Genomic DNA, 72,089 nt, shown 5'->3' on the forward strand with positions numbered 1-72,089 from the left:
GTTGATTAAATTTCCATTTCCACAAGTAAAATCCAAAGGAATCACGTTAATGGAAGATGGTTTAAAGTAATCTAAAAGGCAGAATTCCGTGGAATAATTCACAAATGGGCACAAGGAAAAAAGAGAATGAGTTCAAATATTATTAAAAGAAAGATAAATTTGGTGTAGAAAGAAGAAATGGAGAGATTTTAAAACACGGCTGTCAAGCTGATTTAATAAAAATGAGTAAAGAAGAAAAAAAATATAAAATAAAAAATAATTGGATGGTGATTGAGTTATTTTTAGAATAGAAAAGGCAATGTCAAAATGACCCAGACAAGATGACATTGAAGTGGCATCAAATTTTAAGCAAATAAAGTGGTCAACTGAAATAGACAAGTTATTACTTTAGAATTAAATTATCAGCAGGAGTCATTAAAAGAAGCAAATGAATTGTGAGGAATGATAAGTGTTGTGGTGACATCCACTCATTTATATATGTGGATAATATTACACATAAATAGCAAGACTCGGTTAGTCTGAGTGTGTGTTAACCAGAAGCCACCGAAGGCTGAGCTGAGAGCAGATATCTTCTCCAGCCAAGACTCTCTTACTTGACAACCATTATGTAAATATACTGTAAATATACTTTCCTAATACACTTCTTATTGATCTACCTTTGTTTGTTGAGTCTTCATTTGTATTGCCTTATATGTTATTTGGTTCAACCTGCAAACATAACAGTTGGCGACGAAGATGAACGTCAAACATAACAATAAGTTAAATACATACATACATATATATATATATATATATATATATATATATATATATATATATATATATATATATATGAATACATACAATTACATGGAAATGGAAATTTAATCAACTTTTTTAGATTTTACTGTCATTGGATATTTTACCCTTCACCAGACAATCCATTCATGTGAAATCACTTGTTTCTTCCCCCATTCCCTCTGCTTCACTATTTTTTACCAAGTAAGATCTATGACTTACTTGTAGTTTCATTAAATACTTTTGTAAGCAAAATCCGATCCCGCATTTTGCTAATCCCTACCCTCTGATGAGAAGGAAAGTATTTCTTCGAAACTCTGCGGATTAAGGACCATCCACTTATTTTGTGTTTCCTTTTTAAAATTAAATATGTTTTTAACTCTTTTTCAAAGTGTTTTTTAACATGTTTTATTAACTACTTGTTCTTATTATAAGCTCTATTTCCTATTTGATTTTATCGAGGTATTACATCTGGTTGAGATTACTTTATAAATATTAACTCTTTAATATTTATAATATCTCTTAGATTTGCCATCTTGGATTATCTTGGTAAACTTAATTGTAATTCTTATATAAGTCTACACCGGTTAAAACAAGATAACTTTTTAATACACAAAGAAAGATGGCTCACCTCCATCCAAAAAGGAAGCAGGAATAACAAAGGATCTGTAGAAAACTAACAAACTTAATATCATGTATACATAAAAAAAGTGGTAACATCAAGCCCATAAATTGACCATACGTGTCCTCGCAAGGATGAAACATGGACATTCTGTGTAGTTTAATTTCCACAAATTCTGTAAATTACATATTACGACAGTTTATTTTTCAACTATCATGTATATATGCATTTGACAATCAAAAGTTTTCTCTGCATTATTCTTTGAGCCTGGATCTTTTTTTTTTGAATAAATCTTTTTTTTTTTGTCAAATTGTCATGCATGTATGATTTGTTAGTATTCAATTTGTTAATTAGCAAATTTTAACAACTAAATTTGAATCTCATTTTGCTAAATGTTTAGTCTGAGGACATGAGCAATTCATTGAAACTCTATGGAATTAAGAAAAATGTTTATTTTTTTGTATTGTTGAAAAATAAATTGTTATAATATGTAATTTACAGAATTTAAATCCAAATGTTTTTATACTATTGCTCTATCTTGAATAATGAGCTTTTTCATCTGGTTGGGATTGTCATATAAATATTAATTCTAGTATTTATGTACTTTAAAATTTACAAATCTATTTAATTTGTAAATTGAAATTATTAATTTTATTGTGTGTGTGTGTATATATATATATATATATATATATATACAATATATATATATATATATATACAATATATATATATATATATATATATATATATATATATATATATATATTGTATATACACACACTGTCTCTTCATTATCATTATAGAGTCACTTTTCATAAAGTAACTGAATAGAGAAAATCAACCAAAATTACCAGGTAGAAATATTTTTTTTTCAAATTTAATTCAATTTTCTATCAATTTTTATCACTTCTCAGTGAACACGATTTTTTATTTTGCTCCAAATATAGATCGTGTCCATATTTATTTACCTCCCCAGAAGGGTAGAGTCAGACACAATGTTAGCTTTTAATTTGGAAAAAAATCCATCTCTGAAAATGTGAACACTTTAAATTGGAACCAAAATAAAGTGAATCAGTCAAGAAGGATTTCTCATTCACTGAGGACAGAAAAGATAAAGTAAAGTGCCTGAATAAATACTACACTTTTGCTTAGCCAAAAGGCCAAATTGCTTAACTTAATAGCTCTGTTCTGAATTTTTGAGATGAGGGCTGATTGTTTATATCACTTTTATTGATCAGACTATTGTTCTATGCTTGAGTGTTATTTGTGCCTAAAGATCGTTGAAGGACAATCTGATCAAAATGTTGCACAGATAACATTCAAGATGAGAACAATAGCCCGACCAATACAAGTAATATTAATAGCAGATGGTTTTATATGCTTAAGCAGATGGTCTAAAATATTATGTCTTCATTCTTTACAAAGTTTTTAAATCTGGAAGGCATGTTGATGGCTCTTCCAGATTTAGTGCAAAGTGAAATTTCTGGCATTGGTAATTCATCTGGCAAGGATTTTTTGTTATTGCGTAAAGTTGAAGATTGTTTGCTGCCACTGAATTCATTAGTTCTGTTAATTTGTGTAGTTCCTGAGACTTTCTTCTCGACTCTGGTTATTGACTGATTGACACTGTTAGGTTGAAGTCGTGATTGAACTGGTATTTGGGGTGTTTTAATTTTTCTGGCATGCATTTCCATGTGCATTCTCCGATCTGAATAAGTCATAAAAGGATAACCACACGTTTTACAAAATGGCTTCTCATCCGCATGTGATAACATGTGTGTTTCCAGTTCATGATTTTCTGAAAATTTGTATTCACAAATTTTACAAGAATGTGTTGTCTCTTCTGTGGTTATTTTCATCTCAGCTTTTGCACCGGAATCCTTAGGAAATGCAGAATTATTAACTTTTTTTGTGTCACTTCTTGAGCTGGATTTTTCAGAAGATGCAGAATTGCAAACTTTGGAAGAATATGGTTTAGTTTCTGTGTGCATGCGCAGATGTTTTTGCAGGTTATATTTACGAGAAAACAAAGCTTTGCACACTTTGCAAGAAAACACTTTCTCATCGTCATGAATCAACATGTGTGTTTGCAGTTCATGCATTTCTGAAAAAACAGATGTACAAATTTTACAAGAATGTGCTTTCTCTTCTGTGTGTAATTTTGAGCTGCATTTGTCAGATTCAGCATTGGGATTTCCAGAAAATGTAGAATTGTCAACTTTCCAAGAATCTGGTTTATTGTCTGTGTGGATGCGTAGATGCTTTTCCAAATTGAATTTTAGAGAAAACGAAGATTTACACACATTGCAAGAAAATGGTTTATCATGTGTGTGCACTTTCATGTGCGACTTTAGATTACAATTCTGCGAGAATGAAATCCCACAAATTTTACATGTGTATGGTTTCTCACCTGTGTGACGTCGCATGTGAATCGTTAAATAAACATTTGAGGGAAAAGTTGATCCACAAATTTTGCATGAATAAATTTTCCCACCTCGATGAGTGCGCATGTGAGTTTTAAAATGGAAATACGTAAAAAATGTTGATTCACAAACAGTGCACGAATATGTTTTCCCTTCTTTGTGAATTTTCACATGAAATTTCAATGCAGTGCTATCTGAAAATGCAGAATTGCAAACTTTACACGAATAGGGCTTCTTTGTGTGTGTACGGACATGCCGTTCCCAATGGGATTTTCGAGAAAATGAAGCTTCACATATGACGCACGGAAATGGCTTGTTTTCTGAACTTCTACTCATTTTGTATTTTTTTCAGATTGATTTCTCAACTTAGAATTTCTTGGAAATGCAGGTACACTTTGCAAAAAAAATAATTTTAATCTTTAATTTACTTACATCTGCATCACAGTGAAATATTAAGGTTAAAGGATGAGGTCAACTTGACAAAAATAGTCTTCACTAGCCGAAATCATTTGACAAATACTTTCTTTCCTTTTCAAGTTTACTATGCTGAAAATGTCCGACATATTTCATATGAAAAGGCATTCATATACTTCCAATTGTAATTATCAAATGTCACAGAATCACATTTCTTTGTAATTTTTCTTTTCCAAGATAATCTGTAAATAGAGAATGATGACATCATGGTGACTGTCAAAGGTACATTAGACATATTCATATAATTACAATCTGAGTACTTATTCTGACCCAAGTTCTGGCAACATTACATTAGCATCTTCAAACATGGTTAGAGAAGCAGCCAAAAGTGGCCAAAGCGATTAGACAATCAGCAATTAGCAGACAAATTTCACAGAATTAGTGAAGTTTATTTAAACCAAACAAAAGAACAGTTTTTGTGTTAAAATCGGAAATAAATTACGACACGCCATGTGAACACATTAATTCTTTCAAAGCTTTTTCCTTACTTTCTCTCGAGAAAGAAAAACCTTTTTAAGTTAGCACCCTTTGCTACGACATATTTTTTAGCTAAAAAAAAAAAGAAAATAATAGAAAGAAAAATGGTTAAACTACTTTTCTTTCTTTGCAAATAAATACCATTACTTTATAAGTTGTTACTGTTTATCTCATACAAATTATTTGCTACTTTCATTGAAAAAAAAAACGAATTTATTTTTCCTTTCAATTTCTTTCATGTTTGGATGTAAAAATATCTTTTTAATAAGAAAAACAAGAAAAAATATTTCTTATTACTTATTTACTTATTCTTGCAAAAAAGTGCTTATATATTCTTCTCCAAAAAATATTTTCGAATGTATCGTCTCGGCATTGTCAGCATATTACAACTGCTTTCATAAGATACTGATTCAATATTGTCTGAAGTTGCATTAGAAACTGAATAAGTACTGAATCGATATTAGAAGCATGGTATTAGAAAAATTAAAATTATTACTAGAGGAAATTATTAAATAAATATATAATTTAAAAGGAAATGAAATCGGCAAATAAAAAATTATTTAAAAAATGTATTCATTTTAATAAAATGATGTGAATTTCATAATTATTTTGATTACAATTATTCAAATATTTATTGAAATAAAAAATAAAATAGCATCAAACAAAATTTTTAAAAATCGCATTTAAACAAATAAATAAATTATGAAACCAAATCAACCAGAATTCATTTAAGCATTTTCATAAACAAACAAAGCCATTTTAATGTTTTGTGAGTATTTGAAGAAAAAAAAAATTGTGATCATTTGAAATTAGAAAATATATAATCTGTCGACTAGAAAAATAATTTCTGGGTTTTAAAATAGAGAAAGTTTTTGAAGGTTTTTACATGGAATGATTTTATAAGCAAAGATTAGACTAACAATTAAGAAAACAAAGAATCTTAAGAAAATTAGTTGATAACAAATTGGTTCAATGACAAAACTGTAATTTTAATGACATTAACCCCTTGAGTGGGAGCGGGGTTAAGCTGGCTCTATATCAGTACACTGCATCTCACATCAAGGTGGTAAACCCTCATCAATCAGCAGCTGAGTCCATGGCATATTTCAGCCATTCCTGATTCCAAACACAAAAAATGCCAACAATCAGTTTGATGTTCCTATCCGAGTCTTGAGCTGACCACCTCAGCTTTTAATGTAGACTCGATCATTTGGAGTGTCAAGAGATTGATATTATGAACATTAAGGGGACTGAAGAGAGTGCAAAGATGGGTGTAAGTTCAGGGAACTTTTGCTGCCATTCCTAATCAGAAGGGAGTTAGGACCAATGGTAGATTTTATCAGGACAGTGTACACAATGTAATTATGTATGGAAATGAAACCTGGCCAGTTAGAAGTGAATGCATGCATTATAATGGAATGAAATAATGATATGATGGATGTGTAATGTGAGTCTTAAAAGTAAACCGAGTTCTGATGAGCTCAGAAGATTTAATTTGGACAGTATAGGGAGATGTGTATCGAAGAGTAGACTTCAATGCTATGGCCACATTGCAAGAATGAATGGAAGTTATTGGGAAGTAGATGCAGATGTGAAGAGAGTAGAAAGTGGATCTTGATTCCTTTGTCTTTTACTCAGCATGTTCACGGAATGATATTTCTGACAAAGAAGGAAGAATTGCAGTTATTAGGTCAAGATTTTGCCCTTGAAGTGATATTTTTTAGTTCCTTAGAGCAAGTGGCTTCATGCTTTATCTGGAGCGATTTCCATAAAAAAGACCAGTTAAGATAGTAGGTTTAATTCACAAAAAAGGCCAAGGCAAACATAGGAGGAAGTGATAAAAATCGACATGAAAGAAAGAGGGATAAAAACTTACTTTGAAAGTCAAGTTCTTAAAGCTGCCCAATGCAATAAAACTAAACTGAATATAATTATAATGATAAATAATAAAGAATTAAATGTGCAAGTTTTGTTCATTTGTCCCTCCTATATTACTATCTAAATGAGTTAATGTTCCATTTAGACTGATGATTCCTCCTGAGAATGAAACCCTGAAGAGTCTGTGTAGTTTAACTGCTATATCTTTCCATTATATATATATACTAGCAAAAGTATCCATCGTTGACTGGGTTCAAAAACAGCCTACAGAAAATGGACTCTGATTTATGAAAGTATGATAGGTTATGAAAAGGAAGGGTTGTAAAGAGATAGCTTCGAATTTGGGGGTATCAAAACCAAAGCAAAATATGCTGAAAGTAAAAATAAAATAGATAAGCCCCATAATTTATTATACCATACCTGTTCACATTGAAACACTTATCACAATATTCTGTGGATCTATATTAAAAAACCTTGTTAAACTTTGTGACATATTTCCATTCTATGGAGGTCAGGCACGAACGAACACCCCATAATTTTATTATACCATATTTCTTCAAACTGAAACATAATTATCAAAGTATACTTATGCAGATAGATATGAATAGTCTTTATTAAAGTTTGTGCCTATTTCCATTCTATGGAGGCCAGGCGCGAATGGCAGACCCCACAATTTTATTATACAATCCCTATTTAAGTTAAAACATACTTATCAAAGTATTATTATGTACATCTATATCAAAAACACTTGTAAACGTTTTTTTTTAAATTTTTAAACTTTTTATTTCTATACTTTAAGGACCAGGCGCGAACGCAAACCCCACAATTTTGATGAACCATCGTTCTGCTAGATAAAAGATACCCATTCCTGTGTCTCGATACATCTTCTATTATTATATGTAATCAGTTTTCTAAAACAGCCAACCATATAGGAGCCCATTCGTGACCAGACACACACACACACAAACATTCAGCTTATATATATATATATATATATATATATATATATACACGTAAATTGAATAAAATCACAACCTACATGAATAGAAATTCACTTTTTTGGCATTAAGCTCTTACAGCTGTTTCGTATATATATATAAAAGTGAACAACATTTCCCTTTGCAATAACTCTGTCAATTTTAAGTCTACAGACTCGAAATTTGATATACAGGGTACTGAGGTTTGGGAAAATCTTTGTGATTGGTTTTCGGCTGTAGATTTAGCTGCAAAGGGGTAAAAGTTCAACGATTTGACCTTTGAGAACTCAACCAAACTCCTCCGACAATTTTGGGTCTAAACACTTGAAATTTTAGATATAGGTTCCTTGGACATGTATCTAACTTGATTTGAGGCCAAAACAATAAATGTTAAGGAGTGAAATTTAAAATAAAATGAATGCTTTTTTTTTTGCTCAACATACACCTCCAAACACCTGGGCAACGCCGGGCTGAAATGCTAGTATATATATATATATATATATATATTTGTCATAACTATATAGATATATAGTTGTCATAACTATATAGATATATAGTTGTCATAACTATATAGATATATATTTGTCATAACTATATATATATATGTGTCATAACTATATATACATATATATATAACTACTTAATTTACTCACATAAAATTAATATACTAAAGTATAGATTTATGTGTAAATATATATATGACATAATTATATATTTGACATAACTATATGTATATATGCACATATATTTGTCATAACTATATATATATACATATATATTTGTCATAAGTATATATATATTTGTCATAAGTATATATATTTGTCATAACTATGTATATATATTTGTCATAACTATATATATATGTCATAACTATATGTATATATATATGTCATAACTATATGTATATATATGTCATAACTATATGTATGTATATATATGTCATAACTATATATATATATATATTTGTCATAACTATATGTATATATTTGTCATAACTATATGTATATATATGTATGTCATAACTATATGTATATATATGTCATAACTATATGTATATATATGTCATAACTATATGTACACTTGTGCCCGATATTATTCATACCCCTCGGATCTTTGAGATTTCTATAAGAATATTGCTCAAACCAGAAGGTAGACAATATTAAAGGGATTTCAAACAATAAATCAAGCATAAGCATTTAATTTAAACTCAACAAATAAATAAATTATGCAAGTTTGAAACATTATACAAAGAAAAACAATAATGGCACTAGTTCAAAATTATTCATACCTCTCTTACTAATAGTCAATAAGCATGCCATTTATTCTTAATAACTGCCTGTAACCGTTTGGGATATTTATCAACAAGGTTTTTACAAGCATCAACACTGATTTTTGACCATTCTTCAATGCAGTAGTTCTCCAAATCCCTCAAATTTCTAGGTTTCCGCTTTTTAACCTCAGTTTTCAATATGTGCCAGAGGTTTTCGATAGGGTTCAGGTCGGGACTCTGGCTAGGCCATTCCAAAACATTAATTTGATTATCCTCAAACCATTTCTTGACTATTTTGGCAGTATGTTTTGGATCATTATCCTGTTGAAGGACCCAGTTTGGTCCTAAATGGAGCTTCTCCGCATCCTGTCTAATGTTTTTCTGGAGTATCTCCAAATATTGCTCCTTCTTCATGGTTCCATCTATCTTGACCAAACTACCTGGACCACTAGCCGAAAAGGAGCCCCAAAACATTAGGCTACCACCACCATGTTTCACCGTGGGTATGGTGTTCTTTGGGTTTTAAGCTTCTCCTTTCTTCCTTCAAACGTAAGAAGCATCCATATGGCCAAACAATTCAATTTTTGTTTCGTCAGTCCACAAAATACTTGAGAAAACGGACTCTGGAGAATTCACATGGGTCCTAGCAAACTTTAGACGTGCTGCAAGGTGTTTTCCGGTGTGCAATGGAGTCCTTCTTGGTCTTCTTCCTTTCAGACCATTTTCATGCAGAGTCCTTTGCAATGTTTGCCTTGATATTTTTATGCCAGAAGACTCCAGATTTTCTAAAATGTCCTTATTAGTGGTGGTTGGATTTGAATTAACACTTCTTACAATATTCCTGGTGGCTCTAGCAGACAGTTTCCTTTTCCTTCCTCTACCAATCAAGTTGTTTGTTGTGTGGTGGCTCTGGAATTTTTTGATGATGCTCTGTACTGTTGCTGTAGGGACCTCAAATTTCTTGGAAATTGACTTGTAACCTAAACCATCCTTATGTGAATTCACAATTTTAGTCCTAAGATCATTACTAAGCTCTTTTTTCTTCCCCATTCTAATAATTTTTATTCTTTTATTGGTTTTCAGTTGATATCATTTTAATTTCTGAAAAATGCAAAAAACGAAATGAAATTAATCAAAGGTTGTATAAAAGCATTCAAAATAAGAATCAAACAGGAAACAAACAGTCAGAAACTCGATTAATACTGAAAAAATAAGGGGGTATGATTATTTTTGAACATTGCAGATTTTATAAATAGCTGTATATTTCTTTTATTACAAGTATCCCGAGATTTTAAAATGACGAAAATGATCAGAAGAGGTTTATTAAGAATATGTATCAATATGGACGTAAACAATAAATTCTTACAAAAGTTACACCTAATAAACTCAATTTTCAAGGGGGGTATGAATAATATCGGGCACAAGTGTATATATATGTCATAACTATATGTATATATATATGTCTATATATATATATATATTTGTCATAACTATATATATATATATTTGTCATAACTATATATATTTGTCATAACTATATATATATATATATATATATATATATATATTTGTCATAACTATATATATATAAAATATTTTTGACATTTGTTTTTCTATTTTATATTTAATTCTATCACCATTTATATTTTCCCCCATTCTTATTCCCTGATTTTTCCCCTTTTTTCTTATGCAGCAGTGATAAAAGCATATCTTATTTTCCTTTTATTAATATTATTGAATTTTTTCCCCTTTTCCCTTTTACATATTTGTGAATTATTTCATGGATTTCGGCCTGTGGATTATTTTGGACCATCTTCCAATTACAGAATTTCCTTGGATTTTACTTGTGCAAATGGAAATTCAATTAACTTTCTTCAAGTTATATTTTTGGATTTTACCGTCATTGGATTATTTACCTTTAACCAGACTATCCATTCACATGTAATCACCTTTTTCTTCACCATATTCCCTCTGCTTCACTTTTTTGTTATCAAGTAAGATCTTTGACTTACTTGTTGTTTCATCAAATACCTTTCTTTGCAAAATTTGATCTCGCATTTTGCTAATTCCTACCCTCTGATGAGAAGGAAAGTATTTCTTCGAAACTCCGTGGATTAAGAACTATCCACTCATCAAGTGTTTCCTTTTCAGATTAATTATGTTTTTACTCTTTTTCAAAGTGTTTTTTAACATGTTTTATTACCTGTTTGCTCCTATATATGTTTGTCAGAACTATATATATATACATACATACATCTATATATATATTTGTCAGAACTATATATATACAAATATCTATATATATATTTGCCAGAACTATATACATATGTCACAATATATATATGTATATATACATCTATATATATATGTCATAACTATATATATATACCACAAATATATATATGTATATATACATCTATATATATATATATGTCATAACTATATATATATACATCTATATATATATATATATGTCATAAATATATATATATATATATAGTTATACATTTGTCATAACTCTATATATCTCATAACTATATAAATATATATATCTCAGAATTATACATTTGTTATAACTATATATATAATATATATTTGTCATAATTATATAATATATATTTGTCATAATTATATATATTTGTCATAGTTATATATAAATATATTTGTGATAGATATAAATATATATATTTGTCATAATTATATATATATGTCATAACTATATATATATATATATTTGTCATAACTATATATATATACATGTCATAACTATATATATATATTTGTCATAACTATACATATATATTTGTCATAACTACATATATATTTGTCATAACTATACATATATTTGCTATATAAATATTTATCATATATATATGTCATAACTATACATATATTTGTCATATATATTTGTCATAACAATATATATGTCATAACTATATATATTTGTTATAACTATATATATTTGTCATAACTATATATATTTGTCATAAGCATATATATATATTTGTAATATATATATATATATATATATTTTGTCCTAATTATATATATGTATATATATATTTGTATTATATATATATTTGTCGTAACCACAGATATATTTGTCCTAACTATATATTCATCATAACTATATATATTTAAAATAACTTTACATATATATTTGTCATAACTATATATATATTTGTCATTATTACGTATATATATATTTCATTACTATATACATATATATATTTGTCATAACTATATAAATATATTTGTGTCGTAAATATATATATATATATATGTTATAACTATATATATATATATTTGTCATAACCATACATCTATATTTTTCAATGCTCTCTATATATATATTTGTCATGACAATATATGTATTTGTCATAATCATATATATATATATATGTCATAATCATACATATATATATGTATTTGTCATAACTATATGTATATATATATATATTCGTCATAACTATATATATTGGTCATAACTATATATATTTGTCATAACTATATATATATATATATATATTAATCATAAATATATAAATATTTGTCATAAATATATATATGTCATAACTATATATATTTGTCATAACTATATATAATTGTCATAACGATATATTTATATTTGTCAGATATTTGTTAATATATATGTCATATATATATTTATATATGTCATAAATATATATTTATATATGTCTTTATATGTCCTTAATATATATATATTCATATATTTGTCATGTATATATATATTTATATATATATATATATATATATTTCTAATAACTATATATATATTTGTCATAACAATATATATATATATCATAACTATATATTTTTCATAACGATATATATATATATTTGTCATAACTATATATATGTCATAACTATATATATATATGTCAGAACTATATATATATATATATATATTTGTCAGAACTATATATATATATATATTTGTCAGAACTATATATATGTTTTCATAACTATATATATATATATGTCATAACTATATATATATGTATATATATATGTATATACGTATGTATATATATGTATATATACATATGTATATATATATATGTATATATACATATGTATATGTATATATATATGTATATATGTATCTATATATATGTATATGTATATATATATGTATATATGTATCTATATATATGTATATATATGTATATAAATGTATATATATATGTATATATGTACATATATATATGTGTATATATATATGTATATATATGTATATATATGTATATGTATATATACATGCATGTATATATATGTATATGTATATATACATGCATGTATATATATGTATATGTATATATACATGCATGTATATATATGTATATGTATATATACATGCATGTATATATATGTATATGTATATATACATGTATGTATATATATATATATGTATATATATGTATGTATATATATGTATATATATATATGTATGTATGTATATATATATGTATGTATATATGTATATATATATGTATATATATATGTATATATATGTATATGTATATATATGTATATATATATGTATGTATATTTGTCATAACTATATATATATATATTTGTCATAACTATATATATATATATTTCATAACTATATATATATATATTTCATAACTTTATATATATATTTGTTATAATTATATATACATATTTGTAATAACTATATATATATTTGTAATAACTATATATATATTTGTAATAACTATATATATATATTTGTCATTACTATATATATATGTATATATATATCTATATGTATATATACATCTATATGTATATATATATATGTATATATATATCTATATGTATATATATATCTATATGTATATATATCTATATGTATATATATATCTATATGTATATATATATCTATATGTATATATATCTATATGTATATATATATCTATGTATATATATATATCTATATGTATATATATATATCTATATGTATATATATATCTATATGTATATATGTATATCTACATATATATTTATATGTATATCTATATATATATTTATATATATATCTATATATATATTTATATATATATCTATCTACCTATATATGTATATCTACATATATATTTATATGTATATCTATATATATATTTATATATCTATCTATCTATCTATATATATATATATATATATATGTCCTAACTATATATACATATATCTTATATATATTAGTGATGGGATGATTAATTAGGAATAAGAAATACGAACATTTTAAGGCAGCTGTATTAGAGAAAATTGTGCCTACTTTCCAGAAAATAAGAACATTGTAAGGTATCTGTATCAGAGATAATTGTGCCTACTTTCCGATTCCAAAACAGATTCTTGTAATTGTTTATTATTTGGTGTGTTTTTATTAAAACTTAAATTTCCATTACTACTACTAAAGATAAAATGGTAAATGTGTACTGGTTTTAAGCTACAAACAATATGCTAATGTATAGATCACCCAAAGAAGTTTAGTTTTCCATTCACAAAAAATATAACGCACAGATTTTTATTCTAATCTAAAGAAAGACAACTACATAACTAAATATTAAGTGATTTTTAAAAAATTAGAATCTCTAATTTAAAACAGAATTGTTAATCGTACTTGAATCATGAAAAATTTTTGGAATCATCCTAAAATGCTTAATATTCAGGGTAGAGCATGGATATAAGTAGGATTCTGTATAACATGGAGGAGTGTGTACATGTATCCTGGACACGGTATCACAATGAATATATATTATTGTCAGGTTCTGTATAATATGGATATAGGTGTATATATTATGTACGTGTGTTTAAACTCATGGATCATCTAGAGGTATAAAACTGATGACAGCAAATACATTTTAATGGACATATAATGAACATTTAATGAACATTTATGACAGAAAGACCAATTGGGGAAACATACCTGGTCCGTCCTTGAACTTGTTTGACAGATCTTTGGGAAAAGCTACAAAGAAGATTCATCCAACGAATCAAAAAATCTCAAGTTGTCTTTTCAGCAACTTTATTTCCTGATGTTTCCTCATTGGAAATCTGCTATGCTGGTCCTAAACTAACGCATTCTGATCCTCTCTACTGTGAACCATCACCATCCGTGGACCATCTTTCTCCCTCGCTTGACTCTGATTGTGTTTGCTCTCTCTCTCTCTAGCTCATAATCTTTGACTGATCAAATCATAGTGTCTTTTCCAAGACCAAGTCCATGTCACTTTAAATAGCCTTTATATAAGACTACATCAGACTCTAAAATAAAATCTTTTGAATTGTTGTTTATGATTCACATTCTTTTCTATTAAAACCTTTTAACATAAATAATTTTCTTTGTAAATATTTATTTTGCTATAACATTCTATTTTTACAAATATTACAATGATCATAACAATCATCGACTAACATAACGTTAGCATTATCTTGCTAATATCTAATAGATGGATGAAGACTTAGATGTCATAAAAGTATATCTTTATGGCAAAGCTATTGTGGTAATAAAGAAGTTTTGCTACCTTGGTGATACCATTAGGGTGAAGCAGGTGCTAGAGTGATAAAAGACTCATTAATGGGTGGAGTAAGTTCTGGGAGATTCTGGCATTACTTACAAGCACTGCATTACGAGTGCCAAACAAAGAAAATAAATATATCAAGTATGTGTACATAATGTGATGAAGTATAGAAGTAAAATTTGGCCAGTGCACTGCATGGAAAGAAATATAAGAATGAACAATGGATATCTAATGTAAGTTGTAAAAACAGACTTTTGATCAGATTTAGAGGAAGATTAAATTTAGAGAGTGTACGGGATGAGTGCAAAACAGTAGACTTTGTTGGTATCTATTTCTCTGGCTGGACTCCTTGCCAGGACCAATGTGACTCTTTCTCCAGTTTTCCATGTCTTCCATCAGCTACCTCAGATCTTAGGTTGCCATAAAGTTGTTGCTTTATGGGATGATCTTGCCAAGATATATTTAACACTGTTCATAGCATATGGGTGTATGTGCTGTCTAGCTTTATTTCCAATCTTTTGATGAGTGTTCAGGTTGTAACGCCATAAACAAGGACAGACTCCATCACTGCTCTGATTTTGATGTGGAGACATTAAAAGTCATAAACTTTGTTTTATCCGCATTAATGTAAAGACCAGTATCATTTGCAGACTTTTCTACCTCACATAACAGGGTTTGTGCATCAATAGTGCTATTCACATTGTTGTTGGTATGACCACATTAAAATAATTGATGAAAGTTCTCAGGTTAATAGATGTAGAGCAGTTGAGATAGCAGGTTCAGTTTATAGGATGAGAACAACCTGAGAGAATGAATGAACTAGAAACAAAGAGGGATAAATAAATACCTTGCCAGAGATAGGTTAGTTTGGAAGTCAATTTCTAAAAGCTGGTAAAAATAAAATAGACGTTAAACTAAAGATGTTGATGATTAACTTGAACGATACATGAAGAATATGCAATGGGAATGGAAGAATAAAATAATCATATACGAAAGGGAATAAAAAATGTATACAGTGAAAAAACATTTACACTCTGGTGAGGCTTTAACTTACTCATTATTCTCTTCAATGGTATCATTACATGTTAATACTCAGTCCCAACACGTATCTGAGACAGTCGCAAAGAAGCACCTTTTTCAGTTGAAATAAAATGCATTTATTCATGGTACTTTCCAAAATAACACATTGCCTCTTGTTTTAAAAGTCTCTTAGTTAAACTCGTCTGCCATATAATTTACAAAAAAATTTCATTTCGATACAGGTTTAAAAGTCTCTCATCACTACAAGCCACACATTTATCTTACGCTGGCACTTGCTTTTTCCAATCCTTTGCTGCCTATGTTCCTGTTGATTTCTGTCTATGTGTGTCCCCATCACTTTCCATCCAGATGAGTTTTTTTTTTCTCCTTTCTTTACTTCCTCTTTCTCTGCTCTAACATCACATTGTGCACCGGCTTGGTCACTTGCATATGTATCATACGGCTGCTGCTGATGCAAGCACGTCAGTGGTTCTGTTACAAAGCTACACTAACCGACCCACTAATAGTGTGCATGAGTATTGCTGATCCCTTCTTACATTTTTCTACAATGCAGGTTTAAGCTTAAAATTTAAAATGTTTCTAAAAAAAATATTTAATATATTCTTGGAAGAAAACGTATCTTCAATTGCTTGCTAAAGCTACAAAATTAATCACAAATAAATCAAGTCATATTATATTACACAACTGTTTGGATATTTGTATCTTTTTTGCTTATGCAGATTAGTCATCCACAGAATTTTTGTACTTGCAGAGATTCCCCAAATTTTAATTTATGTAGCTTATTTTTGCTTTTAATAGAACTTATCTCAGACAAGACATAAAGCCATTTAATGTAAGGAACTAACAAGAAAAAAATGATTATCGCAAAGATGGGAGATGCTTATTGACTTTAGTCTTATAATTATAATGTAATTATAATTAATTATAATTTAGTCTTATAATTATAGTGAGCAGGAAGAGAGTTCCACATGCCTGTAATTCTTGAAAAGAAGCTACTGGAATACAAAGCTGTATTACAATGAGGTATCAAAACAGCGAATTGATGGAGACCCCCAAGACCAATCTGTTAAAATAGCTGGAACAAAAGAAGCAGGGAACAGATCAGATAATTCTGAAGAACACGTACGATAATAGTATTCATAGAAAAGACTGAGACTAGCAACATCACGTCTGTGAGGGAAAAGTTGTAAAGAAGAAGAAAGGATGAGGTCAATCAAATGACAGATACATTGCTGCACCTTATCAAGAACCCTAAAAATAGGAGAGAGATTCACCAGCCAAATATGGCAACAATACTCCATACATGGCCTAATAGTAGCTTCGGATAGAGAATAGCGTCAGGTGTGAGAAAATGTTTAGAATCATAGCAAAAATGTTTCTGAATTTTTGAGATGAGGATCTGTTATTTGGATTATTTGGATTCTTCAGACTACTGTTCTCATCTTGAGTGTCATTTTGCAACGTTTCAGTTGATGTAATCTCTAACCTTTTTCAGATGTATCTTGTCGAACTCGACAATATGACTTTTACAATTGATTTTTTTCCAAGTATTCTAACCACTGTGCCATGGGTCCTTGCAAACAAGTAATTCTTTGCAGGAAGGCTGCGTGTTCGAATTACGTCAGGGTCACCACTAATTGCGGAACGAACGGGTGTCGATGTTTAGTCTTGCAAGCTCCAAATAATAAAAAAATTTTCAGGGTTTGTATTACTGTACACATAGATTCGAAAAAGTTGTCAAAAAAACAAATATATAACAAATAAATGTTATCAAAGGCAAGGTAAGTTACTTTTCTACCTAACTGGATATGTTTTTAGTGTTTTTATTTAATGTAACATGTTTATTCAGCTCGAAAAACATACAGTGTTTACTGATGTATTGGAAAATTTAAGATGGCGCCCAACTCTCTCTTTCACACGGTAAGTTTGGGAAAGGGAGTTAAAAATAAAAAATATGCCAACTACTGTTAAAAAACCCACCGAATATATGTCAGCCTATGTTACGGTAACATATATTAAGCAAGTTTCTAACAATATTTTGTCTAGTTTTTTATTCATAACTCATTTTCCCAAACTTACGGTGTCCGGACGCCATTTAAAATTTTCCAATACATCGGTAAACACTGTATGTTTTTCAACCTGAATAAACATGTAACATTAAATAAAAACGCTAGAAAATTATCCAGTTAGGGAGAAAAGTAACCTATCTTGCTTTTCATAACATTTATTTGTTATATATTTGTTTTTTGAATCTATGTGTACAGTAATAGAAACCCTTCGAAACTGTCGAAGTGTTAGATTTTTCACAATTTATCGTCTGTATATAGAGGAGAATTTCAGAATTTCTCATCAAAACTCGGGAATCTTCGTTAAATAAGTACAACTTATTTTTTAAAAAGTGGTACTTAACAGACTGTCCTTATTTAGAAACCCATTTTTAACACGAGGAGGGGACGGCGTTTTATAACTATTCCGTGTACTGTCACCTAACAATTAAATAAACATATACATCAAACTCGAATTTAACTTTAATATCATAGCACGGTTCGTATTCTGCATAAGTACTGAAAACGTACTATTTTTTGTCAATTTTCACCATTATCGATGACGTGTAAATCGAAATTTAAATTTGACAACCTCCGAAAACATCAACATAGAAGATATCTATTATACAAACCTTTTTCGTTTGATAATTAGTAATTTAATAAACTCCATTAAACATATTAATGTTTACGTTAAAATATAAAGAAACCTAGTATTTCATGTCGTGGTTTATCCTCGACGACTGAAAACAAACAAGCGTGACTATTCATTTGTTGATTTCGAGCATTATTTCATAAATATGGAGAGGCCCGAACCAACAGGAAATACTTTTCTTACTTATTATTTAAAGAAATTGAAATAATACTTACTTTTTCGTAGACTTCTTTCATGTGATGCCTGATTGAAAAAGTAAATAAATAAATAAATAAATAATAATTTAAAAAATTCACCGTATGTTTCGCTCTGGATGCAGAATTGCAAGATGGCGACCAGAAAAAAAAAAAAAAAACTGGTTCGCAGAAATTTCTAGAAACGGAAAACAAATTCGCCAACTATGTCGATATTTTTTTTCGATTTTTTTTTTAATCGTTGAAGGTCAAATCAGTTGGGTAATTTAAATTATTAATTCAGTGTTTTGAAAATAAAATAAAGCTATACCTTCCTTAACCTGTACATATTAAAACATTTTTGTCCTCGTGAGTAGACTAACGACTGAAATTTGCTGAAAAGTCAATGTTTGATTTTTAATAGCATGTTAAAACTTTTAATCTAATAAACTTCTTAATCTCTATTTATGATCATAAATTAAAAACAAAACATTGTTTTTAATTTAAATTAATACTGTATTACATAGACGTCCTAGACGAAGACAAGTCTGTTTCATAAGAAGAAATTAAGCAGACATGTTTATTTCGGCTGTTGACGTGTGATGGTAGCGTGTAACAAGGTGTTAGTTCGGTGGATTAAGAGGTGTTGTGTAAAAATATGTAAAGCGAGTTGCTCGCTGGGCAAAACAACAAACAGCTCACTTAAAATTAATTTTTCAAAAACATTAATAAGAAAACAAATATTTAGAAAAATTAATTAAAAACAAATAATCAGAGTTGGCTTGTTATAAGAGGTGTAAATTTATTTGCCCTGGTGTATGTATCACACTCGTGTTTATTTTGAGTCCAAAAAAAAAAAAGAAGAAGAAATCCTTCCCGACTGGTCAAATGTTTTTGGCGTTAAGTTGGAAAGAAACCATAAATTAATTTGCTTTAGAAAAGCCGTTCGGGTAAGGAGCAGAGTGAATAGATAAGAAGAATGTTTTTCTTTTTTTGTGTGGTTTCACCATTGGAACCGACAAAGGGTGTGTTACTGTTGCGCACGAGCGACAGAGCGTGGCAGTAACGCGTCTTACTCCTCTGGTGTTCACGAGCAAAAAGGGACGAGAGACTCCTCGAATTTAGCGCCACGGCTTTTTTTTTGTCTTTTTTTGGAGCTCTCCAGAAACGGTGAATGTTCAATGTCACTGTCAAAATTAGTTCCGGGGTAGACGCTACATACCCCCCTACTAGACAGTATGTCGAACAAAAGAAAGTGGAAAAGTCACTGGGTATACACAGCAAATCGGTGAGGACGTTGCACTGATCTGCCCGATCTGGTAGAAGTTGTAATTACTGGTGAATCGAAGTTTCCGTTCTGAACTGCAGTGTTTTGTGTCCGTTTGCGTGCTAGCACATCGTCATTCAGAATAGCTTTCTTCAGACGATCAACACTGACTGAATCTCGTCTTCCGTCAATGTCGATAACGAAGAACTTTGAGTAGCGTTTCAATACCTTAAAGGGACCGGAATACGGTATTTGCAGTCGAGCTGTGCCTCCATCGTTCCGAACAAACACATGAGTCCACGATTGTATGTCTTTGGGGATGTGAGTGCGTGTGTTCTGTGTTCTCGGGGCAACGTTAAAAGGTTTCGCCAGTATTCCCTCACACGAGAGGTATAACTTGTTGGGTCAGGCATGCGTGTAGGAGTGATCGGTGCGACCATCTGTCCAGGGAGAGTCAGCGTTGTTCCGTAAATCATTTCGGCAGGCGTAAAGCCAATATCTGCTTTTATGGTGGATCTGATGCCTAATAGAATGAAGGGGAGGTACTCTGTCCACCTGTTAGGGTCGGAATGTGCTCTAATAGCTGCTTTCAACTGACGGTGCACACGCTCGATCATGCTGTTTGCCGCCGGGTGGTACGAGGTACTCCTTATGTGTTTGCTTCCCAGTAGGCGAGACAACTCAGAAAAAAGATAGGAATCGAATTGTCTGCCCCTATCGGTTGTGATGGTGGGAGGCACACCATAACGCGATATCCAATGTGTAACCAGGGCTCGGGCAACAGTTTCTGCGGAAATATCTGCGATGGGGATGGCTTCAGGCCATCTAGAGAATCTGTCGATGCAAGTCAATAAGTATGTACAGTTTCTCGAATGTGGGAGTGGACCCACTAAATCTATGTGAACGTGTTGAAATCGTGCCTCAGAGGTTGCGAAGGTAGCAAGGGGACTTTTAATATGCCTGTGTACTTTCGATTTCTGGCAAGGGACGCAACTCTTGGTCCATTCGCAAACGTCTCGGTTAATGGCTGTCCAGATGAAACGAGAAGTCACCAGCTTCTGCGTGGAACGAATGCCAGGATGTGACAAGTTGTGTAATTGAAAGAAGACAGCTCACCTATGCTTAAGGGGTACATAGGGGCGTTCATGACCATTGGAAACATCGCACCATATCATCTCGTTGGAACAAGGTACTGGGACTTGCTTGAAAGTTAGATTTTCGGAGTGACATAAGCGATTTAGTTCTTCGTCATCCCATTGGTCGATGGCGATCTGGTGGAGGTCGATCTCGTCAATCGCTTGAATGGCATCGATGTGCATTCTTGACAATGCATCTACAACTATGTTCTCCTTCCCTCTGATATACTTGATATCCGCAGTAAATTGTGACATGAAATCTAAATGGCAAGCTTCCCTGGGTGAGTGTTTTCCGGGCTTGGCAAGCAAAGCATGCGATAACGGCTTGTGATCCGTAAAAAGCGTGAAAGTGGATCCTTCCAACATGTAACGAAAGTGTTTAACTGCGCAGTATGCAGCCAAAAGTTCCCTGCTGAAAGTGCTGTATTCGGTTTTAGCGTGCTGAAGACGCCTTGAGAAAAAAGCTAGTGGTTGCCAAATATTATCCACTAATTGTTGCAGTACACCTTTAATGCCAACGTCGGATGCATCGGCGGATAAAGCTAGGGGTGCATCTGGACGGGGAAAAACCAACATTGTCGCTTCTGTTAATGCCTGCTTGACCTTATCGAAGGAACGTAATTCCGTTTCGCTTAATGTAATCGTCTCATTTTTTTTTGTTTTTATTTCTGAGTATGTTGGTTAATGGCTGCGCGATTTCAGCACAATGGGGCACAAAACGTCGATAGAAATTAATTAAACCAAGGAACTCTCGAAGTTTACGAAGTGAAGTAGGAGCTTGGTAATCGACTATAGATTTGACTTTCTCTGGAAGGGGATGGATACCTTCTTTGTCGATTAAATGGCCGAGAAACGAAAGTGAAAAAACTCCAAACTCGCATTTTTGGGGGTTAATAATAACGCCATAATCTGTCAATCTGTGAAATAACTGCTGCAGATGCTGTAAGTGTTCACGCTCTGATGCACTTGCCACGAGGAGATCGTCGATATATGCATAGACGAACGGTAGTCCTCGCAAAACTGCGTCGATAAAGCGTTGAAAAGATTGCCCTGCATTACGTAATCCAAAGGGCATGCGTAAGAATTCGAAAAGGCCGAAAGGAGTTGTGATCGCAGTCTTAGAAACATCCTCTGGGTGTACGGGAATCTGGTTGTATGCGCGAACAAGGTCGATTTTTGAGAACACTGTTTTTCCGTGAAGCGAGTTAGAAGTCTTGCAGATGCGGAATAGGGTAATTGTCCGGAATAGTGCGACTGTTAAGTGCGCGGTAATCCCCACAAGGGCGCCATTCGCCGGCTGATTTTTTTGGCACCATGTGGAGTGGCGATGACCAGTTGCTATTAGAGGGTCGAATAATGCCTAAATCCAACATGTGCTGAAATTCTTGTTTAGCCGCCCTTAAACAATCAGGTTTAAGTCTGTGCGGGTGCACGCTCACAGGTGGTCCCCTTGTTTGGATATGATGAGTGACATCATGTTTAACTTTGTCACCGTTAAACGTAGGACGAGTTAATTCCGGGAAACCTCGCAGCAAATCTGTAAACGGATCCGTGGTGTCTTTACGTATAACTGGGCTGATCTCGATCAACCCACTGATTATGCCTTGCATGGAACGTCCAGTGTTATTATCAATGAGTTTGCCGCGTTTGACATCTACAAGGATGCCAAAATGGTGCAGAAAATCCGCCCCTAAAATCGGAACGGGTAGCTTTGCGACGATGAAGACCCAACATAGTGCGCGCTGTAATCCAAGATTTAATGTTATCGATGTCTCTCCGTAAGTAGGAATGGAGGAGTGATTCACTGCATGTAGAAATAAGTTTGATTGAGGACGGTTCTCTTTCACAAACTTCTTAGGAATGATACTGACTTCCGCACCGGTATCAACGAGAAATCGTATACCAGTGGTTCTATCAGTCACATACAGGGTGCGACGAATGTTGTTCTTGCCAGAAGTGTCTGCTGCTCCTACTGCCTGGCCTGGGCGTTTCCCGAGAGACGTTTCTTCGTATATGAACATGGCTGGTGGCATCGGTAAGCTCTTTCACCGAAAGCGCGTGGTACTTGCAGAGCCCACCGCTGTTCTGAGTGCTGCTAAATCGCCGGGGACGGACTCGCTCAGTGGGGTGTTTATGCATTTTTGGTTTGAGCTCAAGGCCACGTAACTGTTCACACAGGTCGTGAATCATTTGAGCCTGTTGCTCTAGTTCCTCGCATATATCTGTGGAGGGGTTTGCGACGTTAGGCAGGGCATCGTTAGAGCTGTGCATGTGAACTAGGGCTATGGAAATGGTTACGTCCATAATTTTGTCGGCTAGGTCCGCTAGCTCCTCAATGAGGCGAGTATCATTTGAATACTCGATGGCAGTCTATTGACGAAAAGTTGTTTAAGTATGTCCGGCGGTAGTGAGTTCTCACCCATCAACAGCTTCATACATCTGAGTAACTGAGACGGTTTCCGATCTCCGAGTTCTTCTTCTACGAGAAGTTGACGAAGGCGTTTCTGCTGTGAATCGGTTGTCCTACGAATCAATTCCGATTTGAAATAATCGTAGCTGATCGATCCAGGGGGTGACATGATCAGGTCGTGAACCTCCGCCATTACTTCATGCGTTAATGCGGCCACCACGTAGTTGAATTTCGTCATATCGCTCAGGATCCTTTGCGTGTAGAACTGGGCCTCTACGTGTGCAAACCATAATGTTGGATCGTGCGTCCAAAAAGGGGGAATCCTCAAAATAGCCTGAGTAGCTGTCATTGAAGGAAGCGCCTCACTGTCCATCGTGGGGAACGCGTTGAAGAAAACGATGACCACAGAAAATCTCCGTGAGATCCTTTGCGTCTAGAAAAACCGATGTGCCGCTAAGGTCGACATGTACGTCATTCGGCGTGCGCATGGTCGCTGAGAAATTTCCCTTGTGTGATTACAGGTAATTCTTCCTTATTGATAATATCCACAATTCCTTGCGTGTTCTGCCAAAGTCTGACGAAAAAAAAGGGGTCACCAGTGAAGCGAGATGCTCGCTGGGCAAAACAACAAACAGCTCACTTAAAATTAATTTTTCAAAAACATTAATAAGAAAACAAATATTTAGAAAAATTGATTAAAAACAAATAATCAGAGTTGGCTTGTTATAAGAGGTGTAAATTTATTTGCCCTGGTGTATGTATCACACTCGTGTTTATTTTGAGTCGGAAAAAAAAAAGGAGAAGAAATCCTTCCCGACTGGTCAAATGTTTTTGGCGTTAAGTTGGAAAGAAACGATAAATTGATTTTCATTAGAAAAGCCGTTCGGGTAAGGAGAGAAGTGAATAGATAAGAAGAATGTTTTTCTTTTTTTGTGTGGTTTCACCATTGGAACCGACACAGGGTGTGTCACGCATGAGCGACAGAGCGTGGCAGTAACGCGTCTTACTCCTCTGGTGTTCGCGAGCAAAAAGGGACGAGAGACTCCTCGAATTTAGCGCCACGGCTTTTTTTTTGTCTTTTTTTGGAGCTCTCCGGAAACGGTGAATGTTCAATGTCACTGTCAAAATTAGTTCCAGGGTAGACGCTACACATGTATCCATTTCGTTTAGTTCGTATGTGTGTAAAGTTGTGTAAGTAAATGGTAAGATCAATGGCCCGAACAAAATGCGATAAAACAAATTGTGCACAGGCATTGAAAATGGGTTTATGTTGTTGTTTTCTTAAATATTATTAAATCAGAAACTTCTCCAGAGAAGATCCTAAATTACCATATTTATGCTTCCGGGTTGCACTTGCTCACACTACTGTGCTTATATTTGCTCTCTATCATCCCACAACAGTGGAGTTACGATCTTTAAAAGCATATCTGAAAAAATTGACCACATCCTGTCTGCTCATCCTTCGGCTAACATTCACGTCTATGGAGACTTCAATGTTCACAATGTAGAATGGTTAACCCACTCAAACCAATGATGAGGGGAGGTTCTGTCACGATTTCTCTATTGCTTATGACCTCACTCAAATTGTTCACGAACCCACCCATGTACCCAACACTGACAGTCAGTATGCAAGTCTTCTAGACCTTTTTCTCACAACTTTTTTTTAATTTTAATTTTTTTTTTATTACATTTTCAAACAAGGCACATTGCCACTTTGTTGTAGGGGGCTACTATCGGGGACATAAGCATTAGGGGTACTGTGTAGGAAGTTGGGCAGCAAGATGTCGGTTCACGTTGCACTTCAACTTCTGCATGTCAGTGCAGTCGGGGAAGCAGGGACCCGGAAGGGAATTCCAAAGTCTAGCTGTTCTGGAAAAGAAACTACTGGAGTAGAAGGCTCTCTTGCATCTAGGGATCTCTACTGTGAAGGGGTGGGATTTAGCTGCTTGTTGGGTTTGTCGGGAGTATTTACATCGTGGGGGCACAAGTGCTTGCAGTTCGTCAGAGCATTCTCCGTTAAAGTACTTGTAGAACAGGCAGAGGGATGCAACATTTCGTCGATGGGACAGAGGCTGAAGTTTAGCTGACAGTTCAGGACCTATCAGAATTGACGACTCTCTTTTGAACCTTGTCTAGGAGCAAGAGACTAGTGGCAGATGCACAAGCCCAAATATGACAACAATACTCCATACATGAGCGAATGGTGGCCTTATAGAGGTATAGGATACTTTCAGGCGTTAGTAGCTTTCTAGCACGGTAGAAAGAACCCCCCTTCTTCGCAGCGGCCCTGGCAATGTAATTGTTCCACCTCATGTTTCCTGTGAACGTTAGGGCAAGGAGTTTAAAAGATGTACTTTCAGATAAAAAGTCATTGGCTATTGCTATTGGCGGTAGGGAAGGGTTCTTGTAATTATTGAAGGAAACAAGTTTAGTCTTGGCAGCATTGAAGGTGACCATCCATTTTTGTCCCTATTCCACTACGGATCGAAGATCATCCTCTAGAGTTTCTGCCATTTCTTTACATATGTGTTCATTTGTTTTCCTGTCGTGTCTGTTATAGAGCATGGTGTCATCAGCATACATACCCATCTCACAGAAAATTTTGTCAGGGAGGTCATTTATGAATATTAAGAATAGCAGAGATCTAAGGATAGACCCCTGAGGCACTCCCGCATTTCTATCATATTGTTTAGATGTACGACCGTCAAGGACAACCTGTATTTTTCACTTATCCAAGAAGGATCTAATTATGTTATGTATTATGCCAGTGATGCCGTATGATCTGATTTTCTTGAGAAGACCCTCATGCCATACCCTGTCAAAAGCCTAAGATATATCTAGAGCTACCGCTCTACCCTCGTCCGCTTTGTCCAGTGACTGGTATATACGTTCTGAGATTACAGTTAGGATGTCTGCTGTGGAACGGGCTTGCCTAAATCCATATTGTTGGTCAGTCAGAAGTTTAGCATCTGTAAGGTGATGGACTAGAGCTTGGTTAATTATGGTCTCAAATATTTTGGTGAAAAGTGGGAGGAGGCTAATGGGGCGATAATTTACTGGGTCAGTTCTTTCGCCAGAATTCTTGAAAACTGGCACTACAGAAGCAGTTTTCCAGCAGGCCCTGACCTATGTTCATTTTCCTTTCTGTCTCCACTGGAATCTTCCAACCACGCTGTTGTATCGCTTAAGATACTCTATGGCTGACTGGGATAGCTTCCGTACATTTATATCAAATCTACCTCTGCATTCGATATTTAAAAAGGATGTGTCCTCTATAGTATCAGACCTGACTGAATAGTTAATTGTAGGTATAGACAGTTTATAGAGTTTCATAACTCGAAAATATTCCAGCATAAACCTAACAGCCAGCCATGGTTCTCTTCAGAATGTGCTGCTGCCATTGCGAACAAAAATCAACTTTTCCATTGCTTCCAACATAATAGATATAAAAAGGTGCTTTCAGGACTACCAGCAACCATTGTAAAAGAGTAATAAAGAACGCGATTGTTGCATGAGGAACTAATCTCAAGTGGCACCGCTAAAGTAACGTGCCTTGGCGGTGGCAGACTTGTATTGTAGATAATGGCGCGAGAACAAAATAAGATGCCAGTAAACCAAGTGTACGCATTTTGTTGTTTTCATTAATGGGAATCCGCATGCAAGGATAATGAAACATGGTGGCAGCGGTCGGATGAATAGAGTTCCAAGGAAGAATACAAAATGGAAAATGTATTGTAAGAAACATAAACGAAAATAAATAATGTTTGATTTATTGTGTTACATTGCACACACACACACACACACACACACACACACACACACACACACACACACACATACACACACACACACACACACACAAAAATAGCTCTTTAATAATTGAGTCCAAGTGAAAAAGGTAAAACTAATCTCTGTTAGGCCGGAGGGTAGTCAGCCCAGTGAAGGCCTAGGTCACAAGGACAAAGCATTGTTTTGTTTTTGTATTTTAGTTACTTTGTGTTTTTGTTAGTGGATCTTTTTTCTTTGTTGTTGTCTTAAGAGGGGGAAGATGTTGCATGAGGAACTAATCTCAGGTTACACCGCTAGAGTAATGTCCTTTGGCGGTGACAGACCTGTATTGTAGATAATGGTGTGAGAATAAAATAAGATGCCAGTAAACCAAGTGTGCACGTTGTGTTGCTTTAATTAATGGGAATCCACATGCACAGATAAATGAAACAGCAATAGAGTTGTATGCTCAGCCCGTCAAGCCTAAAGTAGCTGAGCAGCGATTTAGTTCCTGCCAGTTTTAGGAAATAGCAAACAGTCCTGAACAGAAGCATGTGCTCTATCTCAACTATCATCAATGGACCTGAGGTAATCTCGTCAGCAAAGCCAAACTCTTTGCCAAGAACTTTGCAGCTAATTCTAACTTATGTGACCAAGATCACCCCAGTATTTATAGGATTAGTGAATCTCTCGACAAAGGCTTCCTTTCTAGGACAATTGCTCTTGACATATCAAAGGCCTTCGATAAAGTATGGCATAAGGGCCTACTTCACAAGATTTCCAGCTACGGTATAACTGGAAATGTTTTCTCAATTATTAAATCATTTCTCTCTGATAGGCTCATAAGAGTAGTGGTTGATGGGCAGAAATCAGACACCCACAGTATTAATGCTGGAGTCCCTTAGGGGTCCATCCTGGGCCCAACACTTTTCCTGATCTACATTAATGATCTCCCAAAACACATAGTTAAATCATTCGTTGACATCTATGCTCATGACACGACCATCTGTGGCAACACATCAAAGGCCGTAAATGACAAAGTTCTCTCTAATTCTCTCTCCTCTGATCTTGAGTGTGTGGTACAGTGGGTGAAGAACTGGCTGGTTACTTTTAATGCATCTAAAACCAAGCTCCTATCTTTACATCATCAACGCTCTGATCCACATCTGGCATCAATGGAAATGGATGGCTCTCGTCTAGGAGAAGCCCCGTGTTTTGACAAGCTTCTGGGTTGTCTGAGCTCCAATCTTTGGTCCCCTCCCCTGCCAATCTTTCACGAAAAACACCCGTCTAGTTGAAGCCACTGTCAGTAAGTTTCCCCACTCTTTATCTGTGCCTAAATTAAAGCATAGGCTCCATTACCAAAGCTTCTTTCTTAGAACTGCACGCCTGTGGAACTCTCTTCCGTTTGCCTGTTTCCCACCTGACTACAGCTTGGATGTCTTCAAGTCCAACATAAACAAATTCCTGATGAATCGCCCCCTTAAGTAAGACACTTTATCAAGTCTCCAATACTAACGATTACTACGATACTGTCCCATTGATTACTGTACACACAATAACCCTTATCCTCGAGTGGCTTCTGGGGTTTGATAAGTGATGACCTCCATGTAAAAGAATCAAATGCGGTCTGTGACGTGTTTAGCCACGAACTGATTGAATCCGGAATTCGACAATTTTTATACGAACTTTGGAAGGTTTTCATTGGTTGTTTAGCACAGCCGGTGGTTATAAAAATGATTGGTGAATCCACTGGTCTCATACACCCAAATAGTAGTCTTACTATTATGGCGGATGTGTCACCTAGCGGCTTCGGCTGCAGGGAGACAGGGTAGAAGTACTCGTCAAGTATTCGTTACTTGACACTCAGCCCGACGGGTGAGGGGCCGGGAACTGGCCCAGCATCTGTCTGGGTAATACCTACGAGGTCCACCCTCTCAGGCCTTGCCACTGGGCTTTCCAGTGGATTAAGTTTATTGCTTGCTGCCTGAGGCGCCCCGACCGGGGAATGCCGACGGGGTTACTCAGGCAATTTTTGCAATTGCAGGAGTGCCCCTCCTTTAGGGGAGCCTGCTGGATCCCCACCTTCCGGGCTTGTGCCACATATTGCTGTGGTGGGCAGCAATTAAATATCTACCCCCAAATAGTAGTCAAAAACAATTTACACACCCTTTTTTGATATAATAGAAATATCCTTTCGGATTCAATTTTGGTTTCACTTGAGAAAAGTAAAGAAAAATAAATAAATGAACAAATAAAAATGAACCAATAAAATAATTGCTTTTTTGTTTTTTTTTTTGTTTTGTTTTGGGGGAATTTGTCTTTATTCTCATTGGTCAAAAGAAATTGTTAATATATTGGTATAATGTGTGCAAAAAGAAGCTATATATATTATTTTTTTTGATATATATGAAAATAAACACTTTTAAAAAATATATAAACATACAAATAAAATACTTGTCTTGGGAAGGCTCCATGTTTTGACAAGCTTCTGGGATTGACCTTCACTCCTGATCTGAAATGGAACACGTACATCAAGTCTGTTGCCAAGGTCGCTGGAAAGATGGTGGGATCCTTCTACCGCACCAGAAGATATCTCACTACTAATGCAATTCTCTATCTCTATAAAAGCCAAGTACGTCCAAGGATGGAATACTGCTGCCATATCTGGGCAGGAGCTGCTAAAAACAGCCTATCCTGCCTTGACAGAGTACAAAATAGACTTTGTGGCTTAGTGGGGGATGCCCTTTTCTCTACCCTGCAACCTCTCCCCCACAGAAGAGACGTTGCGAGCCTATCCTTGTTTTATCATAATTTCCATGGCAGATGCTCGTCTGAACTCCAATCTCTGGTCCCCCCTCGCCAATCTTTCACGAAAAACACCCGTCTAGCTGAATCCACTGTGAAAAATTTCCCGCACTCTTTATCTGTGCCTAAATCAAAACGTGGATTCCATGAACAAAGCTTCTTTCTTAGAACTGCACGCCTGTGGAACTCCGTTCCGTCTGCCTGCTTCCCACCTGACTACAACTTGGATGTGTTCAAGTCCAACATTAACAAATTCCTAATGAACCACCCCCTTAAGTAAACACTTCATCAAATCTCCACACTAACGTACTGTACTTGCAATAACCCTTATCCCTGAGTGGCTTCCGGGCCTTGATATATACATGCACAAAAATTCATAAATGTACATTTTGTTTTTAACAAATGTTTGGCAAAAAAAAAAAATTATTTGACAAAAAGGAAATTTACTACAAGTTTTTAACAAGTGACTTTTTTTTGTTGTTGTTAACAAAAACTGGAAACATTATGTTATGTATTAGTTGGTTAATTTGGTTAGTAAGGTAGAAATGGTCGCAGTTTAACGTCGTGCCCGGGACAAATTTTTTTTTTTTATGTTGTGATTTTGACTGTTCATGCTTCTCTTTTGGGGTTTCTGAAAAGAGATTTATTCATAATTAGATTCCAAAAAGTTCGGTTATAAAATGTTTTAATTTTATTCTTTTTATAGGTTTGAGAGACGCTCAAAGGTACAAAAATAAAAATTGTCCCAGTCGTGAAGGATTTCTCCTCCACCGAAAGAGAACAAGAAATGGAAGTGCAGTATCCGAAGAACAGATACTGCACTTTGATCCTGACCAAAAAGCCAAGAGTAGCGGTGAGCCCGAACAACGGGCGTGGAAAAAGAAAGGGAAAAAAAGGCAGTTGTAAACAACGAAAGGAAGAAAAAGTAAAGACAGAAAAGAAGATAAGATCATAGCTTATGGCGGGAGAACGTGATAACGTTAAATTGGCCATGACAGCCCGGCGCCGCTCGCTGAGCCCATGGGTGGCGAGGATACCAATGAAATTCCGATGTACAAAGCGATCAGTATCGACTGCCTCTAGACGATAAGTGACCCCTATTGAAAAGACACGTAGCCTTTGTGGAATCGGATTCAGCTGTTTTTATGTTCTCTCAAAAATAATTAGGTAAGACATTTCTGTTTTTACGACCTGTCAAGTTCCATTAGACCCGCGCCGGCCGAAATTGAGAACGCCCGAATGCCAACAGAGGAAGAAAGACAGCTCCTTTTTTGGGTATAGGCCGCCTGGCGAAGATTTGACGGACAGCGAGCCCTTAATTCTGATTGGCCAACGACCCGAAACGGGAAGAGACCCAGTCCATGCCCCCACAATATAAGCAGCGAGCCTTGAGAGATTGAGACAGAGAGAGTTTTGCTTCCTTGGGTCCGACGAGCGAAGATTCCCTCATCGATTGACCCTGTCACGTAGATAATTGAGTTTTTTGTCGTAGAGAGAAGAGAAAACCTCGCAGTTAACAAGTGGCCAGTCCCTAACTAAACAGCTAACTACGATTGTACCCGTGATTGAAATACAAGGAATTTTGAACAAAAGGAACAACTATTGACTTGGTTTTTTCAATTGTTTTGCATGCCGTTGACATCCTCGCCGAGGAAACACCAGAACCGACAACCGGGGTCATTCCACCACTGGACGACGCACGGGTGACGTAAGTGTCACAGGTTTAGTGAAAATGTCGGCTATATTATTTTCAGACGTCACATAAGTAAGAGTAATAGATTTTTTTACTTATTTCATCCCTTATAAAATGATATCTGATATCAACATGCTTCGACCTTTGATGAATCATAGAATTATTTGCTAATAAGATACTGTTTTGATTGTCACAATAAATTACTATAGGTTTTTTACTTAGACCTGGTTTTAAAATAGATTTTTGAAAGGTATTCAGAAAAATTGCCTCTTGCGTGGAATGGGTTAGGGCCACATATTCTGCTTCAGAAGTAGAAAAGCCAACAATTTGTTGCTTTTTAGTTTTCCAAGAGATCATAGGTCCAGTCTTTAACAGTCTATTCTATCCTCAGTGTTACCCCAATCTGAATCTGAAAATCCTTTCAAATTTAGAGGATATGTAGACTTTTTAAATATCAAAGATTGTTCCTTGGTTCCTTTTAGGTAATGAAGGATTTGTTTTGCACGATTAAGGTCCTTAATTGTCGGTTTCGATAAGTTTTGAGACAGCTTAATTACAGTGTAACATATGTCAGGCCTAGTTGCGGTCATCAAGTAGATGAGGCTCCCTACCATTTCCCTGTATATTCGATTATCTATGGATTTTGTTTCGGTCCCTATATTTTGCAATCTTGCATTCCGAACTTGAGCAGAATTTTTTCAATGTATCGTGATTGGTTCATAGTTATAGTTTCATTTTCACAGGTAAATTTTATACCGAGGAACCATGACAGTCGTCCAAGATCGGCTATTTTAAATTTTTTTATTTAATTTATTCTTAACATCTTTTAAAGTGTTGTCGCAGTTTGAGGCGAGTAATATATCGTCAACCCAAAAAACAAAATCAACAATTTATTACCTATATCTTTTGTATATATGCATGCGTCTATGGGACATTACTTGAATTCCTGTTCTATTAAATAATTATGAAGTGTTAAATTCCAATTGTGTTCACTTTGTTTTAGTCCATATAACGATTTATGCAATTTCCATACACAATTTTTATTTTTCATTTTAAATCCCTCTGGAGGGTAAATATAGATTTCACAGTCAATCGGAGCATTTAAATAAGCATTTTTTACATCCATTTGATATATTTTTAAATTGTATTGAGCAGCAAGTTGTAATAAAATTCTAATTGTCGTTAAATTTGTCGTTGGTGAAAATGTTGCAAAATATTCCACTCCAGAAATTTGTGAAAAACCTTTTGCAACAAATCTTGCTTTAAAAGTTTCACTGCCAGAAACTGTGATTTAAAAAAAAAAAAAACCCAGCATGAAGAAATTATATTTTTATCTGTGGGTTTTGCCACTATTTGTATGTATTATTTTCAGATAAAGCTTTCAATTTCGGATATCATAGCTTGTTCCCATTCTTGGTGATTTTCTGAATTAATCGCCTCATTATAACTTTCTGGTGCACTGTTCAACGAGTAACAGTAATCCACTGTGTAATCTTGCATCTTTTTAATTTGTAAGAAGTCTGGCCTTTTTCGCTCCCTTATTGGATATCGACTTGTCTGGTTAATATTTTCGTCAGAAGTTCTACTGTAATTGTCGTCGTTATTGATATTTTCATTGTGATCGATTAAGATGCTAGGTAATATTTCACGTTTTTCATCCACTGGATCGCCATTTTTTAAATTTAATGTATCATTGAATTTTACACATCTAACCGTTTTTATGGCATTTTGGGTTGGAAAGTAGATTAAATATGATGGACTGTTTTTATCTGTTGTGGGGGAATCACCCTCCAAATGGACTCTTCTATCCATTATATAAACCATAGACCTTTTGATCCCAAGTGTGGATTAAACACCAGAGCGACCCTCGCCTGCTCGGTGACGTTTACTACTCTTTTCAGTTGTAACCTTTTTACATTGTTGTTCCAGTGGCTTATTGCAAGCCATAACACTGGCGACATTGGATTCAGAGAACGTACTCACGTTTAAAAACAGTGTTCTAAAAAATTAACACTGACGACATTGGATTCAAGGAGCATACTAAAATTGAAACCAGTAATGACATTGGAAAAAAAAAATACTCGCGTTGAAATAGTATTCTAAAAATACTAACTACGTCGGACTCAAATATTATCAAGCCTAAGGAAATGTCTAACATAACACTTGCAACTGAAAGGTTCATGGTAACTAAAAAAAACAAAAAAAACACAGATCATTACGGGGGAAAAAAAAGAGTTGAAAAGAAAAAAGTTTGTCACAACTTTCAAAGACAGCGCTGTACTTTTGCAAAAAGAAAAAGGTTCGTTGTGATTTAGAAAAGTAAATTTTTATACTTTTGCAAAAAGAAAAAGGTTCGTCGTGATTTAGAAAGGTAAATTTTTATACTTTTGCAAAAAGAAAAAGGTTCGTCGTGATTTAGAAAAGTAAATTTTTATACTTTTGGAAAAAGAATTTGTCACTTGTGGTTTTCGCTGCTAAAATCGGGCGTTATTTTTTTTTTCTCTGGAGAAAAATATACACTTGATCTTTGTTTTTTCTTTCTTTAGACAATGTACTTTTTATATACTTATGTTATTTTTTTCTGTTCGTTTTATTGCCTGGAGGAAGAAAAAAGAAGGAATAAAACGGTTTTGTAAAATTCAGCGAACGTTTTGAAATTGCTAATGCTATCAAAGCAAAATGGACGAATTGAAAGTAGCGTTGGAACATTTGACCAAGTTGCATATCGATGCCACAAAGCGTCAGTCACAATCCGAAAAACACTGGACTGAACGTCAATTAGAAGTTCAAAAATAGTTATGTCAAATACGATTCGAGGAACAGAAAAAGGAATTGCAAAAACAGTTAGTGGAATGTCAAATACAAACCGAGGAACAGCAAAAGGAAGTTCAAAAACAGCCGAACGTCAATTACGAATAGAGGAATTATTTACAGAAATTGTTAAGAATAATGCGAACGTGGAAAGCAATTCAGCATTTTCTCAGAATACAATATGGACCGCGATAAACAATTTTAAATACGAGGAAGAGGAAAAATCATTCGCAGCGTATTTTCGGCGTTATGAAGATTTTTTTAATATTGACTGTAGCAACTGGTCTGATCAAAAGAAAACCAGACTTCTACTACAAAAATTGGAAACAGCTGAGCATGATAAATTCGTGGATTACATCTTGCCTCGGAAAATAGCAGATATATCATTCAATGAGACGGTAAAATTGTTAACAGAACTTTTCTCAACGAAAACGTCTCTTTTCCATAAGCATTGGAGATGTTTGAATGTGGTAAAAGACGATAATGACGATTTTTCTGTATTAACACTCATCGGGGTTTGTACAGATACGAAAGCCTCTCGTTTGGTGTCAAGGTGGCACCCACAATATTCCAGCAAGTAATGGATACTATGTTGTCCGGCTTGGACATCGCAATCGCATATCTTGATGACATTATCATAGCAAGCAAAAGCAGGGAGGAACATGAAAAACATATCAGACAAGTATTCAGTCGAATACAAGATTATGGATTTAAGATCAAAGCAGATAAATGCGAGTTATTTTTACAAACAATTAAATACCTGGGTCAAATAATCGATAAAGATGGCAGACGCCCAGTTCCAGATAGGACGACCGCTATTAAAGAAATGCCAGCACCAGTAAACATAACTCAATTGCAGAGTTTTTTAGGTTTGGCAAATTATTACCAGGGGTTCATCCTAAATATGCACAAATTGCGCACACCACTTAATGAATTGCTGAAAAAGGATAAGGCTTGGGAGTGGACAGAAGATTGCCAGACATCATTCCAAGAAATAAAAAGAATCCTGACTTCAAAACTATTCCTAGCACATTTCAACCCGCAGTTGGACATAATAGTAGCTAGCGATGCTAGTCAATATGGTGTCGGGGTGTGCATGCTACATCGAATACCGGATGGCTCGAAACAGCCTATTTCTTTCGCATCACGGACTCTCTTGCCAGTGGAAAAGAATTATTCTCAGATCGAGAAAGAGGCCCTAGGAATTATATTTGCAGTTTCAAAATTCCACTGGTTCTTGTACGGAAGACATTTTTTTCTTCAAACCGACCATAAGCCGTTGATATCCATTTTTGGATAAAAAAAAAGGACTTCCAACATTCACTGCGAACCGACTATTAAGATGGGGAACTATTCTGCTGAACTATAATTTTACAATTCAATTTCTTCCCTCAAAACAACTAGCCCATGCAGACGGTCTATCGAGACTGATTCCTGCCAAAATGGAACCTCTTGAAGATTCAGTAATCGTGGCATCGTGATGTAAAAACCATGATAAACAATATTATCTGCGAACTGCCGGTCACACTTCAGGAAATTAAGTCAGAATCCCTAAAGACAATTTCATTCAAACCACAAAGCAGAAATTAGCACTGGGTGACACCAGTTCAGACATTTTTTCTGGTTGCGATAAAATACTGTTACACGGTCAAAGGGTTGTCATCCCCCAAACCCTTCAAAAAAGAATTCTCAGGGATTTTCACATGGGGCATCCAGGAATAAACATAATGAAAAGCCTAATGAGAAGTTTTGTTTATTGGCTAGCTATGGACCAAGATATTACCAGATGCGGGATTCCCAGCAGAAATCATGTTTGGACGGCAAATAAAATCCGTATTTGATAAACTGCTACCCAAACACATAGTATACAACAGAACCTCTACAATGACAACGAAATGATTTAACAGCGGAAATAACGTGTATTTTAGACATTTTAGAAATAATGTTTCTTTTTGGGAACAGGGAACAGGGCACAATCTTACGAAGAATCGGCCATGTTACATACATCATTCAGGGCCCAAAGTTCCAACATAAGAGACACCTGAACCAAATCAAGAAACGCTTCTACGAGGATCAAGAAGAACCACCGCAGGACTGCAGTGAGGCTAATGACATTGTGTATGACTGTTTTGACATAGACCCCCAAAAGGGATGTCAGAACTGAGATGCTCCAGCAGAAAGAGGAAGCGCACAGACCTCTTGGTGGTCTGCCCCAAAAGGAAGAAATACTGATTTTCACAACCGCGGAAATCGGCTAGGGAGTGTATTGTGGGGGAATCACTCTCCAAATGGACTCTTCTATTCATTATATAAACCATAGACCTTTTGATCCCAGGTGTGGATTAAACACCAGAGTGACCCTCACTTGCTCGGTGACGTTTACTATTCTTTTCAGTTGTAACCTTTTTACATTGTTGTTCCAGTAATACATTGTTTAAACTCTATTCCGTTGTTCTGTTTTCTCTGTGGCTTATTGCAAGCCATAACATTATCGTAACCTACGAAAATACCTTTTTCAGTTTTAGTATTTACTTTACTGGTATTTTCTATAAATGCAACACAATCAGAACCAAATAGATGCATTCTGTTCATTTTAGGTTTTACACCGCAAAACGCTTCATACAGCGTTTTGTCTAGTCTGTTATTGAACAATCTATTTCTGATATATGCTGCTGCCATTAAAGCGTACGTCCATAAACTATGCGTTAATTTTGATTCGATAAGTAGGCATCTTGTCATCTCAAAAAGGGTTCGCCATGCCCTTTCAGCAGTGCCATTTTGGAAGGGGGAATACGGCACAGATTTCTCGTGTTTAATACGGTGGTTAATTAATAGAAGTTCAAAGTCTATATTAGTAAATTCAGTCCCATTGTCTGAGCGAATACATTTTACTGAGCCGTACGGGGCAATATCAGCTAAATATTTCTTAGTGGCGAGGATTGTGTCGGATTTGTTTTTTAAAAAATAAACTAGAATTAAACCGGAAAAAGCATCAATAAAGTTCAAAACGTACCTTAGATTATTTCTCCCCATCGGGCCGATCGAACCTGCTAAGTCCCAATGCACGTGAGAGAATTTTTGTAGCTTTTTTTGTTTGGCGTTCGGCTTATATATTTTGTCATTTTCCCCTGTGCACACACATCACAATTTGGGAGATCGTCTGAAGGTATTATTTTCATACCTTCGACTACATTTGGTAATTTTTTTAATATCAGCTGTATTGCAGTGTCCTAGAATTTTATGCCAGGTTTCTAAGTCGTGACAGGCAGTTTTGGAGGGAACCATACTTTTTAAATAATATAGTCGGCCATTTTCTTTAATGTCAAATACAGTTCCATTGGGGTATATCAATTTTGACTTGTTTTGGCCAAACTTTATATTCGCGCCTTGTTTAATTGCAGCCTGCACGGAAAATATGTCTTGCCTAAATGTAGGTATGAACAGAGCATTTTTTAGAATACAGTTACAGATTTCGCCTTTATTATTTTTTAGGGATATTTTAGCATCGCCTCTTTTCAAGACTATATCATTTATTTGACTACCGTCGGCAAGTTCGACAAAACGACTTTGTGGATTAAAGTTTGAATCAAAATTAATAAAATCAGATTCCTTGGTGATAACATGTGTTGTAGTTCTCAACGTTTTATAAGGAGTCCATTTTAGAGGGTTCATATCGACATTGGAAACTTTTGTGGTTGGGTCGTCCACAATTATAGCAGATAATTTTATTCTTTTTCTTGGGAAAATTACTTTTGAGGAATACGTTGTGGTGCGGTGCATAATTTGCTGGTGTCTGTTTTCGAGAAGCATTTTTGAACTTCATGATATTGCTGGAGTTATTATTGTCCACAAGCATACGATTAGTGTCTTCGTAACTGTGCAATGCCACTTTAAATTCGCTGAAATTTATGGGTTTGTCTTTTTGCATTATAACAGTTGTAAATGGTTTAAAATCGGCTGGAAGTCCCTTGTGGGTCATTGATATCAACAAGCTATCGCTTATTATTTCACCTGAGAGTTTTAAGGCATTGGCGGTTGTTTCTGCCCTTATAACATTGTCGGTAATAGTTTCATCCTCGTTACGTTTCAGAGACGTTAGTTCTGTATATAGTGATATAATTTTCGGTTTCCCTTTTGATAAATAATGTTCTCTTAATATGTTCAATGCTTTCCGTCCGTCATCCAATGTATCTCTTATAATCAGAGACAGACTTCTATCGTCTAAGCATTTAATCAGTTCTGCAAAAACAATTGCGCTCTTTTCGAGAAATTCGGGGTCGTTAGGATTCTCTGTTGGAGATTGTATCACTTTGTGTAGTTTTCGAATCCTTAGATATCCTAAAAATTTTACCTGCCACAATTCGAATTTAGATTCCGATTCGTCAAAGAAAAGACGATGGCTGGGCGCATAGCCTGTTAAGTGTTGTGACATTATGTTGAACAAAGATGGCGGTGTAGTTCAGATCAAATCTTTACTGTAATTGGCAGTAACCAAGATGACGGACAAGAATCAAATGCGGTCTGTGACGTGTTTAGCGGCAAACTGATTGAATCCGGAATTCGACAATTTTTATACGAACTTTGGAAGGTTTTCATTGGTTGTTTAGCACAGCCGGTGGTTATAAAAATGATTGGTGAATCCACTGGTCTCATACCCCCAAATAGTAGTCAAAAACAGTTTAGACCGATGCACGACTAGCTTTCAAAGAGGATGAACCATTGGCATCATTAGTGAGCAGGCCATACTAGTCGATGGTACCCCACTCCATGTGAAGGATATCCGGCCTGCCCTAAATAAATAATTATTCAATGTCGAATCAATGTATTCAAATGGTCCTTCAAGTTTTACAATATCTTTTTGTTTATTAAATTGTTAGGTGAAAGTACAGAACAGTTACAATACACCTGCCACCCCGGTTACATAAGTGCATAAGTACCAAAAAAGTGATTTTTCATATCGTATTCAGCTAAATCCATAACAAGCGGCACTTGAATGAATGGTTTATTTTATTGATGCTGCACCGTAATCACATGATTAAAATTTTAGCAGAAGAAACATTGGGAGTCAAAAGAGTAAGGAGAATCACTTAATTATGATTATTATTAAAAATAATTATTGTAAAAGAATTATTATTAAAAATAATTATTGTAAAAGATTATTATTAAAAATAATTATTGTAAAAGATTATTATTAAAAATAATTATTGTAAAAGATTATTATTAAAAATAATTATTGTAAAAGAATTATTATTAAAAATAATTATTGTAAAAGATTATTATTAAAAATAATTATTGTAAAAGATTATTATTAAAAATAATTATTGTAAAAGATTATTATTAAAAATAATTATTGTAAAAGAATTATTATTAAAAATAATTATTGTAAAAGATTATTATTAAAAATAATTATTGTAAAAGATTATTATTAAAAATAATTATTGTAAAAGATTATTATTAAAAATAATTATTGTAAAAGATTATTATTAAAAATAATTATTGTAAAAGATTATTATTAAAAATAATTATTGTAAAAGATTATTTCGGTTGTATTTGTATAATCCCTTATGCGTATTGATGCATAGTATTTTTGAGCAATTCTCCTCGACCGGTATTTGCAAATACGCGTCGCTCAAGTCTATCTTGGAGAAGATATTACCCCCATTCAACTTCGTGAATATTTCCTCTGGGCTTGGTAGGGGGTAATGGTGATCTTTTAATAGGGAGTTGACCCCGGTCGAAAAGTCTGCGCACACTCTAACTTCGTCATTCTTTTTCTTTACGTATACGGTGGGGGCTGCCCACTCGCTGTGTTCTATTTTTGATAGAATTCCCGTCTGTTCCAATCTATTTAATTCTTTATCAATCTTTTCCAACCCAGCGAACGGAACATTTCGCTTTTTTCTAAAAATTGGGCTGGCGTTTTCTTTAAGTTCAAACGAGGCCTTGAATTTATTGCAGCGACCTAAGTTAGTCGTGAATGCCTCAGGAAATAATTCTTTTAAATCGTCTTTTATATTTACTGTTGTTGGAGAAGAACATTCTAATTTTTTACAGAATGTATTGATTGGCTTATCCCATAGTCCGAATTTCTCAATTAAATCTATTCCAAACAGATTTTCACTATTTTTTAGTATGAATATTTTTAATTTCTTCGAAATCCCTTTCAATTTTATCGGGAGGACAACTTCTCCTTCAAATTTTATACCCCCACCAGTTACCGTCTGGGCTGCATTACTAGTTTTCATCATGGCCGGTTTTCCCAACTTTTTCCACGTATTCAGGTTTATTATAGAAACATCGGAGCCGGAGTCGAGTTGTAACTTTATTGATGTTTTAAATATTTCCACTTTTACGTATTTTCGCCGATCTTTGTCTAATTTTGTATTTGATTTTGTTTGCTGTACTCTCTTTCTGGTGTAATCTTTATATCTGCAGCAATCGCTTTTGTGTCCCACCTTCTTACAAATGTAGCATTTTTTCTTCTTATAAGGACAATCTGATTCCCAATGCTTTTCTGCACATCTCTTACAGTTATATCTAGGAAGAGGCTTGTTATATTCTGTACTATATTTATGGTTATTATCTTTGGATATTGAATTTTATTTATTTGAATATCCCGTTCCATTGCTTTTCTTTGTAAAGTTCTTGGTTGGTGCGTATGGTTTTCTAACTTTTCTTACATATGCCACTCCGGATTCTTCTATATTTTTTTAATCCTTTTTTAGTGTAATGGCCCTTTCACAGTCCTCTGCTAGTTTCTGGAGGGTTAAATCTTGCTCAGATTCCAGCTTAGACAACACTCGTCTGCGTATTTCTGCATTTTTCGTGGAAACTAACCCTTGAGCGAAGATTAGACATTTAAAATCTTCTACCGTTAGTTCTGCAAGCTTAAAATTATCGCAGTTTTTATTGACAACTGATGCATATGTCAAATAATCTTGGTTGTCCATCTTTCTTAGATTCATGCACAGCCATCTTTTATGAAAAAGAGATATATTTGGATTAAATAATTCTTTTAGTAATTTTACAGCTTGCATGAACTCTAATTCCGCAGTTTTTTTTAGGTAATATGTAATCTACGAATTTGCTGTGTTCTGATGTACCCAATTTTCTGAGTAAGAGGCTCACTTTCTGACTATTTGGCCAATTTTTACAGTCCAGTTGAAAAACATCCTCGTATCTTGTGTAGTATGCTTCAAAATTCTTCTCTTCCTCAGGCACATAATGAAATGTGTCCATGCTATTAAAAATAGTTGTATGGGAGAAATTAACACTATCGACATTTTCTCGATTACTCTTTAGTAGTTCCAGTGTTTTAGCAAAACGTTCATCTTGTCTTTCTTCATATTCCAATTGTAGTTTCTTATGCCTTTCTTCCTGTTCCAATTGCAGTTTTTTCTGCTTTAATTGATCCATTTTCTGCTTTTCTTCTTGTTCCTGCTGCCATTTCAATAATCTGTCCTCTCTCTTTTCCTCGCGGTCAGCCTGTGCCTGTATTTGTGTTTGCAAAAGCTCGTTTTGTGTAGCTTGTCTGCATTCATCCCGCTCAGCCTGTGCTTGTAAAAATTGCATGAACATTTTTGATAAGTCTTCCATGTTTTTTTTTTTTTTTTTTTTAGTGTGTAGTTAAAAAAAAATATTGTACCATGTACAATATACACCGGTTTGGGTTACAACAAAAAAGCAAATTGCTGTAAGCTCCTGTTTTCAATAATAATATCGCTGCTTGCAATAATATATTCTTTTTGCGAGTCACGCTGCAAAAAAAAAAAAGAAAACAGGTTTATCTGGAATCACGAAATGGAATTGACTTTCCGTTTTTAGGCACTTACTAATAAGTAACTCTTTCCACAAAATAAAAGTTTTTTTTTTTTTTTTAATCGAGTCACAATTGAATAAATGTATGCAGTACATTTAGTTCTTTGAGTTTTTTTTTTCTAGTATTTTAGTAATTAAAATACCTCTTAAATTGAGATTACCTTTTTTTTCCATGACTTTTTACTGTATTATCCGTTATTCAGTGACAACTTCAAGAAAAAAAAATCCTTTCCTTGAATTTTAGTTTTAGCTGTGGTATTTCCTTTTAGTACCGACGTCAACCAAAACATTAATTAAAAAGTCCTTTAGTTGTTGTTTTGTCTACGGAGAACAGTAATTAGAATCCACTGGTGAACTTTTTCCGTAGGTTACTTCCTTGCTTTTCGTAATACGGGTCTGACCTGTCGTTTTTGCGACAGAACAAAGTTCGCTTTTCGTTTGCAAGTTGGTCCTTTAGTAAGATTTGTCGTGTAGCGACAAACAAAAATTCACTTTTACATTCGTTTGCAAGTCGGATTCCCAGAAAACGGCGTAAATTGTCGCTTTTGCCACGTTCGAGTTTTTTTTTTTCACTTGAGTTGAAACTTCTCTTTAGCGTAAAATCCGTTTGCTCGTCAACACTTTGCATTCCTTAAAAAAAATGGTCAACCTTTGCGTTGTACTTTTTTTTTTTTTAAATAGTTCTTCGTCAAACTGTTATATTTGACGCTTCATATCTCGTCGCCAACTGTTGTGGTTGCAAGGTTGAACAATAATTAGTAAGGAAATACAATGAAGACGCAAACAACAAGATAACGCAATAATAAGTGTATTAAAGAAAAGGTATATTTACAATATGTACAAATGACGGTGTCGAGTCAGAGAGTCTTGGTGGGAGGACATGTACGCTCTTCGGCGTCACTTCTGGTGGCATTTGAGTAAGACACACCAAGGCCAACCTAGGCTTGCCATTTATAGTGTTATGTTATTCGCATATGCAAATAAGTGGTTGCCACCACAACAGTAAAAGATTATTATTAAAAATAATTATTGTAAAAGATTCTTATTAAAAATAATTATTGTAAAAGATTATTATTAAAAATAATTATTGTAAAAGATTATTATTGAAAATAATTATTGTAAAAGAATTATTTTTAATAATAATTATTGTAAAAGATTATTATTAAAAATAATTATTGTAAAAGATTATTATTAAAAATAATTATTGTAAAAGATTCTTATTAAAAATAATTATTGTAAAAGATTATTATTAAAAATAATTATTGTAAAAGATTATTATTAAAAATAATTATTGTAAAAGAATTATTATTAAAAATAATTATTGTAAAAGATTCTTATTAAAAATAATTATTGTAAAAGATTATTATTAAAAATAATTATTGTAAAAGAATTTTTAAAAAGTAAAAAAAAGTCATATTTAAGTAAAGCAATTTGATTAGCTATTAAAAGTTTAACATTTAAAAATTCAGTAAGATCTCATTGTGCCTAAACCTAACCGTAGATTCCATGAACAAAGCTTCCTTCTTAGAACTAACTGCACGCCTGTGGAACTGTCTTCTGTTTTCCTGCTTTCCAGCTGACTACAATATAGTTGTCTTCAAGTCCAATGTGAACAAGTTCTTGATAAGCCTTAAGTTAACAAATTTACTGAATTTCCATTACTGACAATTACTATATTGTCAAATGCACTACTGTACACTCTTTAACTCTTATCCTCGAGTGGCCCTTGGGCCTTGATAAGTGGTGATGCCTATGTAAAAAAAAAAAATTAATAAACATGCACAAGGAGGCCTACAACAAATTGTTGATCATGTATTAACGCTGCATCCGAGAGCAATATCATTTCTAATTATGTTTATTTGTTTGTTTTTTCTTTAATAAAAATCATTGGATTGGACGAACGGCTTTGTCTTAGCGTCGCCATTATTGTCGCTGTCGCTGCTCCTGCTGATTTCTGGTTTATTCATGTAAATATAGAGGGATATACGATATAACATAACAGGTTACGTCAATTTCAATAAACACTCAAATTACATTCTTACAAGCGATGTAGCCCCCAAAACTGCCAGAGGGCCTTTGTCTGTTGCTAAAAGAGGCAGGGCCGATCGCCCGATGCTGATTGATTATTAAAAAACAAAACAAAAAAAAACACAAGACACAAAGCAACAAAGTAACGGCAATAGTAAAGAGATGACACACATAGATCAACAGTTACCCACACACCCTCCAAAAAGACAAATAAACAAAACAAAAAATCGATATCATACGTTTATTTGTCGCGTGGAAAAAAAATGATAAATATCATTAGGAAATTCAATAGTGTATCTTCATATCGCCACTGGTTTGAGGTTGGACTAGAACATTGTCAGTGGTTTGAGACTTGACAGAAATTTCTTACTGTGCAAGACAAGATGTCTCACGAGGTAAAAATTCAGATATCTGTGAATGATAGTGAGGTGTGTTATGATTTAATTTGTTGTTAAGAGTTATCCCCCTTGGGATTGACATTCATAATAAAAGCGCCCTCTGTTTCATTTTCCCGCTCGATCCTTTCAAGAGCGTACGTGTATTTTACAGTTAATAAAACCTTTCTAAAAGGCAATTCTTTACTTACTGATACTATTCACTTCAATTTTATTAACTGTAAAAAAAAAAAAAAAAAATGGATCGAATCTTACGTCCCGACAGATTCGAGGTGGAACCTACATGCCCTAATTCCGAAAAATCCTATAGGCATTGGAAATTAACCCTCCAGAATTATATCCGCTCACATAATAACGGATTAATCGAAAACACTTCAGATAATTTCTTTGCCTTGATCAATTGTATTTCAGCCTCTGTTTTCGATTTAATAAGCGATAAAACCGACTACGATAGTGCATTAAGAACATTGGACGCCGCTTATTTAAAACCTGAAAATATTGTTTATAATAGATATCGATTGATGACGACGAAGCAACAAACAACACAAAATATAGATGCCTTCATACTACAATTGGAAATGCTTGCCAAAACATGTAACTTCGAAGCGGTTTCTGCTGAAGAAAACAAAAATCAATACATTCGGGAAGCTTTCATCGGCGGAATTTCTTCTTCGTCCATCCGACAACGACTGTTAGAAAAACCCATCCTGACTTTACAAGACACATATGCCACGGCCAGATCTCTTGAACAAGCAGAAAAGCATTCGATAAGCTACGCAAATAACTTTACTGTAGCAGCTACAAATAATCCTTCGGGCTACAATCGTATAGCTGTGACTAAAGAAAATATGCATCCAAAAGGGGTTTGTTTTTTCTGTGGAAAATCACGTCATCCTCGATATTTATGTCCTGCACGAAACGCCGAATGTAAAAAATGCAAAAAAAATGGTCATTGGGCTAAAGTGTGTAAATCTTCTATTTCTAACACTCATACTGCTGTTCTTTATGACGACTCTGACTACCCCTCACCTTCTCTATCCTGACTAGGAACTAACTCCAAAGATGTCACATTCACTCAATGCTAAATTAACGGGCACTTCGTGAACGCTATGGTGGACTCCGGCAGTGTAAAAACATTCATTAATGAAAATACTCCTAAAAAACTTAAACTCTTCACAATACCTAAAAACAAAACTATAGCTCTGGCTGCTTCCGATCAACATGCTAAAATAACTGGCGAAGCTGTCGTGGATTTAATACTGAAAGATAAAACCCATTCTGGAATAACAATTGAAATCATTGAAAACCTTTTCATTGATTTAATAATCGGAAAAGATATTTTAAAAAAATATAAAAAAGTAACACTTAAATTCGACGGTCCTAGAGACAAACTTATAATTGGAGCTATAAACACGAATAATTTTTTTCCTACCATAAACGTTCCACCCCCTCCTCTCTTTTCTAATCTTTCTCCTCATACTACTCCTATTGCGACAAAATCCCGACATTACGCTTTTGCCGCCAACAAATTCATAAAAGAAGAGACTGCTAGAATGTTGAAAGAAGGCATAATTGAACCTTCGATATCTCCGTGGCGAGCGCAAGTTCTTGTAACTTCGAATGAGAATCATAAGAAAAGAATGGTAGTCGACTACAGCGATACCATTAATAGATTCACGGAACTAGACGCTTACCCAATGCCTAATATCAATAAGATGGTAGACGACATCGCTCAATATAACATCTTCTCTACTCTCGACCTAAAATCTGCTTATCACCAAATACCTATAAATCATGCTGATCGTAAATTCACTGCGTTTGAAGTAAGTGGCAAACTTTTTCAATTTACTCGTCTTCCTTTTGGCGTCACCAATGGAGTAAGTGCTTTCCAGAGGAGCATAGACTATATTATAGAAAAAGAAAATCTAACCGATACCTTTGTGTATGTTGATAACGTAACTATATGTGGAAAAAATCAAGAAGAACACGATTACAATCTTCAAAAATTCTACAAAATTGCTAAACAATATAACATCACTTTAAATGAAAATAAAAGCATAATTTCTTCTAGTTCTATTACTCTACTCGGCTACACCATAGAAAATAATCAAATAGCTCCCGATTATCAAAGACTAAAACCATTACTCGAAATGCCACCTCCGCTGAATCTTAAATCTCAAAAAAGAATAGTTGGAATGTTTTCCTATTACTGCAAATTCATTAAAAAAATTTCTGATAAAATTTTATTACTAAATCAAAACAAAGAATTTCCACTACCTCCATCTGTATTAAAATCTTTTCAAACATTGAAAAATGATCTAAAAGACGCCACTTTAATAACGGTAGATCCAAATAAAGAATTTGAAGTAGAAACGGACGCTAGTAACTATTGCATTGCTGCAACACTAAATCAAGAAGGTCGTCCTATTGCATTTTTTTCAAGAACTCTCAATACTAACGAAATTAAGCACCATGCAGTAGAAAAAGAGGCAGCCACTATTGTAGAAGCTCTCCGTAAGTGGCGACATTTTCTACTCGGCAGGCACTTTAAAGTCATCACAGATCAGAAGAGCATCAGCTTCATATTCGACAATAAAAGAAAATCAAAAATTAAGAATGACAAAATATGTCGTTGGCGTATAGAATTATCCCAATACAATTTCACTATAGTTTATCGACCTGGACCTGAAAATATTGCTGCTGACACATTCTCTCGCATCTCTGCTCTTACTTACAATCTACAAGATCTTCGTGATTTACATAAACAATTATGTCATCCTGGTGTTTCAAGACTAAGCCATTTTATAAGAACGAGGAACCTCCCTTTTACTTTGGATCAAATTAAGAATATTACTGACTCTTGCTCATCCTGTCAATTACTGAAACCCAAATTCGCCAATACCAATGGAGGGACTCTCATTCAAGCCATATTACCTTTTCAACGATTAAATCTTGATTTTAAAGGCCCTCTACCTACTTCTATACATGGCAACAAATATCTACTTACTCTAATTGATGAGTATTCCCGTTTTCCTTTCGCCTTTCCTTGCAGAGATATGACAAGCAAAACCATTATCCACTGTCTAAACAAACTCTTTTCAATTTTTGGTTTGCCTGACATGATACATACTGACCGTGCTTCTGATTTCTTAGCAAGAGAAATAAAGGATTTTTTACACAAAAAAGGAATTGCTACTTCTAAAACAAGTAGGTATCATCCTGAAGGTAATGGACAGATTGAAAAACTCAACGGTACCTTATGGAAGGCCATTCAAACAACATTACATTCTAATCAAATGAAACTACCTTATTGGGAAGACATACTACCGGACGCACTTCATTCAATTAGATCATTACTTTGTACTGCCACTAATATGACTCCCCATGATAGACTTTTTAAATATAGTCGTAAATCTGCTTCCGGAATTTCAATTCCTTCTTGGGTTAAACCAGGCCCAATATATATTAGAAACCACACTAAAACAAGTAAACATGACCCTCCTGTAACGCCTGCCACCCTAATAGATGTCAACCCCCACTACGCTTATGTTCAACTACCTTCTGGTACTGAAACCACTGTCAACGTTCGAGACTTAGCTCCAAACTCATCAAATGAAGAAAACTCTAATAATAATCCTACTACTTCAGAGACTTTATTTGAACCTTCTACTAATGAAAACATTGGTCATGAGGAAGACAAAAATCAATCGTCTGATCTTGAAGAAAATCAGATTTCACTAAAAAATAATACTGAAAATCAGCATTCCTGCCAATCTGTGCGGAGGTCGTCCCGAGTTCGACAATTCCCTAGTAAATATAAGGATTTTGTGACTAAATACTGAAAAAACTGCAGTTTGGGTTCATATGTTATTTGTAAATAAAATGATTCTTATGTGATTGTAAAAAAAAAAAAAAAAAAAAAAAAAAAAAAATTTGTTACTTGAATACTTTAGGACGGGGAAAATGTTATGATTTAATTTGTTGTTAAGAGTTATCCCCCTTGGGATTGACATTCATAATAAAAGCGCCCTCTGTTTCATTTTCCCGCTCGATCCTTTCAAGAGCGTACGTGTATTTTACAGTTAATAAAACCTTTCTAAAAGGCAATTCTTTACTTACTGATACTATTCACTTCAAGGTGTCTCAGGTTAGTCCGTAAACAGGCCCTGACACTGGAATAGGAAGCTGGACGTTGATAGGTTCTGGAACAGGAAGATGAGACATTAAAGGATAATGAAACAGGGAGCCAGGATGTTGAAGGGCACCGGAATATCGAGCTGGAACTGCTAGAGCAGGTACTGCTGGAAGGAGGAGTTAGAAAAGTAGCAGGAGCATTAAAAAATTGTGAAATTTCAGTTTTTCAGTAGATGCCGTAAGTGTTTTATGGTGAGATATATAGCCAAAAGTTCTTTTGAAATGGTACTATATCTGAACTGAGCTAGTGATAGTTTAGTAGTGTTATATACAAAATGAGTGTATGGAAAGCAAGAAGGAGACAAACAAAGGATTAAGTTTAAACGTTTATTTAAAGTTTAAACAATCATGAAACGAACTATCTGGCACACCAGGATGATCTTGATGCTGGCAGCGGCGAGGGTGGCGTATCGGTAAGAAAGTTAGTCGGGAGTTGAGATGAACTCAGCGGCGATCTAAGTTTTGGTCTGGCTGGATGAGGGGCGATCATGCAGGAATGTGGCTTAGCATGTGCGGCGATCCTTAGTAGCTGGTATCGCTAGCGAGGGGTTGGTGAACCGTCTGCTTGGTGTATGTATGCATGTGTTATATCGATTTGAAGCTAATAAAATTCTGAATGTAATTTAGTCAGTGTTGCATGGTTGCAGTGCTCCGTGAAATATATATTCATGTTTATATGCTGTGGGAGTTGCGTTTACTGCAATGTTTGTGTTTTGTATTTTGGCTTTTTTTTTGCTGTGCAGTTTTCTCCCATGGTTTTCTTTGTTGAAGTGAGGTGCGAGATTCTAATGATGTGTGTATCTAAAGAAATGGTATTTGAAGTTGTTGTGTGTATTTATTGTGTTCATTTTCGTTGTATCGACGTCTTAACGTCACCATTATTGTTGCTGTCGCTGCCCCTGCCGGTTTCCGGTTTATTCATGTAAATATGGAGGGATATGCGATATGACAGTGGAGAAGAATGCAAGTGGTTTGCATTGGTTATTAAACTCCTGTTCTACCACAGCTCCCGCTTCAGCATTAGAGGCATCTGTTGTAAGGTGAATATCTTCGTTCAAACTTAGGGAAGTTAGCTAAGGAGGTTTTTCTGCATCGAAGGCTTCATCCTGGTCACTCTCCATCTTGAAATAATAATAGCATTTTGGGGGTTGGGCTAAAACAACGGCAAAATTTAATAGAAAATGTTTATAAATGTTATTGTTTTAATAAAGAAAGAAAATGAAGAACATGTATGAATATAATATGGAAATAAAATGTAATATTAAGAGAATAGAAAAGTCATCAGATAGCAAGTGCTAACTAAAACATGAATAGAGTTTTGTAGATGCAACAAAAAGAGAAAACAAAATTATATAACAACACATTTCTATCCAAGAGATAAGAATATAAAAGTTATGTAGGGGACTAAAAATTAGAGGACACCGGGGAGGAGTAATCTGCCCCTGTTCTAACGCTTGTTGTCTTTTCCTTTTGGTCACGGGCAGACGTGTTGCCTTTCCCTCTCAAGAAGAGGAGAACCTTTTTCCACCACGAGGTGATCACTAAGAACTTTTTCCACCAGTCGGTGAGTCTTATCGAACTGTCGCTATTGTATTGTGTTTTGTTGTCGTTTAAATGCTTGTCAGTGTATAATAAATGTGTAAACGTAATTGGGCAATTGTGTTTATTCATATATTTTTTGTTTAGTTAAAACTAACAAACTGGCGCCTGATTGACGTGAAACGAACACACATGGTGACCCTACTTTTTTTTAAAGGAATTGTTTTGAGCGGGACGCGCGTTTTGTTTGATAAAAAAAAAAAGCGAACTTTTCAACAAAGAAAAACAAGTGAACTTCTACAGACAAAAAACTCAACGAACTACAATGATGAAACCCCTCGTCAGACTCGGCAGAAAAATAAACACGGAGCTCTCGACTTCATACCGAATTTAAAAGAAAAATTCGAGCTCGACAAACATTTTTCACGGTTTCCTGACATTACACTGCAACAAACGTGAGGAGCAAATTCACATAGCATAGCCTATGCAATTCTCTCCCACACAGCAGATACAACAACAAATTACAGGAGATTCCTATGAACACATAAGAAGAAGCTGAATTAACAATGAGTTGAGATGCACCACGCACACGGATAAACTCACAACTGGAAGTTTTGTTGACACCGGCAACTGGAAACTCGTTCAAAACGAACAAATGCACAACAAACGCCTGTACATACAATGTACACACACTACCGCAGACTCACATGCAAAGACAATGGCAACTGAAAACCCGTTCAATACGAACGAATGCACAACAAACGCCTGTACAGACAATGTACACACACTACCGCAGACTCACATGCGAAGACACTGTCAACTTGACACACAACGTCAACACGAAACAAAAAAATTTTCCTTCCAAACGAACAATTCACTTCACTGCCCAAGCAACTCGTTGCACATGTCAGCACACAACAAAAAACCAAACAAACAAATGTCAGCCTAAAAAAAAGAGTAAACGCTTTTCCACGCGTAAGTAAATACTTTTTTTTACGAACACACTCCGTTTTTGCCGTTTTTTTTTAAACCACACCAACAGCAAAAAAAAAAAACAGGACGAAAAGTCAATTGCCGAGACATTAAAAAAAAAAAAAATATACACTGCAGTTTTTTTTTTTTCTAGGAAGAAGAGTATTGTGGGAGCCTTTTCTAGTCTCACACAAAAACATGCGTTCACATCTCAAGCTATATTACTTGTCATATACATACGCACACACAAACATACGTGCGCATGTCCACACACGTACATATATTCACGTTCGCGTACATACACTCACATTCACGTGTATATACACACACGCTAACATACACACATGTACTCACACATGCGCACACAAGGACGACGTCACTTCCTTTCAATGGAAATCCACACATGTTCAAAGACCACCGGAAACAAGTATAAAACAAAGAGCAATAACCGGCTTCTTTCTTTTATGACCAGCTCTCGGGTTGAGAGGTTCAACGAACCAGCCGCCTCCCTTTTGGGAGGTGCGTGCGTCACGTCCCCTGCTACTATGTAGGGGGCACGAGCTAACAGACCATACGTAAATTTTATATGCTTTCTCTCTACATGGCCTGGATTGACTTTTTCTCATTCTCTCTCTATACTACAACAGACTTTCCTCCTTACCAGCTAACAGCGAGAGACGCACACCAAACTGGATTGACTTTCTTTCTTTCTCTCTCTACAACAATAGACTTTCTCCTTCTCACCAGTAAACAGCGAGAGACGAACGCGGACATGAACACGTGTTGTACCCTTTTCTTTCACTTGTTTCTTCACAAAATAAATTCCTGTTCGTTTAATTCAAGTAAACGCGTTGTTCGTTCCTTCCTCAAAGCAATTCATTTTTCCTGTCCCAATTCAAATCATTTCTCCTATGTTGTACGACTGGGGGATTTCAATAATGAAAATGCTGATTTATACAAACACAAGTTTGTTGAAGAAAGTTGATTTACTCACAAATCATAGAAATGTGTAGGTTAATAGATTTATAGTGTGAAAAAGCAGGTATAAGTAATATACATATGTGAGTATTTGGCAGTGTGGCATTGTGTATGTGTGTTGGTTTACCTTGTTCTTATTAGTGTGTGCATAGATTTGTGCAAATTGAGCCCTTTTTTGTGACTTGCCTCCCTTGGCCAAAAGAGCATGAGGGGATCGTTAAGCAACGTTCTTGGGTTCCTTCAGGTGAAGTCAGCTGATGTCTGTTTTTTTTTTTTTAACAAGGTAGTCATCGCTTATCAAGGCCCGGAAGCCACTCGGGGATAAGGGTTATTGCATGTACAGTACGTTAGTATTGGAGATTTGATAAAATGTCTTACTTAAGGGGGCAGTTCATCAGGAATTTGTTTATGTTAGACTTGAAGACATCAAGGTTGTAGTCAGGTAGGAAACAGGCAAACAGAAGATAGTTCCACAGGCGTGCACTTGTAAGAAAGAAACTTTGTTCATGGAATTTACGTTTTGGTTTTGGCACAGATAAAGAGTGGGGAAAATTTTTGACAGTGGTTTCAGCTAGACGGATGTTTTTCGTGAAAGATTGGCGAGGGGGACCAGAGATTGGAGCTCAGATGAGCGCTTGCCATGGAAGTAACGATAAAACAAAGACAGACTCGCAACGTCTCTCCTGTGGGAGAGAGGTTGCAGGGAAGAGAAAAAGGCATCGCCCACTAAGCCACAAAGCCTATTTTGTACTCTGTTATCTCTTTGAGTCTAGTTTTTGATTGTTTTCTTTATAAGAGTTTCTAATTTCACGCCAGTTCACTACTTGCATATAACGTGAACCGACATCTTGCTGCCCAAATCCCTATATAGTACCCCAGTAGTTGTTGCCCCTGATAGTAGCCCCCTACACCAAAGTGGCAATTTGCCTTGTTTGGGGTGAAAATGTAATAAAAAAAATTTAAAAAATGTGTTACTTTTTTTCTTGGTTGGAAAATATTTGGAGTTAAAGTCTATGTGAAAACTTCTTCGCTTTGGGGAGTGAAGGGAACAGCAAAGAGAGAAAGAGTGTAATTTTTACAATTATTGCAATTGTTTTTTAGTGTTCGTAAGAATTAAATTACGATTAAGTTGAACAATTTTTACTACTGACTTTTGAGTGGACAAACAGTAAAATGTGCAGTTTCTTTCAACTAATCGCAAAAAACTCAAACACACAGGTTTCTCTTTCTCTCTTTAAAAAAAAAATTCTTCCACAGTCGATTCTTGCGGAAACAATACTCACAAAATATCATCAGCACCTCGTAGTATAGGGGCAGATGCAACGAGAAACTTTCATAAATTGCTAAACACAACACTCAGCAAAGTATGCATGCACAACTTTCCAAACACACATATGCAGTTCATATAAGCACTGTCTCATAACAAAACAGAAGGACGCAAAACATCAACGTGTCTGCTCGAGGCTACCGAGAGTAAAGTCCGATGAACATGACAGCGTGATGTCATTACCAGATCAACATGTAGGTATATGGTGCTTAAAGTTTATGTTCAACCACGTGATTATGCTAATAGCCATAAAAAATTATTATGTTGCCCCTTGTGGTAATTTTATGAAGGTTATTCAAACGCGCATGTAATTTTTTTTTTTCTAAAGACAAAAAACAATTCTCCATTTGGATAATTATATAATTGCACATTGGGATAATTTTAATCCAACAAATTATAACAGTAAGTGAACCGGTTTTTGAAATTTTCTTACATGTCTATCGAAGAAAATCGAATATTTCATTTTATTTATTTTTTTAAACTGCAAAACAAACAAAAAATTTTTTATATGAGAATATTTTTCGGTTAATAATAAATAAAACTTTTCATTGAGTATTTTCAAATATTTTAAAGTGAAAAGCATTTTTTGCGAGAGTTTTTATTTTTTATTTTATTCAACCAAAACGATCGATGAATTCAATATTTTAGCACATCAACTAGTTGTGAAGGGTCAAGGATGATGGAAAGACCGATGTGGGAGAGTACTAGCCAGATCTCCACTGTAAGTGTGCAGTTCAAATCTGGTATCTTGGGGGGGGGGGGCATTTTGTCATTCAAACCCAATCGCTGATTTGGGGGGGGGCATTTTATCAATCAAACACCAATCGCTGATGCCAACAAGAAATCAATGGCAAACGGCTGTTGTGATAACGTGCAATCATCTGCACGAGTGGTCAAGAGGTGGAGAACACTGGAAATCTGGGGAGACTTGTTGTCAATCGGTCTCCAGAGAACACTACAGGTTACTGCCAGTGAGCGATCACTGATGATGGCCTGTGAGATAACTCGTAGTGAGTGAAATAATAATAATAATAATGTCCCCTCCCAAATTCACGATCACCCTGATTTAATATTGTAGATGTTTACTAAATTTTCTTAGTTTTTAACCAATGTTCACATCATGGTAAGATCATTTCTATAGTTATGTGAACTTCATTTTTGTATTCATGTATTCTGCCCTGATATGAAAATGAAAACTATGGTGGAGTTTAGGATTCCTAACCATGTAACTGATGAAAATATGCTGCACATTTTTACTGAAAAACATGGGAAAAAATCGACATAGAAGAACAGAAAACCAAAACTTTAAATATAATTTCTGTATTATTTCAACATATAATCTAGTGGGGAAAAATCCAGCTCCCCAATAAGGGGCACTCTGGATAGGAACAAAAATTAAAATTGTCTCAGTCATGAAGGATTTCTCCTCCACCGATAGAAAAGGTGAAGTGTAGCATCAGAACAGATACTACACTCTGATCTTGTCCAGAAAGTCAAGAATTGTTTGTGTTTTATATGTTTCTGTAATTGTTTGTTAAATTCATAATTCAGTTTTATCAGTAATATATTGTATATTGCTAGAAAATTACATAATTTTACATAGATAATATTTATATGTTATATTGAATAAAGTTCAGTTTCATTATTAATCGAATTGGGTTCCTTTCTTTTCTTTTAAACATGGTTTAATTCTCTTTTTAAAAATGCCCCCATAAATATCAAGAGTAACAGTTTGACAAATCTTACCTACATTGCCTGCAGGCATTTTTCAGTTAACAGGCCTTCTTCCTCTCGGTGGCCTAGAGTTTATTGGATACGATGGTTGCGATAATGAATGGATAAGACAAGAATTGATCAATCGCATGATTTATTTATGAAATGCAATTACAAGAAAATCAAGAAAAACTAAGGGCAATAACTCTTCTCTACTTCCAAACAAGGGACATAACTACCAAAATATCCCCCTTCTTCAACTGAGTGAACTCATCTAATTACTTGACTAAATTTTATTTTATTTTTTATTTATTTTATTTTTATGTTTATTTATTGATTTTATTTTTATTTATTTATTGCATTTTTTGTTATTACGAAATTGCACTTTCAAGTCGCCTTTCAAAAAAAAAAAAAAAACCAAACAAAAAAAACAATATTTCTTACTCATATGGCTCGTCAACCCAACTAATCATCATAGTACAGATGTATGAAGGGTTCCACAAGTGGATGAGGGGTTAGCTTATGTTCGTGCATCAGTTGCATGCTAACTTCCATCACGTGTGGGTTTCATGATTAAAAAAATTATTTATTGCATAAAAAAATATAGCAGTAATGGTAGAATATAGAGGCTATTTGTCTAAGAGTGTGGGGAACTTTATAGATCCAGTCTCTGTGGGGCCTTTATATATCTTCGGAATCTTCTTGGCTTGGAGGTAGATCTACAGGATCCACTGGTGTGTGATACTGTGATCGGTTGCTTTTCTGTGTAGGTGATGCCTGGCCCTCAGGCCTCCTCCTCCTCTGGCTAAGGTCTGGTAATGACCTGATGTGCAATTCTGTTTGTGATGCAATTTTTTCAGATGTGTGTGGTTGGTCAGATCTACCTTCAGGTATCAAGTTTCTTTTACCTGTTCCGATAGATTATCTATTCCTTCGGCAGATGTTACCACTTTCACACTCAACTATGTATGATCTCGGTGCCACAGCAGAATGTTGAATGATCTCAGGATCCCATAGATTTGTCTTCTCATGCTGGATGTAGACTTTCTGCCCCACGTGTAGAGATGAGTGTTGCCTGTTAAGCTGCTTGTCATAACAGTTCTTTGGTCTCTCCTTGTTCTGCTGTTCTTGTCTGTTCTTGTCTGTTCTTCACCAAGTTGCTGCTTGGATACTTGTGATGTCCGTATTTGTTGGTTATTGAGCAATTCTGTTGGAAAGTTGATGTTCACAGTCATTGATGTGGCTCTGTAGGTCATCATCGCTAGATAACTGTCTTGTCCAGTTTCTTTGGCCTCCAACAGTATTGCCTTGCATATTCTGATGATCCTCTCGGCAAATCCGTTATATTTTGGGTAATGTGAAGACAATATCTTAGGAAGGAATGTTATATTTTTGCCGTGTCTGTATTTGTTAACCACTGAGCAATTCTGCTATAGATAAGTTGTTTGTCTGCACCTGATGATTTTTTTGTAACTGTAGCGATTGATTTTACAGCTGTTTAGGGTCACTAACTTTAAATCCCATGATAACTGTAGCGATTGATTTTACAGCTGTTTAGGGTCACTAACTTTAAATCCCATGATAACTGTAGCGATTGATTTTACAGCTGTTTAGGGTCACTAACTTTAAATCCCATGATAACTGTAGCGATTGATTTTACAGCTGTTTAGGGTCACTAACTTTAAATCCCATGATAACTGTAGCGATTGATTTTACAGCTGTTTAGGGTCACTAACTTTAAATCCCATGATAACTGTAGCGATTGATTTTACAGCTGTTTAGGGTCACTAACTTTAAATCCCATGATAACTGTAGCGATTGATTTTACAGCTGTTTAGGGTCACTAACTTTAAATCCCATGATAACTGTAGCGATTGATTTTACAGCTCTTTAGGGTCACTAACTTTAACTCCCATGATAACTGTAGCCCTATCAAAATTCACCCTTTTGAATTTACCACATGAAATCTGTTGATGAATCTTACTCCTAGCCGACAGGTTCCTTCTTGACCAATTATTGTTCCACCAAAAGCAATTAACCTTATTGTCATCACTTTGAGTAGTACTCTATGCAGTTTATTATATACTTCCTTTGGCAAAAGGTTGCACATAGAACTTTAGCATTGACATCTATCTGCATTTGTCTTTTGGCAATTTTTAACTTGGCATACACCTCTGTAGTAGTTGATGGTAACTTCTGATTAGTGTGTAATATATATCTTCACTCGAACCACTAGCATTTTTTTGATTTTGTGTCGCCATGTGGATTCTCCTGTGTTTATGCAATTGTGACTGTGTCATTCTTTTACTTGTTTCTTATCTTCCATCTTATGTGGCAAAATGTCCTTTTTGTTGCATTTCGTGCATGATTTTCCTTTTGCGCTGCACTCTCTTCGAGGACGGCTTTTGCCACATTGTGTTGGCTTTTTATTATTCTTAGCCTGAATTGCATGTGTACTGCTCTCTTCCACTGGAAAGACAATCGAAAGAGTACGATGTTGAAAAATAATGCTTACAGGCAAACTAGAAGGAACCATGTGCAGAAGTGCTCAAGAATTGTATGCCAATGTCTTAGTCGGGCTTATGTATGGTGAAAATGAGATCGTCGAAGAGCTATAACAAACTGATACAAGTCATTTGGAAAGTTTCTGCTGAAGGTGTTCTTGTAACGTGTTATGTTGTGACCCAATCATCTGTGATAGTCAAAAATTACATCAATAACGGTTAAAATAGAGACGAGTTAGAGCTTTTATTATGTGAACAATCCCGGACAATTCCTGATTGCCTTGCTGGACCGTTTGTTTGGTTCGTGATTCAAACCAAAATAAGGAAAAACAACTTCAGCTGAGTGTATTTAGGTATTGATAATAATATCTAATCATAATATTGATAATGATATCTAATCATAATATTGATAATGATATCTAATCATAACATTGATGATAATGATATCTAATCATAATATCGATTATAATAATATCTAATCATAATATTGATAATAATATCTAATCATAATATTGATAATAATATCTAATCATAATATTGATGATAATAATATCTAATCATAATATTGATAATCTATCTAGCTATACTCCTATAAATTTGTTTTTCTTTTGTGTGTATTGACATTCGTATTAAAAACCCCTCCTTTCTATTTATTTAAACAGAAAATACAATTTTCTTATATGTGGGTTTTGGAATTGCATGCACTAGCAAAAGATCCAGCTAATTTGCATATTCTTTTAAACATTCATTTAATTAATTCCCTATTAGTTGCTTCCATTTTCTAATGGGATAATCATCTTTACTTAAGTATTACATGTAATTATATCCATGCAGATATTCTACATGATTTATCCTTGCATAATATTTGCGTAAAAAGTTTATAGTAAACACAAAATTGTTTCCATATATATTTATGTATATGTATATATTTTTGTTTAACAAATTTTGCCTACCAAACTCCTCCTAGAGTTTTTGGCCTATAGATATGGAACTTCATATATAAGGTATTTGAATCCATGCAAAACTTTATATTTGGGGTTTAGCCCGGAAAAAAATCGATGCAAAAGTGTGAAAATTGAAAAAAATTAAATTTGCCAGGTGAAGGTTGAACGCCGGCATTACGAATGCATAACGTAGTAGTTATTGGTTCATGTTTTAATTTTTAGCCTTGCAGTAAACATGTTTTCATAGCCCAGTCATTGACAGCAGAGGCAAAATAAATTGTGAACTGAACGTTTTTGTTTCAATTCTCGGTGGTGGCGCATGAGTCTTTTTTTTAATACTTTTTAAATCATTATTATATATTGCATCCAATCTATCTATCTATCTGTCTATATATCTACAAAAGTGAAAATGTCTGTCTGTCTTTTCTCTATGGATGTTAAGGAAGACTGTTATACAGAAATGCATTCCTTTACATATTCACAATTTCTAATATATACATATGCACATAACCTTATGAACAGTACATAGGATCCGAGCAAAGCCGGGCGGAACTGCTAGTATATCTATAAAAATGAAAATGTCTGTCTGTCTTTTCTCTATGGATGTTAAGGAAGACTGTTATACAGAAATGCATTCCTTTACATATTCACAATTTCTAATATATACATATGCACATAACCTTATGAACAGTACATAGGATCCGAGCAAAGCCGGGCGGAACTGCTAGTATATCTATAAAAATGAAAATGTCTGTCTGTCTGTGTATCTGTGTGTGTACATTTTCCTACGCAATAACTCTCTCAATTTTAAGTCTACAGACTCGAAATTTGATATACAGGGTACTGAGATTTGGGAAAATCTTTGTGATCGGTTTTTGGCCAGAAATTTCGCTGTTAAGGGGTCAAAGTTCAACGATTTGACCTTTGAGAACTCTACCAAACTCCTCCGACAGTTTTTGGTCTAAACATTTGAAATTTTAGATATAGGTTCCTTGGACATGGATCTAACTTAATAACTTGATTTGGGCCCAAAACAATAAATGTTAAGGTGTCATAATAGGGGTCAAAGTTTTTTAAAAAATTGACCTCTGCGGTCTCTACCAAATTACTCGGATAATTTATGGTCTGAACATTTGAAATTTTACATAAATGGTATTCAGAGATGGGGCAAGCTTTTTGATTGGTTTGGGTCGAAAATTTTTAGTTACTAATATATAAATGTATGTATGTATGTATGTTTGCATGTCTGCCTTAAACTTTCGACAGAGGCGATGGATTTTTACAAGATCGATATTGTTTTGAAGTTCGACCTTTCAGACGACAAATATCGAAAAATTGGCTAAAAACATTAATATCTTCACCTTAAACTGGGCACTTTTCTACAGCGGGGGGGTCGCTTTTTTTCGCCGGTATTTTTGATAGTCATCCTCTCCTTTCGATTTTCTAGCCTTAATTAAAACCTATGTCACTTCTGGTTTGGCGGTGGTGTTAACAGCAAAGACATCAGTTGTTGTAATGTATTGAATTTGAGAGCCCCTCCATTGATGCTTCACCACCTCCACTCACTGGCCAAAAGAAAGAGAAGATGGAAAGAAAGCAAAAAGGACAATCATGCATTGCAAAAGTATTTTTTCTGAGTGACCTGTTTATGCGACTGTAAATCTCTGCAGTGTTGAAACAAAGGAAAGTTGCATATATATTTTTTATTTAACTTTACTGTATAACAATAGTAAATATTGTAGTCAGGAGTTTATTTAATAATTAATCTTTATAAAAACAAGAATTTACGGCTGGAGTTTTATTTTATTCGTTGCCTATGGAATTTGTGACTCAAATATCAAACAAACACAGTCTATTTGAGTTCATTTCTTTCAGGAGACAGCAAGCAGAAAAAGGGTAGCAAACCTAATGCCGGTTCCACTATTTCCCTGGAGACTTTGAGTTTTTTTATTTGTTATTTTTTCTCCTATTTTTTTTATTTTTTGATTTTGTTCTTTTACCTACGGACTACAAGTGAAGGAAGGAATGACAGAAATCGTGCATCAACTCCGTCATTATATAGGCGATCATGGCCGCACTACAGAATTTTCTTGGGTGTTCAAAAATCAGAACCAACTAAGACTACATTTTCATACTAGTGAGCACTTTGGAGTCTTCATCACGTTACAGTGTTAAGTCATCCTGTTTGGGATTGTGTCGTGTCATGTTGAATCGTTGGAGGTGTTCAGTTGTTCGAGATCGTGTGAATGAAATTGTTCAGGACCATATTGTCACATGTGATAACAATTTTACCTTTTGTCTCTCTTCCCTCAGGAAGCAACAATATGAACTCTTTTTATCCCCTACTCACGGAACACTTTTCCTAGTCCAGTCTTTTGAACATATCCTCTGCCACTAATCCCCAATCTCTCTCCAGCCTTTATCTGCCACATTGTGCGTTATTTGTTTACAAACATCGCATAATTCAAACAGGCTTTTTCAGAAGCAGAGGCATTAAAACATGTTGGTAATACTTGAAAGAATCATGATGGAAATTTACTGGCTGCTCCTGTTACATTCTGTAGTAAAAAAGATACAAATTCTGTAACTGCCTTGAATCACTTATGCACTTTGGCATTGCATGTCCTCTTTTTCACACTAGACCAAAACAACTGATTGTGACCCAGGCTGTAGTAACGTTTTGTCTCAATGAGTAAAGCAATGTCCGACCAGAAAAGTCACTTCAGCTGAGGGAAGGGGGCAGGGAAAGTCAGCTGCGTAGCTAATTGTCTAGTCCCAGGTGAAGAAGACACCAGCGCCAGCAGCAGCAGCTGCAGCAACAGCCAACGTTTTTTTAATGACAACCTTTAAACTATTAGAGTGCGATTTAAAATTTAATCTTTCACTACTTGATGCCTGCTTCATCAAATTACGTTCAACTCTCCTCTTCAGTTTCTGCTGTGACTCATTCCTGTAGCTTTCAGTTTTTACAGCTCCAGCAGGTTTCAGCTACTCTGACTCCAACATCACATGATCCAGCAACTTTCAGCAACTCCTTCCAGCAATATTTATGTCAGTGTCTCCATCTATTTCTTTCCCAAGCTCTTCCAGCAGTTTTTACCTATAGCCACCAGGCTCCCTGTTCTAATGCTTATAGATGCTGGCTATCTGTTTCAGTGCCTAGCAGCGTCTGCCACCTTGTTATAGTGTCCATCAATGTTTGACCCTCTGTTCTAGTTACTGTTCCAGGATCCACCCTTTCCTGCAACCTCTGTTTTTGTTAATTCAGCCCTTGGCCAAGTTGATACAAACAAGATCTACCTGAGGAATCTTATTACGCCTGAGAGACGGCCACACTAGTCTCCTTGTGATGTCATTCCATGCTGTCCAGGATAGAGATTCTTCTCTTCTTTGCTATTTGTCGTTTTTCGTCTGTATCTACTTTCTTAGTTATACAAGTGATCTTGGGTCCTCTGCAACATATCCACTGGATTCCAAAGCACCAGCTATATTTACTCGGAAATAAACTACCCATACACTTTTGGCAGCCAACAAATGTACCTAATTCCTTTTCTTTATGTGTTAACGAAAATGGCTAACTGAAGTGTTTTAAATGTTAAAATGAGACTTTGTTTTGCGATTTTATATAAACGTCCTCGGCAAATGCAGGTAAAGCAGTGTTATAACAGCGGTACTACAAACGTCCACAGCAAGAGTTGCAGTTAACGATTTTTAATCTATGCTTAATTTCTAACCCTGACGCTGATTAGTGCAAGCATTTAACTTCCTTTCTGATTTGACCAATCAGAGGAGCTGAGCACGTGACAAGAGATGATAAAATAGATCACCCATTTTTTATTTCATCTTTCTTATAATGTGTGATTACTGAGTCAATAACCCTAACCTTTAATCTTAATTCTATCCTTAACATTCAAAGAAGAGACTTGGCCACATTTCAGCCAATTATTGAACGAGAAGTTGCTGAAGACTCAGTAACCTATTTCAACAAATGGAGTAATTACATTAATTCAAACCAACTTAATTTTCGTATTTTTTTCATAAATCATTAGGAAATTTTACTCAACACATGCAAGATTATTGCTTGATGTGAGTATGCTTCACATATTGAAAAACATAGAGGCATAAGGCATAGATATAAAGCCAAAGTAGCACCCTTATGATGTAGATATATTTTCCTTGTATATATCAAGCCAAAGAAGTCTCAATCTTTCTGGAAGGGTCTTAATGTTTAGCTATGATGTGGTTCCTGGCATTGATAAGGGTATTTTGGATAATAATAGCGTCTTTGGCCAAAAACTTCGGACAATTGATATGAATTGTTTATAAACCTCTTACTGTTCAACTCCCTCCATAGTATCCTTGTCACTTATGTCTCTGATAGTAACCCTCTATATCAAAGTGGCACTGTGCCTTGTTTGAGGTGAGAATGGAATGAAGAAATAAATAAATAAAAGTAATGTCATAACTAAGGAAGAAAATAAAGAAAATGAAAAATATATTTATATGATCATGTAAATGAAAATGGAAATAAATGAGACATTGAGAGAATAGAAGAGTCCTCAGTTAGCAAGTGCTAAGTAAAACATAAACAATTTTTTGAATGAAAAACTGAAAAAAGAAAAAAAAGAAAGAAATTTTATAACAGAACAGTGTTATAAAAATATAAAAGTTATTTTCAATCAATAAATGTTCATTTATCCAAATTGTTTTGGGTGAAGAAAGTTAAGTTAGTAATCACAAATCCAAATTTCCATGTTGTGAATAATATGCGCATGTAAGTAATATATGCAGGTGAGTATTTTACAACATGGCTCTGTGTATGTGTGTTGGTTTACCTTGTTTTTGTTAGTGCATGTATAGATGTGAGTAGCACATCGTTTCTGTTCACCTGACTCTTGCCAGTGTGTAAAAACGTGTGTATGAGAGGAAGAAGGCTTATATGTGAGTCATTGAAGTCTTTCTTTGCACCTTGCCTCCCCTGGCCAAAGTTACAGGGGAGGGGGCTGTTGAGTATATGTGTTTGGGTCCCCTTGGAGCTGCAGCCAGATGGATAACTTTGTCTCTTGCCTATTTGTTTTCTTTGTATTATAGAAGTTTCTAAGCTTGCTTCGGCTTATTAACTTATTACTTTTGTGGTTTAAAACATTTTCCTTGGTTGAAAATACTTTGAGTTAACATGTTTCTGTGAAAATTGTAGCAGATGTGATTACAAACAATCACAAGAACAGCGCAGTTGTGACAGCTTATGTTTGAAGAGTTAGAATCTGCCTTTGGTTCATATGCTCAGTGTTGATTGGTTGCAAGCATTCAATTTCCCTTCTGGCTTGCCCAATTAGAGGCGATTTCTCAGATGAGCTGAACATGTGACAGAGTTCATAAAAAGAGTTAATACATCGCTACTCCTCTTTTCTCAGTCCGGACATGATATCAACAACAACTCCACGTGGCTCAGACCAACCCCCCAACTTCTCTCTTGGGAAGCAACAACCCTCCTCCTTCCAGGCTTTTGGCCTTGGGATTTACTTCAGCAAAGAGATATGTAATTCATCATGGCTACATACATGAACTCTTTTCTCACAAAATAAGACTGTTTGTCCATACTCATGAACTTCTATTACTAACACTCTTGCCAATTCCTTTCCTGTTTTACTTAATGAAGATCAATAATAAAGTTGTTATAAATGTTAGAATGAGACTGCCCTTCTGTTCTACACATTTATCTGCTTTTGGAAGTGATAAAGAGGGCGAATCCAAATGAAGTGGAGAAAGCATGAGAGAGATTAAGCTATTCAACATATTTGCTTTTTAGTGTCTTCGATTCAATCAATAATGAGTCATTACATCTTGCTGCTAGACTCCCTACATAGTACCCCTGCAACTTAGGTCCCTAATAGTAGCCCGTACATTAAAGTGGCACTGTGCCTTGTTTGGGGTGAAAATGTAATAAACAAAAAATTACAACTTTTGGTCAAAAGTAATATGCCGAAAAGTCTGACTGATTGTTGTGTGATCAAATAACATCATAAAGATTGCTCTCTGTCCAAGGAAGGAAATATCAATGTCTTTTTTTTTTCTTTTTTTTTTTACATAGTTATCACTACTTATCAAAGCCACTCGGGGATAAGGGTTATTGCGTGTACAGTAATCAATGGGATAATATCGTAGTAATCGTTAGTAATGGAGATTTGATAAAGTGTCTTACTTAAGGCAGCGGCTTATCAGGAATTTGTTTATGTTTATGTCTACAGCTGATACAAATTTAATGTAAAGTGTTCATCAATTTTTGAATCAGATAAAATTCTATTTGCTTGTAACTAATTGTTGTTTTTAGTTAAATCGTTGCCATTTTCTGAATTTCTTTGAAATCAATTGTGGGTGTGTGTTGTGGGGTACTTTTCGTGTTTTTGTTTATTATCACCCAAACTTAGGGTATGTGGTCATATTTTTTACCGTCCCTAACATATGGTTAGTAGTAGTGCTAAGAAGGATATGTCATTGTTTTTCATCACTAATTATTTTTAGGGTGTTTATATTTCTACATAATCTAATTTTCAATTCGCCATTTGTTAAAAATAGTCCTTTGCCATTTGAAACTGGTTATGTCCTCAAAACACTATTCTGTTAGAAACAGCTTAGCTCAGGAATCGGTGATCATTTTATTCTTATTTATTTTTATTTTTTTACATGGGAGTCACCACTAGAAAGGAAGCCTTTCTCGAGAGATTCACTAATCCTATGAGATATAACCATTAGCACATCTGCTGTAAATCTAGCAGAACGAAAACCATATTGCATGTCACTAAGAAGGTTATTTCTGCTGAGGTGGTTGACTACTTCTTTATTTAATATGGATTCCAGCAACTTACTCATGATGTACAGGAGAATTATTGGTCTGTACTGAGAGAGGTGACATATCACCTGAATTCTTAAATACAGAGCATACTGACAAAGTTTTCCAGGATGTTGGGGAGCAATTCTCCTTAAGACAACGCTTAAACAGTTTTGTAAGTATGGGGGCAAGTTTTAGTTGAAGCTTTTTCAATGCTATAATTGGAATGCTGTCAGGGCCAATTGCTTTATTGGAATCAAGGCTCTTGATTAGCTTGGCGACATCATGCACAGATATTTGTATGATCATTTTATGTTAAATGTATATGGAAAACTAATTTCCAATCTAAATTCTGTAACAATTATTTGTTTGTTTTGCGAAGTTTCTCATTGTGTTTATTTAATGGTTCCAAAGTGTAAACATTGCTCGCATTTCTATTTTTTAAATGAAAGACAATGCATAAAGCCACTTGATGTAAGGATATAATAAATAAATAAATGAATAAATAATACAGGTTACATATCAGGTTTATAAAGTATCAATGCATATCTCATCATGAATATATAATGGGCATACAATTAGTCGGATTTCTTTGTTGCATCTACTTCTTGCCATTAATGTTTCCTCTTCTTGTAGATGCTGGAATAAAGACCTTTCCAATATCGATGGTATGCAAATCAACACATTGTTATTCAAAATTTATTTCAGTTTTCAATTCCCTGTGAAGACTGGGACGCAACACCAAGTTCTTCTTACTTGCCTCTACATTTTCAAACATGCGTCGTGCAATCTCGCCTTCCAAGACCAAAACCTATTGCCAAACTGAAACTCTGCCATCAAGGAACGACTTTCTCTTTATGTGAAAACATATTCTCTCCCGATTTGGTCTTTGCCTCTATAATTAACTTGTTCTTTTGCTCTCTAAAACTTTAATCTCTTTTGATACGAGACAATTGCTTCATTCTTTGACGTCTGAAATCAGCAAATTTACTATTGTTATTGTTTGTATATTCCTTTTAGCTTCATGTATTTATTTATTTCAAATCTGTATATTCTAAATCCCTCATTGTTAGATGTGTAAATTGTATATTGACCTAGTTAACCCTACTCGCTTGCTATCACAAGGCCCTGATCCATCACATAAAGACCACTCTAAAGTCACAAACTAGCCAGGAATGGGTGTTAGATGGATAGATTCATACCCCCAAAACAGCCACCTCCCTTTGTAAGAAACATCGCGCTTATAGAATGTGAGAACTAAAAGACAAAATAAGGAAAGTGAGAGTTTTGAAGCTGCTGATAGTAAACCTATTTGATAATCTATATTTCTTCATTTTATTGATTGAGTTTATCTGTCATTTCTTCTTTTGAATGCTTCAAAAATCATAACATTTATTTATCTCGCCCCTCCCCCACGACTTTTAGACGTGAAACAATGTGGGGAAAGTGAGGTTTAAGAAACGAGACACCCTAGAAGAAAAGCATTTTGTCCTGCAAAAAATATCTGGTCAATCTCATAGGGATATCTAGGGCAATTGGGAATGAGCTACCCCCTTCTCAAAGGGTGCTAAGGCAAAGCTTGGGAGGGTAGACCTTCTAAGACTGTACAGGACTTCATCACAGCCAACAGAGAACGAACCATCTCAGCAATGGCTTGAATTCTGGTAGCTTAGGAACCAAGGGAAATCATGATGACAAATAGCATAAAAAATGCAACCTTTATTCGAGTTTCATTGTGTAACATATATGGCGGGGATTAAGGTTAATGAATGTATTACTATAAGGACAAAAATGTTTCTTATTTAATTCCCACAACATCGAATATCGATATTAATTATAATTAAATTATGCTGAGCAGAAATTATTCCAGCCTAGAAGGTATGTGTAGTAAGCAGCAAATCGGAAGTGTGCAGTAAATGGTGTTAGGTCAAAATTGGTTCCTGATATTAAACTTCATCCGTAATATAACTTCCGGTGGTATTTTCAGATCTTCTGTATTCAGGAGTTTCATCTTCTCTATAGTTAACTATTAACAAATGATAAACTAAGTTCAATTGAGTTCTTGGCAGGTAGATATATCATGCTTGAGTATAGTTCTCTAATAAAGAATAACATCAAAGTCTTCTAAACTGAGGAAGGAAGGGAGTTCGTATCTTGAAGAATCACAATGTAATTATCATAACAATTAGAAAGTAAAATAATGTCCAAATATATTTCTGCGTGGAAATTAAAACATGATTCCATGTTATGGTTAACAGCAGAAGCTTTGAGTACTGTGAGGTCTCTGCTAATACGGATGGGAAACTTTTCCCTTTGGCCGAAATAATTCAACACAGGTTTTTGATTTGAGAATCAGACTACCCCATAGGCCACGTGTAGTCATGACAAAGATTTCACTGAAGCTGAGAAATTCAAGTTTTAGCTTTTTTGGTTAAATCAAGTTCAAAATAATGTCACACGTTATTTCGTCTGAATAAATAAAAAGAAAGGGTTTTTATGATACAACAGTGAACCTTTAGCATAGAATTCCAACAACTGTTAGCAAGTACTAAAACTATGCATATTATAGTACAAAAAAAACAAAAAACAAACAAACAAACAAAAAACAAACAAACAAACATGATAAAACTTGTCAAGAGCATTCTGTTTTAGGGTTGTTTTGAAAATGGAACATAAATTTAAATTTTGTTCCGTTTTAATTATTTTTTTAAAACTGCGCATGCACTATCAAAATTGAAAACTCCCCATTTACATTCGAAATGTCAACTTTTATAAGTTTTCAGGCATGCTGACAAGGTTGGGGGTGTTTATTCCGAAAGCTGTTCTTAACATGGGGAGGTTGGGGGTGTCTATTCCAAAAGCTGTTCTTCATTGTCAGTATGCCCCAAAACTTATGTGAACGAGTGAGCAGGACTTGATAAAAAGATTTTTTTTAAATACCAAAAATTTTACCAAATTGACTTTTTTCTTTAAATTTTAATTTTTATTAAAACATCTTTTGTTTTTTATATTTAAAAAGTACGCCTGTTGAATTTTATTATTTCAATTACTTTTGATTGTATTGGCGCATGCGCAATTAAAAAAAAAAAAGATTAAAACAGAACGAAATTTAAATTTCCATTCCATTTTCCAAACAACTCCCAAACAGAGCGCTTTTGATAAGTTTCACCAAAAACATTTTGTTATATTTCCGAAAAAAAGTCTGGAAAGTTAGTGAAGACACCTCATATATTTAACGGTTAAAAAATGATAAAACTATATTTAACTTTTACCAAGTAATAAAACTATTGTGGAGAATTTATTCCATACAGCTAAAATATCTGGAAAGCTTGAGAATTCGCAAACTAGAACTCTCACGTTGAATGTTGTACTTTTTGTTAAATCACATCACATATCATTTTGGGGGAGGGGGGAGTCCCATGATGCAACAGTGAACTTCTAGCAGAGAATTCCAACACAATTAGTGGGGCAGGTTATCTCAATATTCCATAAGAATCTTCCACTTAGTCATACAATCCTTCTCATGTAAGTAAGAAGATAAATGAAAATGATATTAGGAAAAGGCTAGAATCGAACCCTGTAGGCAAGTGTTAAAGATAATGGAAAATTGGAATCTTAGGAATTCAGTCGATTGTTAATTCTTTTAGAAATAAGTAAATGTTATTTATGTCGGAAAAAAGAGCGATTGTCCATTCTTTTAGAATAACTGGATATTAAATATGTCAATTAAAAGAATGGACAATGCGAGTTTATAAATTAAAAATAGATTAGACATTAAACAATTAAAATTGGGAATTCTTTGTTTGCCAAAAATGTGTTTGGACAGACATATGTAAATCCATGTGAAAGTTAATCACGTTGGGAACCACACTTCTGACGTCATAAACAAAGCAGATCTCTCAATATATGAATCGAGGGTTTGAAGTTAGGGAGGATCAGATAATCGGAGCATATCACACACAGTGATAGAGTCAGTTGGAAACTGGGAGCCCCTTAGAGGCGAAGGGAGAAGAATAAGCCATGTAGTCAAAAAGGCTCAAATTCTTGACATCACCAATCAGCCGGTTGAAGAATAAAGAAATCATCAATAATTTTGTAACTGTGTTGTCTTCGTGTCGTCTTCACAACCGAAAAGGTAAATGGGTTTTGTATATTCAACTATAAACGAACTCTTGTATAACCCCCTTACAAGTAATGTGTCTGCTTCATCATAATAATGAATCCCATCTCCTCTATATGTGTTAAGAACTGTTGCATCATATTTCCCAGTCCGTATTAATATGAAGTCCCCAAAAATCATTCAGTCTGTTATAAATAATGTCTCCCTCATCATCATCATCATCATCATTATCATCTGTTCTGAGTCCCCGTCATACATGTTTCCGATATGAACCCATCATCCCCAATATGTACCCGCTGCTACGCTACACAACATTTCGTCTGAATAAATAATTAAAAAAAGTGGAGCGGGAGGGAGTCCCATGATGCAACAGTGAACTTCTAGCAGAGAATTCCAACACAATTAGTGGGGCAGGTTATCTCAATATTCCATAAGAATCTTTCACTTAGTGATACAAGCACCAAAATTGGCACAAATGACGTTCAGAACATACATTTTAAGAAAAGAACGTTAGCCATCAGGAATTAAAGACGGTTTTTAGTTTTCAAGATGGCTGTGGAAGCAAATCTGCATCACCAAGTGAAAGATTGTTTCAGCAATCTGACCCACTACATATTTAACTGTTAGTGAGTAATAAAACTGTGCAAAATAATTTTTTTTTAAATTATATTTCCGAAACAAAATCAAAACATCAATTTGATTATTTTTCTGTCCCCAATAAGAAATAAAGATATTTTATTACATTTTCAGAAAAAAAGGTACTTGTACAGTTTAGTCAAGACATTAAAAAATGAAAATATCGAAAAAAGTTTAAATTGTATGTATCCGTTATAGAACGAAGTTCTCCGAAAAAAATTTCACTTAATTTCATCAAGTAGTTTTTTTGTTTTTACAGCGGAAAAACATGTTTTTATGAGAGCGCGTTGAAGGCGGCAATTTTGGATTTATAAAAAAATTTTGTTTGAATTTTAGAAGTAACAAAGGGAGATAACTCCAGTTAAAGCGCTGGCAATCCTCCCAATCTTTAATACTAGCTAAATCGAACATTTTGCTAGGTATCATAATAAATTGTTTTTTTTTCGCTGTAAAAAAACAAAAAAACAAAAAAAAACTACTTGATGAAATTAAGTGAAATTTTTTTTTCCAGAGAACGTCGTTCTATAACGAATACATACAATTTAAACTTTTTTCAATATTTTCATTTTTTAATGTCTTGACTAAACTGTACAAGTACCAAAAAAATAATGGATCAATTAAAGAATAGATACCCTGTAGCAGACGACGCCGCCTGGCGGTGACAAGCGCACATTTCAACTAACACCGGTGATTCGACCTTGACATTGGCACACGCACATAGCGTCGGTTGTTTGTAAACAAGTCAAATAGCAAACATGCTCGAATATTCGCCAGCAATTTTTTTTTATTTTTAATATATTTACAAAACTTTTGAAGATTTAAAAGAAAAAATATATATTTAG

General features: G+C 34.5%; 2 protein-coding genes and 1 long non-coding RNA gene across 3 annotated transcripts; all 3 read right to left on the reverse strand.

Annotated features, from left to right (window-relative positions):
* Positions 1-2,181: 2,181 nt before the first annotated feature.
* LOC145252830 (uncharacterized) lies at positions 2,182-19,766 on the reverse strand. Its single transcript, XM_080112805.1, has 2 exons — positions 19,400-19,766; positions 2,182-4,478 (listed from the first exon to the last, which is right to left on the reverse strand). Exon 2 carries the CDS (start codon positions 4,156-4,158, stop codon positions 2,794-2,796), a length of 1,365 nt encoding a protein of 454 aa, XP_079968931.1. The 5' UTR covers positions 4,159-4,478; positions 19,400-19,766; the 3' UTR covers positions 2,182-2,793.
* Positions 19,767-24,084: 4,318 nt separating this feature from the next.
* LOC145252375 (uncharacterized) lies at positions 24,085-24,543 on the reverse strand. Its single transcript, XM_080111772.1, has one exon. It carries the CDS (start codon positions 24,541-24,543, stop codon positions 24,085-24,087), a length of 459 nt encoding a protein of 152 aa, XP_079967898.1.
* Positions 24,544-49,051: 24,508 nt separating this feature from the next.
* Positions 49,052-56,361, reverse strand: LOC145252416 (uncharacterized). Its single transcript, XR_013863594.1, has 2 exons — positions 56,248-56,361; positions 49,052-49,792 (listed from the first exon to the last, which is right to left on the reverse strand). It is a non-coding gene; the product is annotated as an uncharacterized LOC145252416 (long non-coding RNA).
* Positions 56,362-72,089: the final 15,728 nt, after the last annotated feature.

Source organism: Euprymna scolopes, chromosome 29, assembly GCF_053919585.1.
Source record: "Euprymna scolopes isolate OS-2025 chromosome 29, ASM5391958v1, whole genome shotgun sequence".
Lineage (NCBI taxonomy): Eukaryota > Metazoa > Mollusca > Cephalopoda > Sepiida > Sepiolidae > Euprymna > Euprymna scolopes.

Excerpts from the sequence above, each read along its gene's own strand:
- LOC145252830 (XM_080112805.1), bottom strand. The coding sequence starts at position 4,158 with ATGAGTAGAAGTTCAGAAAACAAGCCATTTCCGTGCGTCATATGTGAA.
- LOC145252375 (XM_080111772.1), bottom strand. The coding sequence starts at position 24,543 with ATGGACAGTGAGGCGCTTCCTTCAATGACAGCTACTCAGGCTATTTTG.